The sequence below is a fragment of the Calliphora vicina genome, chromosome 1, assembly GCF_958450345.1.
Source record: "Calliphora vicina chromosome 1, idCalVici1.1, whole genome shotgun sequence".
NCBI classification, from domain to species: domain Eukaryota; kingdom Metazoa; phylum Arthropoda; class Insecta; order Diptera; family Calliphoridae; genus Calliphora; species Calliphora vicina.
This window is the reverse complement of record NC_088780.1, coordinates 55,221,529-55,293,617: the sequence shown is the minus strand read 5'-3', so window position 1 is coordinate 55,293,617 and position 72,089 is coordinate 55,221,529. Positions and strand designations below refer to the sequence as shown.

General features: G+C 30.4%; 3 protein-coding genes across 3 annotated transcripts; 1 reads left to right on the top strand and 2 right to left on the bottom strand.

The window, feature by feature from the left end:
- Positions 1–20,946: 20,946 nt before the first annotated feature.
- On the bottom strand, positions 20,947–22,587 carry LOC135949112 (zinc finger CCHC domain-containing protein 10-like). The gene is made up of 2 exons (XM_065498572.1): positions 22,311–22,587; positions 20,947–22,239 (listed from the first exon to the last, which is right to left on the bottom strand). The coding sequence occupies exons 1-2, from the start codon at positions 22,355–22,357 to the stop codon at positions 21,717–21,719; spliced, it is 570 nt and encodes a 189-aa protein (XP_065354644.1). The 5' UTR covers positions 22,358–22,587; the 3' UTR covers positions 20,947–21,716.
- A 4,054-nt stretch (positions 22,588–26,641) lies between these two features.
- On the top strand, positions 26,642–31,345 carry LOC135962299 (SPRY domain-containing protein 7). Its single transcript, XM_065514151.1, has 3 exons — positions 26,642–26,851; positions 29,881–30,462; positions 30,769–31,345. The coding sequence occupies exons 1-3, from the start codon at positions 26,746–26,748 to the stop codon at positions 30,864–30,866; spliced, it is 786 nt and encodes a 261-aa protein (XP_065370223.1). The 5' UTR covers positions 26,642–26,745; the 3' UTR covers positions 30,867–31,345.
- On the bottom strand, positions 30,768–32,238 carry LOC135962309 (uncharacterized). Its single transcript, XM_065514163.1, has 2 exons — positions 32,031–32,238; positions 30,768–31,687 (listed from the first exon to the last, which is right to left on the bottom strand). The coding sequence occupies exons 1-2, from the start codon at positions 32,157–32,159 to the stop codon at positions 31,376–31,378; spliced, it is 441 nt and encodes a 146-aa protein (XP_065370235.1). The 5' UTR covers positions 32,160–32,238; the 3' UTR covers positions 30,768–31,375.
- Positions 32,239–72,089: the final 39,851 nt, after the last annotated feature.

The window sequence follows — 72,089 nt, the reverse complement described above, 5'->3', positions numbered from 1 at the left end:
CCTCAAATGGGCGTCCAGAACGATCTGCATCTTTCGTGATTGTACGGCCACAACCAAATTTAGTAATCCAATTTTTTAAAATTGAAATTTGTGGTGCTGAGTTGCCATAGCATTTATCAAGCTAAGCCTTGGCTTGACTGATGTTTTTTTTCACAAAAAGGAGCAGTGGTGCCCTCTCAGTTAAGAGGCGAAAAATTCCAAAAGTCATGGACTTATTGACCTATTTTACTAAAAATAATTTATAACAAAATATTGAATATTTTTGAGAGATTTTTTATTTTCCAACATTTTTCATTTATTTTTCTCTGCACCTAAACTATTAATTATTTTGGAAATTATTAAAAATATTTTCAAAACTGCTGGACTTGAATATAGTACATACTGTTAAGAAATTGCACCACTATCAATTTGAATTCAACGGTTTTAATACCGGTTTGCACATCCACCAGCTTTTGTATATATTGCCCTAAGTGGATACTGGCAGCATACTGCTGACAACATTAATTGTTAAAGCTGCTGAAAGGTCTAGAAATAGAACATTCTAGTTTTGTCCATAAGATAATTCATGAAACTTCTAGAAGATGACACTGTGTATATAAATAGGTAGAGCAAGTTGCACTCAGTCAGTTTATCATAGGCGCTCTTAGAATTAACATCAACTGTATTACCAGTGTATTCTTGAAAATTAGAAAATGTGTGTATTAAAGAGAGTGACTATATTAAGTGACTATTGTTGTGTAAATTTAAGAATTTTAAACTACTGATCGGCTTTATTTGCAATTAAAAGAATGCGGTTTATTTAAAAATAAATAAATCACCGTTTTTAAAAGGTAAAAATGCAATGTATAATGAATAGGAATTTTTCAAAAACTATGCAATCTGTTCGTTGCTTTTTAGTTCAAAATTTGTTACTTATTTCGAATGAAATAACTTCCTAATTAAAAACATAAATTAAATCCTCAAAAAAATTAATAACATTTTGGGAACTTATTTTATTTATACATTTAATTACCATTCCGTCGATATCAAACACAAGTTTGTCTAAATCTTTTTTACCCCTTAAGAACTGAAGTTTCCAAAATGTAAAACATATTAAACTGTAATTAAATGTTTTAGTTATTTTAGTTAACAATAAAAACTTAAAATTGATCAAAAACAATTAGTTTATTATCAAAAATGTTTTATATACAAATATTTATCAACTAAGTTCGACAATAAATCGACTAAAATATCTCCAATAACTAATTTAGTAATTAAATCCACAAACGTTACGTATATAACTATAATCGATAAAGCAGCTGTTAAATATTTGTTTTAACCCAATGACTAAAAACAATAGACATGGACAACAAACCTGATGAGTGTCGTACTCTAAATAAAAAAAAAATTATTTTAATGACACAAATTCCAATAAAGTATAATATTACTACAATATTAGTTGATTGATTTTGAATTAAGTTTAGAAAAAGTTACACTTGTCAATATACTTATACATTTCCCAATTCCAAAATAGTTTATGATGACAACAAATAAAAGGAGATAAGCTTAAATTTAGTATTAAAAAGCAAATGCTAACAATTAAAATTCTTCATTTCTAATTAAAATCAACAAATTTAAATAAATTTGTTAAACAAATACTTTGCATAAACATAAAATTAAAAGATTAAATTACATTTAAAGTCAATCACAAAATTTAATTTTATTAGGCTGCTTTAAATTCTCCTACAACTCCCAATGTTTTTATCGAAAATAAATAAATTTATGTAAATTACTGGCTTAATAAACCAGAAAAAGGTATCTCTCAGAGACAAGTGTATTTAGCAATTGACAGAGATTGCCAATAAAAAGAAGTTGTAGATAATTTTCAATAATTTCCATTTTCAAATATTTGTATGCATTGAAATTGAATTGTATTTTATAGAGGAGTTTTGGTTTAACCCATCATGAATGATAGTGCACAACAGACAAAAGCATCGTTTTTTTTGTTTTGTGGACAATCTATGATTATAAAATATGACATTGTAAAGTAACATTCTTATTTGTGTTTTGGGATGTCTTCTTCACCTTAAATAATAAAATTGTTATGAGTTTTTCTTTTAGCTTTCAGTCAATACAAATACAACAAGTGGAGTGCGATGGAACTTTATTTGACTGAGTCGGTTTTTTTATATTCACACTTCGTAGTGACTTTATGTGAAAATCATATTATTAAACATGGAACAGTGGGACCCATCTAAAAATAAACTTATTAAAATATATACGTATAAATCTGTACATATAAAAGAGTTTAGGGGGTAACAATAGGTAAATTCGGTAACTTTATGTCTTCTAAACTAATACAGGTAAAAACAAAATTTAAAATGCATTTTCATCTACTTAAAAAATTAATAGACTGGTGTTTGTTACTTTTTTGAAATTCGAACCATTTATGGGAGAAAACGGGTAAATGTTTTTGTACTCTTTTGGCACCCTATCTTTTAAGCCAATGAAAATATAAATAAACTTTAAATCGTATTAATTACTTATCAAAAAATACCAAATATAAATTTGACAATGTGCTAGAATTTGACACTTTTTTCTGTCAAGCGGGTTAAACTAATTCTAGTACGTTGAATCTAGTGGTGCTAGATTTTTTAGATTATCTCTTATTTCGTCTCAGGTCTCAGAAAATTCGCATAACTCAAAACTGAATAAACTAACAAGTCATTTATAGCTTGTTTTGTTAGCGACTTTACTTTCTATGTGCGGAGAAAAAATTACCAGCGTAGCTGAATTTTCCAATTTTCTATGCCGTTTTAAAAAATAAAAATTTCAAAATTTTGCTAAAAAATTAATTTTTTTTTGCCAAACAAAATTTATATTTCTAAAACGACTGCGAAGATTAAAAAAAGTTTCAGTCTTACTTAAAGGTTATTTTATTGCGGAATATATTATATCTCAAAAACAAGGGCTAACTTAAAATCCGCCGGGTGCCCGCTTGACAGTTTTTTTCAACTAGCACAGTGTTATTAAGTAAATTTTGATAAAATTTTAAACATTTATATGAATACACAGTGCAACACGAAAAAATATAACCATATACGGCATTGGTAGGCAAAAAGAGGCATTTAGTTTGTGTGCTCTTTTGGGTAAAAAATAAAATATCCACAACAACATCGAGAAACTGAATGAATTGTGTGTATTTTTACGCTCTATTACGCACTTTTGTTCACATTCGGGTTGTTTGACGAAAATCATCGTAACCTGAACAATATGTACGCCTACCATGGATATACGGACACCACTACGTGATAAAAGATCAAAAAAAGTCCGGTGTCTCCCAGTTTTGCCCAAAGTCATAAACTGTTTTTATGGGCTCCCAAAAATTTGGGGCCTAGGTGTCATTTTTTGCAAAAAAGTGATAATTTTCTCAGGCTCATATCTTGCAAACAGTTCGAAATTTTGATTTACTCTCTGAGGCAAAGTAGCCCTTGTCATAAAGAACATAAACTGTGAACATATAAAATCAAAAAACTCCATCTTCAAGAGCAAAATCCCAAAAAACTTTAAAAAATTCGAAATAAATTTAGAAAAAAATTTTCTAAGCTGCCTAACAGTATGCTTTAGTTTATAATTATAATGGGTTACACATTAATTAAATGTTTTGGCTTTTTTAAGTTTTATACACTCTAGTATCTGTCTACACTATGACACCAGTCGGTAAATACCGCATAACCATCGAGTAATTTGTCGGAGCTCATCCATGTATACTAGGGTGGCCCTTAATAAACGAAAGTTGGATTTTGGCCATTCTCACCCCCCAGTTTGGTGAACATTAGTAAAAAAATCATCCTGAAAAAATTTTAGGTAAATCGGTTGGTGTTAAGACGTGCCGCAAGCCCTCTGAAGTTTTGAGATGCATTTACAAGGGGAAAAAATTCATTTTTTTCAGTTTTTGTAAAAATTTTGCCATTAAAAAATTACTTTTGTAATTCAATTTAAAAGAATCGAAATGTGTACGTAATTGTCGTTCTAATGAGACATAAAAAACAGAAATCGGTTAAAAAATTTTAAAGTTATTAAAAATTCGCCAGGCCATTAACGTGTCTCAGGCCACTAGAACAAGAAATGTTGGAACAAAATTAACATATTTTGAGAAATATTAAAATAAAAGCTCATTTTTACTTAAAATATGTCCATATTTACTTGTATATGAGTTTTTGTCTTCGTAGGATACCGTTAACCTATTCTTAGGTATGAACAAAAAAATTTAATTTTTTTAACGGCAGTTTCAAAACTCCATTTTCAAATTTTTAAAAATTTTGTTAAACAAATTTCAGAATTTTTTGATCATCTCATTGGGATTTATTAAGAGTATAATAGGGAATTAAATCGTGAAAAAATTATGAAAATATCTCTTATAGTTTTTCCGTACCTGCGATTTAAATTTTGAAATTTTCGAGAAAAAACAATTATTTGGCAATTTTTAGGCCAATGAGCTCTATTTTCTTACTCTTATGAATTTTAAGCAAAACTTAATTAGAATATTATAGTCCAGATAATTCTAAATATACTCTGAAACTTTTACTAAAATCAAAAACGTTAACCCTTAAATCGTGAAGGTCAAAGGTCAAATTTTTCAATATTTGGAATTTCTCTTGGAAAGATTTTGAAATGTTCGAAATGTTGTATATTTTTGGGCCGATTTTGATGAAATTTAACAAAAATATAACACAAAGCCTAGTATTTACAAAAGCAGCAGAAAAATTAAAATTAACCCTATATAGCACTTGGTGTTAAAATGACCCCAAACTTCTAAAACCATAAAAAATTATGATTTTAAAAGTTTGGTGTCATTTTAACCCCAAGTGCCATTAAGCGTTAATTTCCATTCTTGTGCTGTTATTATAAACCCTAGAGTTTATGTTATATTTTTGTTAAATTTCATCAAAATCGGCCCAAAAATATACAACATTTCGATCATTTCGAAATCTTTCCAAGAGAAATTCCAAATATTGAAAAATTTTACCTTTGACCTTCACGATTTAAGGGTTAACGTCTTCCGATTTTAGTAGAAGTTTCAGAGTGTATTTTGAATTATCTGGACTATAATATTCTGAATAGGTTTTACTTAAAATTCATAAGAGTAAGGAAATAGAGCTCATTGGCCTAAAAATTGCCAAATAATTGGTTTTTCTCCAAAATTTCAAAATTTAAATCGCAGGTACGGAAAAACTATAAGAGATATTTTCATAATTTTTTCACATTTTTATTCCCTATTATACTCTTAATAAATCCCAATGAGATGATCAAAAAATTCTGAAATTTGTTTAACAAAATTTTTAAAAATTTGAAAATGGAGTTTTGAAACTGCCGTTAAAAAAATTAAATTTGTTTGTTCATACCTAAGAATAGGTTAACGGTATCCTACGAAGACAAAAACTCATATACAAGTAAATATGGACATATTTTAAGTAAAAATGAGCTTTTATTTTAATATTTCTCAAAATATGTTAATTTTGTTCCTACATTTCATGTTCTAGTGGCCTGAGACACGTTAATGGCCTGGCGAATTTTTAATAACTTTAACATTTTTTGACCGATTTCTGTTTTTTATGTCTCATTAGAACGACAATTACGTACACATTTCGATTCTTTTAAATTAAATTACAAAAGTAATTTTTTAATGGCAAAATTTTTACAAAAACTGAAAAAAATGCATTTTTTCCCCTTGTAAATGCATCTCAAAACTTCAGAGTGCTTGCGGCACGTCTTAACCCCAACCGATTTACCTAAAATTTTTTCAGGATGATTTTTTTGCTAATGTTCACCAAACTGGAGGGTGAGAATGGCCAAAATCCAACTTTCGTTTATTAAGGGCCACCCTAATGTATACCTGTGGGGATCTCCTCAAGTTATCATGTAGCACAACCCTTTATGACAATAAACTTCATTAATACGTATAACAATGAAGTCTGATCAGTTGTTTAGAAGTCGTAAATACATATCGCTTTTTGCTAATATCTACCCACTGTAAAAAGCTTACATCATTATCTCTACTCTTTCGCCAAAAAAATACAGTTGTATCCGTCTTCAACTAAAAAGAACAGTTTTTTGCATCTACTGAAAATTTTCAGATTTTGAGTTAACTCTCTTTAGAGGAACTGTAACTGGACTATAGCTTGAAAATACGTTATTAATTTTATCATAAGATTTTCAAATCTAAATTAATTTGATCAGTTTAAAACTGGGAATATCAATAGAGGAGAATATAAAAAAATATTGAGACAGTTACACAAATTAAATTAAATCTTCTTCTAAGCTTAATTTTTTGCTCTTTTTCAATGTCACGTGATCGTGTAAATAGGTTTTTAGCAACATGAATCGATTTTTTTAGTAATAAAATATAGTGTAATTTCTTTTTAAAATGTATTTACAAAAACACTCCACATTTAGATTGCATGAAAATCATAAATTTTTTAAATGAAAATCTTAATAGTGGTACTCACCTGTTCGGTTACGATCCATACAAAAAATGTCCCTACGTTTACACAATCTCAAACTAGTACATACAACATTTCCGTAAACATTTTTATACTTACATCAATTCAATATAATTTTTGAAAACTTTGTCTTTATAAGTAACTATATGGATAAAATTCTGCCACGACAACCACACCCTCATTTTCTTATTTTTTTTTTTTTGTTTCTCTACGCATATAAAATGATCCATAATTTATTTTTAAAATAAAAAAAATATACAAAATTGTGCTTTTTTACACCATACAAGTACACAATCCACTGCATACAATAACGACAGTGTGTAAGAGGCCCAGCAGAAAAAAGTTTCCTAAACGCCCTGTCTGCTGGTTGTTGCACTATAATGTGATGAAAATGTTATGCTCCATTTAATTCCTAAAGGCGTTTTCTCACGTTCAATTTATTTATTACTTTTAATTCGTATCGACCAAAAAAATATAATGAAATTTAACAAAAAGCCTATAAAAAGGTGCAAGATTTCCTTAAATGAAAAAAAAAAAATACTTGTATATGAAATAGATTATTGTTTTATTTGGAAAACAAGTGTCATGAACTTTTGGTGGTGGAGTCGGCTTTTGGCTGGATGAATGATGAATTAATTAAGGAATGAGTTATTTGCCTTGATTTAGAAATGAAGTTTAAAATCTATATATTTTGATTTAAAGTGGGAGGAAATATACAAAGGTTAAGATGTGAATTTAAGTGGGAAATATTGCACTTTCTAGTTTAATAGAATCTTAAAAAGTTTAATTGATTTTCTCAATAAAAAATAAATATTGAAAAATACGGAATCAGAATGTATCTATAACATAATATTCAGGAGTGTAATATTACTCTTCCATCCTGATTAATCAAATTTATGATTCGTTTAATAAAACATATTGATTATTTATATTGACAATTAATTGAATAATTTTGATTTTGTTCTTGTGCGTGAGAACGACTGGACCATATTGGAAAATAAAGAAGTCATTGTTTGGAATATTCTATAAAATTCTACAAACCAATTTAAGGCATATGCTTCTGATCACATTCAGAAGCATTTATGTGTATTTGATGCTCCAATTTCAGTAAATAATAATTCGGAAATAGTAACTATATTTTACGTAATTGAAAATGGAACTTAGTCATAATTAAGTCGTGAAACTTAACGGGGCACGTTTGAATGTAAATCGTATTGAATAAATAAAATCGTTCGCTAAAATGATAAATATCACAGTTAAATTATCGATCGATACTTCTTTAAACCACATTCAACAACCATTTCTGGATGAAAAAACAAGTTTGGAGATAATTGAACCTCTTTTCAGCTTTAATATCATCACAGGATCTTCTAGTTGCTCTAATTCTACTGGAGATTCGTCCGTTGATGTATTTTCAGATATCGTGCTTGATAAAATCTTTTCCAAATTACTGATACACCGAAATTTGTTGAAAGCTTATGTGGAAATATAATATTTGTGAGCAGCACAAATATTCTCTTAACTCAAAAACGGTTTAGCTTATTGAATAAACTAAAAAAACAGAAATTCCGTAATAAAATTACTTTTAAGAAAGACTGAAACATTTTTTAATCTATGCAGTCATTTTATAAATCTCTAGCATCAATCCCTTCTCTTTGGATCAAAGTATGATAAATTCAGAATTTGAGAGATGAAAGTATATATTAAAAAAGTAGATACCAAATAAATTCAGATAGTGATTCTAAGTCGATCGTTGTACTTTAAGGTGGGTGTTAGACAAATATTTTTGGGCGTTACAAACAACAACACCACTATGGTGGTGTAGTGTATGAAAAGAGAAGCCGAGCAGTGAAAATCAGCGCGGATAATACAGAGAATAGTCTAACAAATAGACAACCAGCGCGATGATCCAAGAGCGTAAGATCAATCCACATACTTAGAAGGTAGAGAGAGTTTGTCTCCTGAAGAGGAAAACGTCGTTTATTTGAAGAAAAAAATTTAAATTTGAAGTTCTTAAAAGAATTATTTAGATTCCTAACTGATCTCGACTGGTATTTTAAAGGCTTATCAATCATTAAATGTGGAGTATGGCATTCACATGCCCACAGAAGCTTCGTTAAATTGTATCCGTTGGTAAGTCCGTCTCAACTTTCATCCTTTGATTCCGTCTTACACAGAAAAAACTATTTCTTAAACCGTTTCAATTCAAATATTTGTCACATATTGAACTGGTTTCAATTATTTCATAATTAAATCAAGTATTTATTTGCACAAAAACAAAATTTATTGATATATTCTATTGAATTTTGAGTTTTAAATTTGATTATTTTGACAATTGAATATACAATTTTCGTTATTGGTTGAATTTCAAATACAAAAATTATTGAATAGATAATTTGATAATTGAAACCACATTTTTGTTATTTTTTGTGTTTCAATTACAAAAATTATCTATTCAATAATTTTTGTTTTTGAGCAAATGAATACTTGATTTAATTATGAAATAATTGAAACCAGTTCAATATGGTATAAATGTTTGAATTGAAATATAATTTTTCCTGTGTACGAACAAACAATAATTTTAACAATTTTCATAAAAAATTTTAAAATATATTTTCTTTCCTTGTTTCGGAATTTGAATTAAATAAAATTGTGTTTCTGAATCAATATTAATTCATATTCTTTAACTAAATTTCGAGAATAGTCTCAGTTTGTTAGTCTAATGTTTATTGTTATTTCAAATCCTTCTAATTAACATGCAAACTTCTTTTAATCGGTAAGTCCTAAAATAAGATTAGCAATTAGAGTTTTTCTTTTCCCGCACTTTTTCATTTCCCGGGATCCCGGGAATTCCCGCCTAGAACAAATTATTCAATTGAAATAATGTAGACTTCTTTAAAAATCTAAAAAATGTCTTTGGTTTTAAAAATGGTTTTTAAAAATTTAATATAAAGTGGTAAACTGAAACGATTTCTAATTTTGGTTATATACAAACTTGTCACCAATTGTCATTTGTTCTACCTTCGTTAGATTCCAATTAATTATTTTAATTAAAATAAAATATTAAAAATTAATATCTTATTTTTTGAATTTTGCTTATTAAATTCAAAAATTAAGTAAAGATGTTAATTAAAACTTGATGATAACCCTATTAATCAAAATTCAATTCCACGGAAGGTGCTTTTATCCAAAAATTTTCGTTTTACTCTTTGTGGAAAAGCAAAATACTAAAATAAAAGCACTTTCGATCGGATAGAATTCTGTGACAGCCGTGAACATTCATGAGTTTTTGGAATATTTTGAATAATGAACTTGTTATTGGTCTATTTGGGTTGAATCTTTTTCCTTTTATGAATCTTCTTCATTTGTTTTGAAGCTTTAAGCTTCTTTTAGAGAAAATCAAGTTCAATAATATCACATAAAACCAAAGAAAATAATTACCGGGAATTCTCGCACAATTTCTCGGGATTGAAAATTTTGTGGAATTCCCGGGGTTTCTGGTACCGGGAATTCCCGTGAAAAACTCTAGTAGGAATGGACATAATACCTACTTGTTCCTGATTCGTTATATGATATTGCAAAAACCACTATTTATTCATTCCTAATATGGAATTTTCGGTATTTCGACTGTATTTACCTGTTGTGCGGCATTGTCTGGAATTTCATAACTTCTAATTTACCAACGTAAGACGTCTTAAGCTCATACTTTGATACGAAACAATTCTAAACCATAAAATAACAATAAAAGCCTCAAAATATTTTCAATACTTTGTCTAAAAGTTGTAAGAAAAATATTAATAAAATTTCAATTTAGCAAAATGTCATAATTGTTGATATTTCATTTCCTGTGGACATACAAACGCTTACATACAGCAACAACAACAATGATGATGGCGACAACAAACACAGCAACAGCTAACAATGTTGCCAACAACAAACTAATAATTTATAGAACAAAGTCAAAACATTAACAAAAATATTCAAATACTTACACTACATAGTACGACTATTTTGTTTAACTATTAAACAATACCCAGTCGAAACTTCAACATATCAATTTCAATTTTCTACCACACGACCATTGTACAACAAACCTTTTTGTTGTTGTTAATGTTGTTGCTGTTACTGTCGTTGTTCTGAAGCACTTGGCTGGCAAATAAAATGAATAATGGTTTCAAGGTGGTGAGACAACTCAACACAAGCCAACAACACAAACCAAAAACAAACAAAAAAATCGTAAAAGTGAACAACTAAAACAACATTTGACTCCAATATTTTACGGATACCAACAATATTGCGAGTGTAGTGCAATACAATGCAACAAACTTCAACTCGAACCTCCGACTCCAAGAACTTAAATTCATACTCGTTTATATACAAACAAACATAAATATGCACATACATTTATATAGAAACGAACGACATAATAATGTTCTTAGATTGTTGCAGTTTCAACTTGCATTTCAGATTGCTCTCATAAATCATAGAAATTGTTGAAAATCAGTCTAGGAATATGGGTATAAAAGGTTGTTCTATTTTTTATTTGTTTTAATTTTATACCCTACAATAATAATAATGACAAACTAGAAGTGCAAATGGAACAATAACGTTAACGGTAACATTTCGAAATTTAAATTTTACAACTGAAAACTGTACAACTGTAGAGACCTGTCACTTCGCAATACAATATTCAACACTTTTATTCAACTTTGCGACTCAAATATGTAGAACTTTTCACTTGGGATGCTGCTGGACAACTTCCTTCTAGACTAAAAATTACTCATAGCGGTATCTCGGGAACTATTTACTGATTTACAGTTTTTCAGTTATAGGGATACTTAAAGTTGGTCACCATTTTTTAAAAAAATCGCCAAAAATCCATTGGTAAAAACCTTAGGTCTTGAAAATTGTTATTTTAGTAAAATGAAATAGTCTTATGAATTTTCCGGAAGTCACACATTGGGGAACTGAAACTTGAAATTTCGTCCTGGTAGGACATCGACCAAATTAGTACAGTGCGAATATTAATTGAGCAAGCGGCAGAATTCAATTCAACTATGTACTTGACCTTTGTGGACTACGAGAAGGCCTTTGATGCTCTTAAGAGAGAATCTATCTGGATGGCGCATGATTAGAGATGCCAAACGGGGTTTTCGGGATTTCTTAAATCCCGAAGCCCGGGGTTTTTTTATTTTAAATCCCGGGTATTTCAAAATCCCGTTTTTCATAAATAAATAGGGGAAATTGTCGTTTTTGTGTTCCATTTTCATTCGTTTTGACATTCTACATTCCCGAATATCGCAAAGAGCTCAACTCCTGCTACAACATAGTTAATAAAGGAAAGCCGAATTTTTGGTTTTCCTTGAGTGGGGCTCTGGAAAATCAATTCTTTACTTTTTTTTGTAAGTTATCTAAGAAAACTCATTTTAAATCCTCTTCAAACGAAATTGATTTTATCTCAGATGAGGAGCTCGAACAAAATGAAAATATTTCGATTGATCAAAGCCTAAAATATACGGAAACTAAAGAGTTTGCTAGTCAATTGTTTTGTAAACTGTTCGGGAGGGAATCTGATCAGAATATTTATTAACTTAATTTTTTGTGTGATCGAATTATTCGAACTCTCTTATTCGAATTATTCGCTTTATCGAACAAGAGAAAATTCGAATAATTTTGAATTCCCTAGTACATACTTTAGTGTTATTTCTTCTTATATAATGTAATACAAGTATTTCTTATTGCAATGAAATATGATTTATTTATGAATTATATTTGATTTGTTTGTATGTATGTATGCTTTTTAGTGTCTAATAAAAATTAATTGCTAAATAAAAAATGTACTTTCAATTGTAAAGACATTATTATGTACGTTTCTTTCTTAAATTTTCGGGATTTTAGATTTCCCGAAAATCCCGAAACCCCGGGTCGGGATTTAGGGATTCTATACCAAATCCCGAACCCAGGGATTTTCAAAAATCAGTCCCGTTTAGCATCTCTACGCATGATGCAATATGTATTCCACAAATGCTCATTAACATCCTCAGGAATAGCTACGAAGGATCTACATGCAGGGTTTTGCATGATGGCGCGTTGAGTGACAGCTTTATGACTATTTATAACTGTGATGGATGTTATATTTGATGCCGTTGAGACAGTGCCTGTAGGGCTCAATTGGGGATTGTACAATAAATTAGCACATCTAGAGTATGCAGACGACGTAGTCCTTCTCTCCAATAGGAATTCAGATATGCAATCCCTCATAACTTCCCTTGCTGAAGAGTCAATGAAAGTAGGACTAAGAGTTAATATTAACAAGACGAAGACGATGAGAATTAATGCCGTGAACGCATCTCAGTTTACAATTAATGAGCAAGTGCTCAATGAAGTGAACAATTTTGAATATCTAGGCAGCATTATAAGTACAAATGGTAGTACAATACTTCACATAGAAAGCTGACTGAAAAAAGCTAAGGGCAGATATACAATGTTGTGTAAAGTATGGAGGTGAAACACAATTAACGTTGCAACGAAACTAAGAATATTTGACGCCTGCGTAAAATCCATCCTGTTATATGGGTGTGAAACATGGTTCCTTACAAGGGAAATAGTTCAAAAAGAAATTCATCAATATATGTCTTCGCAATATTTTAAGAATATGGTGGCCTCAAAGAATAACGATCGACAATTTGATATTAAGGACCAACCAAAGAAGGGTTGAAAATGATATAAGGAAGCGTAAATATAGTTGGCTGGGTCACACCCTAAGAAAGGAACAGTCTGAGGTCCTCCATGCGGCACTTGAGTGGAACCCTCAGGGATTTCGAAGCGTTGGTCGACCAAAAACATCATGCAGAAATACTGTAGCTAAAGAGACTAGAAAATACTACAACCAGTTACGATACATAGCAAGAGATAAAGATGAGTGGAAGAAATTCGTAGAAAACATTTGTAAATATACTAAGTTCAAATTAAAATTGTTAATGAATTATAATTCTGAACATGTCTTAATAATAATAATAATAAAGGAGGTGTTGATAAGTTTAAGTTTTTAATATATGTACATTAGGCCGGGTCGATTTGTATAGACGATCATAAAGTAAAAAATCGTATAGCAGAAACGCAATCTACGGAAAATTCTAAGAAACTTTCCTCGAGAAACCATAGGTCTAAAATCAAATCCTCTCTTGCGCATTTCATCTTCGGTACCATCATTATCTTCAAAAAACTAAAAACTACCATTTTTTAGAATTTTTGAAAAGCTTTTTGGGAATTGTGGGATTGTCATTAACAATTCACAAATTTCTCTTTTACTTTTGGATTTTGATCTAAAGTTTCTATGTATATAAGTGTAAAATTTCATTAAAAACGATTCATAAATCATTCATTTTTGAATTCATTCGCGAATCATTCACACAAAAAATTTAATTGAATGAAATTTGAGTCAATTCAAAAGTATTTGGTAAAAATGAATTGCAATTCGTATCAAATTCAAATGAATTTGTCAAAGTGAATTGCAATTAATTTCCAATTCATTTGAATTGTATTGATTTTGTATTAATTCAAATGAATTAGAAAAAAGAATTATCAATTCATTTCCAATTCATTTGAATTGACGAAAAAAAGATTTAACAATTTCTATAACTGAGATACTGTCAAAACAGCAATTGTGTCATCTCTTCTTTGCCGACCAATTAAGTGTCTGTGGTTAAAAGCTTTGAACCCAAATTTTGATCAGGTGCGGATCCAGGACTAGGCTTTTCAATATTTGTACTGAATATTTTTATTTTGGTAGGAGAAATATACATTTTTCATTCCCCCTTTGATCGATTGCAACTCATTTTTGATTTCATTCATTTGAATGAATTCAAAATCAATTCAAACGAATTGGAAATGAATTGTTATTCACTTTGACAAATTCATTTAAGTTAGAAACGAATTCTACAATTTCATTTGAATTGGAAACGAATTGCAACTCATTTTTACAAATTCATTTGAATTGGAAATGAATTGAAATTCATTTCTGCCTAAATCATTTCTGCTTTTCTTTTTTGTTGTGAAATGAATTAATTTAAAATTTAGCTAATTCGTAACGAATTAAAATCAGAAAAGAATGATTCATTTACAGTTGTTTCCTATAATAAGGTACGTAAAAACAAAATTAAATTTTCAAATGCGAATAACTCGTAAACAATAAGAGATAATATATAGCTTTGTAGATCTCTTCTAATAAATTTCATATAAGTATATAAAAATCTATGAAATCGAATGAAGAACAAACAATAATTTTTAATAAGTATACCCAAGTGCCGCATTTTCGGCACCTTGGTGTTTAGTGTTATAAGTTCAAACACCTCCTCTACAGTCATGGGAAATTTATCAAAATCGGGCTATCCGTTTAGAAGTTACAGATTTATTTCCACTTTTTTTCTGTTCCCCCTCTGTGTGTTGAGTAAATTTTAGTTGCAATTAAAGGTTAAGCCAATATATTTTAACAATTGATTATAATTGTAGCGCAGTATATATTCAGCTTTAACGAATGATACTTGCCAACATTACTTCCTATTTTTTTTTTTATTCCATTTTTTTTTTATTTTTTGCCAGCATATTATGTTGACTTAATTCACTTTTAGATTTCATAGGAAATTGAGGGCCCTGCCCATTTGTCTGCATTTTTGTTTTCTATTTCCCTTGTTTCTTTTTGTTTGTTTATTAAATTGACATTTCAAATATAACCTTGTTGTTGTTACAGTTAATCACTTTTTGTGTCTGTTTAACGTCTAGTAAAGTCTATTGTGTAAAGTATCCATATATACATATGTAAGTAACTAAAACATTTAGTTACTTGTTACTAAATTAGAATACATAAATATGCAAATATTAGTAAATTTGTAAAATAGTTTTGGAAAACAATTGTAGCTGCTCTTCTATTTTATATACTCGATATTAACATAAAAAACAAAAGACTTCAGACAAAAGCATTTACATTAAAAAGGTACATATTTTAGTTTTTAGAGTTCGACAGAATATTAGAATTTAAAACAAAAATCCGACTTCTGTATTCGACAAGCATTATTAACTTGATAGTAAATACATATATTTGAAACATAAGTTTCAATTTGCTATTGAGTGGTTGATTTATTCAGAACCTAAAGGGTGAATATTTTGAATGCCGTGTTTGTTATTTGGTAAAAATGGTGAAACTAATCCTTTTACCGGCGCACAGTAAATATTTTGAGAAGTCGGCCAAAAGTATTTTTTTACGATCACCAATTTTAAAGTCATGCTACTCATTTGAAAGTAAATAACCAAGAATTTATGACTCTACTTCAACTATATCATAGCGAACAGGGTGATCCAAAATGGACTATTATTTGTATTTTGCTAAAAAATAAAACTTTCCTTAGGTAATTTTAAGTTTTAAATAACTATAATAACATAATAAATTTTGTATAATTATGTGGCTTATAATCTTTCAGTGCTAAAAAATGTAATTTGTTCTTTATAAAGAACCAAATTGCTTGAAAATATACTACTTTATGGAGCATAACTCCTTCCCGTCAAGCCAAGTCGCACACTCGCTCGTCAGTTTCCGCCCATGTGCACCAAAGCTATTTTTCTGACCTGTATGTCCGAAAGGAGCTGTAGGCTACTTAAAATGTCGAGAGGATAATGGGTAGCGGTACCCACATAGGAAGCAAATATTAAATATCGAATACATAAAGCACCATTATAGTGAGAGTTTTCCAACTTAGTAGGAGCCATTGTTAAAGCACACTACACTGTTGAACTAACAATAACTCGGGTAGACGTAGAGTTGGAGAAGTACCACTATAGGACGCAAATATTAATGCAATTAATTGTTAAGTAAAATATAAAAAATTGCTTTTCAGGTAATTGCAAGAAAGAGTATTTATAATAATGTTTTCATAATTATTATTCATTACATTTTGAATAATGGCTAAGTACTATCGTTAGAGATCTCCACATATTGTACTAATGAAGACCTTATCACTATTTCGTTTTGCACTGCAGATCCATGTATATCCAATATTCGAGAAAAATGGAAAAATACATATCGATGCTTTAATACAAAAAGACCCTAAGTCGTGTGTTTTTTTTTTGTAAGTCCGATTTTCATTTATTTCGATAAATGGTCCGATCATATATATATCATAACGAAGAAGCTAAACAACTAGAAAATGAAAATCAAACACTATTTAGATGAAATTATTTGCTTAAAGTAGCTTTTTAGTATAATAAGTTATACTAGTTATATATATGGAAACGCAGAACAAAATATACTTTTTTGCTCATTTAAAATTTTTGTTTTTTTATTTTTATTTAGTTTTATTTATTTCGCACCCTTAAAAAACTGCATGAAACTGAAAATGGTGACACGTTTCTCACTTATCAATAGATACTAGGGTGATCGGTTTTTTTGCTAAGGTCGGTTTCGGTTTTTTAGAAAAGCTCACATTTGGAATGTCGAAGAAACCGGGTTTTTCTCCTCGAATAGCCGGTTTTTTCTAAAAGTGTGTTTTATGAGTTTTAGTGTATTAAAAACGTTAAAAAATATTCAAAATCCAAAAAATTAAAACAAATACTTCAATTATTTTAGAAGACGTTTTATATTTAGAAAATGTTACAAGTGATATGGAAAATCTATATACTTCAAAGCATTTAAATTGTGTTTTACTTATTCCTAAGATATTATTTTACCTTCATAAGGTCTTCAAATTAACTGGCGTTAACGATCTTCGGGTCAAATTTGACCCAAATAGATAATAGATTTTTAAAAAAAAAAACCTAACGAAGTTGTTGACATTTGAAATTAAAGTCATAAAATATCAACCACTCATTTTTAAAAAAATGCAATTTTAATTACAAAATGGGTAACATTTTCCCCGAAGACCCTATGAAGGATAAGAAAAACAGTAGTTCAGCAAGTATGATGAAAAGAGACAAATATATATTAGAGCTACCAAAGATATATTGTAGTGCTACCAAAGCTTTGAAAAAAATGTAACTTAATTGTACGTAACAAAAGACCTTAAGTCCAAACAAGTTTATAGATCTTTTTTTTTCCACAATTTTTTTTTAAATTATTAAAACAAAAGTTTTGTTTAAAATAAAAAATCTAGGATTTCTTTGCTCGTCAGTTTATATAATGCGACAGAAAATTTACCAAATTTATGGCAGATACGGAATCAAATATTTTTCAAACAACTATAATCGGAACACTTTACTCCTCTCAAATATTACAACCTGTAGTTTTTTTATAATAAAAAATGCAAACAATTATTTAACCTATATCTTTGCGAAAAAATCTATAATAGAGAATATTTAATTCTGTTTTTCAGTTAAAATTGTATTTTAACAACGCCTAAAAGTATGTAATACTTAAAAATATATAATCAAAAGCCTTGGAAATGTAATACTAGTAAAAATCAAGTAAGATTGCTATATTCGGTTGTGCCGAATCTTAAATACCCTCTACCTAAATATAATGGGAATATTAGGGCTTACGCTGATTATATGACAGCGTGTTTGTTAGTTGTCGTATTCAATATTATTATTTCGTTCGCATTCTACGCGAAAGATTTGGGTTTCACCTACTTCTTATTAATATGAACGAATTAGTTTATTTTGCTTAGAATGAGAACGAAATCATTCATTCGCTATTGTGTAACATTCTATAATATTTTTTTTCGTTATGAAGACAAGCTAACGCAAAATATAACTAATTTCATATGTTTAAATCAACTTTAAAATTTATTATTTATGATTTTATTATGGAAATAATAGGAAATAATATAATTCATATATATTATGAAAGCATTAAATAATTACTGTTAGATAATGACAGTTATATTTATATGGGAACTATGATAAATTATGGAGTGATCTTTACCAACGTTAATAGTGTGAGAGCTTAACTATTGTTTGGGCAGTTGTATGGGGGCTAGGAGAAATAATGACTTTAATTTCGAAATGAAATTTACCATTTTTTTGCACATAAAACATTGAACTTTCTCACTTCATAGAATAACGGTTAATTGAAGTTTGTAAAAACAAATTATTGTTACGTTTTAACATTTTCAAAACGTTAGTTTATTTCCTTTAAATAAACCGGATACTTTTGATTGCAAATAAAAGCCGTTTAGTAGTTTGAAAATGGTAACAACTCTTTATTTATTCAAATGTACAACAACAACAGAATTAAATAGTCACTCAATGTTTTTTATACACGTTTGTAAATTCGCAGAAATACAGACACAATTAATAATGTACACGAATTTACTTGAAAAACACAACACACTTTAAGGGACTCAGTTGATGTTTATTCGAAAAGCGTCTCTGATAAACTGACTAACGACTGCAACCTCTGCCACTATTTATAACACTGCCATCTGCACTCTAGATTGCTCTTTAACTGTCAAAGTTCGAATATTCTAGATCTTACTAATACATACGCCATCTGTGGTGCACTTTCTACAATGTTCCTTAACTGAATATTCGAATATACAGCGTTACCAACTTATGCATTAAACACATTCAAGACAGCAGGCTACCAACTTCAATCTGTCAAAAATAAAATGCACACGTTTATATGGAGACGATTATTTTAACGACAGCACAGCTACACGGCCACACGACTACTCATGCCGATGTAGCCGAATTAGGCTAATTTCTATTTTTGTCAACTACAAAACAGAAATAGTGTTGCTAATATAATAAAAAAATGTAAATCAAATTAGTGCTTAAAAAAATATATTTTTTTACTTAATTAAGAGATGTTTCTGATAACCATATTGAAATAAATTAATAACAAGTACATAATTGATTATAACCATATATATATTTTTACTCAAAATAATTGTTTCAATCTTAATTACTTTGGAATTTTGTACGGTTATTTTTTATTAAAGTGGCACCACTGAATTATAAATCAGCTGTTTAATTGTAGCTGTCGTCTTTAAAATAATTCAGTAGCTGACACACGACTACAACTGTAACCAGCAGAATTTGTGTTCGTGTAGTCGTGTAGCCTGTTGTCTTGAATGTGTTTAATGCATTACGATCAATGGTCAACTGAAAGCTTTTATTTAATAATGCCCACAGATATGTTACAGTTTGCTATTACAGCACTGTTATTTGAAAGCATAATGTCAAATGAAAGCATAAATCAGCCATTAAAATCGTTATATTTGAATTCAAGTGGCAACGCTGTTTACTGCGACCGTATATTCGAATTCGAATATTCAGTTAAAGAACATTGTAGAAAGTACACCACAGATGGCGTATGTATTAGAAAGCTCTAGACAGTTAAAGAGCAATCTAGAATGCAGATGGCAGTGTTATAAATAGTGGCAGAGGTTGCAGTCGTTAGTCAATTTATCAGAGACGATATTCGAATAAACATCAACTGATTGCCTTAAACTGTGCTGTATTTTTCAAGTGAATTCGTGTACATTATAAAGTGTCTGTATTTCTGAGAATTTATAAACGTGTATAAAAAACATTGAGTGACTATTTAATTCTGTGGTTGTTGTACATTTTAAATAAATAAAGAGTTGTTACAATTTTCAAACTACTAAACGGCTTTTATTTGCAATAAAAAGTATCCGGTTTAATTAAAGGAATTAAACAAACGTTTTGAAAAGGTTAAAACGTAGCAATATTTTAATGCTTTTGCACACTAAGTTCATATTTTAGAGTAGCCAATGGAAGTAAAAAGTATTCATATTTTAGGGTGTTCATATTTTCGCGAGTGCACTGTAATTTTGTTTTGGTTTTAACAAAAAGTGAAATATAAAAAAATGTAAGTATAAAATGAAATATATATTTTGTTAATTATAAATTTTCGGTTAAGCGGTGATTAAGATGTTGATGTATTTGACCGCGCATCTTGTGTAAAAGTGTCTAAACATATTTAAACGCATCTTTACTGTCTCTCAATTTCCGCTTTTCAAGTCTTAAACCTGTATTCCGGAAGACTTTTTCTCCTCTTCCAACAACAACGCTTCTACTACCGATTCAATTTCATCTAAAAATATTTTTGCTTGTCACAAACATCAGCACTAACCCTATATACCCTCCCCACAATGGTGATGTAGGGTGTAAATATTAAGGAAGTTTGATACAAATTTGTTTGAGAAAAAATTATTTTTAACGCTAATAAAAAATATAATTATGAAAAGTATTGAATGAACTGTATAATAAAATACTTTTGAAAAAAGTAAGCAAAATTAAAAATAAACATATACGTACACATCAGGAAAGAAAAATAAGTTTGGTTATAAATAACCAAAACGACAACGCTGCTTCCGAACTACTGTTCGCAATCGTACAAAACTTGAAATTAATTCGAATGAAGTTTTTTACACTAAAGTTTCAATCTAAAATAAATCCTAATTTTCTTCACTTATTTATGATTAAAAATTAACTCATGGCAATTCTATGATTATATTTTTTGATTAAATACATTGTACATTTATTATTAATTAAACTAAAATTAATATACATATTACCAAAGTTCAAAAAGGGCACATACATGTAATTTATTAAACAAATTCATAAAATAGACTAATTTTGTAATAATAGTAATAATAAATTAAATAAAAGAAACTGTCGAAAAAAGTCAATTCATATACAAAGTTTTGGATAATTTAAGAAATATTTAATTATAGTCTTTTAACTTAAGAAGCAGTCTTCACTGCTAAAAAGAAATGCACGACAAAACCAATAGCGAGGAGACATAAAAGAAAACTGAAATAAAACAACCTTAAACCAAATTTAAATATGGAATCCTGAGTTGATGGGCTGGATGATTAATATTTCAATTGGGTTGATGGTTGAGTGTGTATAAAAATGAAACCATTGCTATTATTTCAAGGTACTTTAGGTGATGATTGCTTTTTTGTTGTTTTTTTTTCATTTTAAAAATTCCCTAATTGCGTTGTAGGTTTATGTCAATAAACAGGAATTGATTATTATTATATTTGTTTTTGTAGGTGAAGAAATAATATGTATTTTAAAACGTCTTGAAAAAGTAACCTAATCTACTAAAGCTTCTAATATTTCCAAAAAGAGTCGTCTGTATTGAGTGCTGATGTATTTTGGCTACACCAACAATCCCTGTACTGATCATATTCATACATATTTAACTCTCTTGGCTTAAACTAATTTCTATTTCTACCATTTTATTTTGTTGTCTATCTTTCCTGCACCCTTTTATATGTCCTGTTCATTTTCTGAAGAATCTGAAGAGCTATCGGATGTTTGTTGCTTTGATTTTTTATTCTTTGGTGGTGCTGTATCATCTTCCTCGTCGGAGCTGCTCGAAGAACTGCCCGAGGAAGAAGATTCGGAGCCATCGGTATCACTTGAGCTGTCAGATTCACTGTCCGACGATGAACTGGAGTCAGATGATGATCCAGTATCTGAAGATCCCGAATCATCAGAAGATGAATCTGATTCGCTATCGGAACTTGACGAAGATCCACTCGAAGAGCCTGATGTTGAACGTCTGCGTTTTTGTTTCTTCTTTACAGACACGACTCCCGTTTCTGTATTGACAGCACCATTGCTCTGTTGTTGAGCTGATTTTTCCTGCATCTTTTTGTTCAACTGCTTCGTACGTGAAGTGCGATGTACAAATTTACGTTTTTCTTTGCACTCGTAAGACCAATGGCCAAATTCCAAACACTTCTGACAACGTACGCCATTCGGAAAAGCTGCTGCTAACTTGGCATTGCTGTAAAATAGTCACATATATAATATATTTAGATATTTGTGTTAAAATTTGCTTATAACCATTAACCATACCGTTTTTTGATCGAAAGTTTGCGTGCCGCCAATCCAACCAGTGTCATTATCAATATTCTACGGAACCGCCTGCGTGAGTAAATTTTGCCGGTTTTAATTGTTTACACTTTTGCAACACTACAAAAATTTTATACAATTTAGCGTTCCTCTATTGTATACTCATCAAAACTGTATTTTTAGAAATTTTTCTTATTGTTTTTCTGATTTTCTTATTTTATTTTGAGCAAAAACATACACAACAACAAAAAATGTATTTAATGACCAGAGTTGCCTCCAAATTAATTGAAAATTTCACATCAGAAGAAAAATAGCACATGAAATGGTAACACAGCAGTGTTGCCAGAAAATTAATTTTTTTAGGGGGATTTTAGGTATTTATTATTTGAAAAATGAGTACTTGTATTTTTGTTCAGAAAAATTAAATAATTAACTGTGAATCGCTCAATGCCCAAAAATTATAAAACATAGTTCCCAGCAGATTGGACTCTTTAAATTACACAAAAAATTAAATAGTTAAGTTTTAAAATTATATTTTTTCTTCTGAGAAAACAATGGATATATTAATTCTAATATCTTGGGTCTAGATCACAACATTTTGATGCAAGTAGCATCCAATCTTAATTTTTGTCACGTAATAAATGGCCGTAATAGCAGTATCAGTGTAAGTTACAAAATCGTTCGGTAACGAAATCTCTTATGACAGGAATGATCCGAGCTCGCTCGTCCAACTGCCATTATTAGTCATTAACTAATCTATTAAGTTGCAGGAACGAATGCATTTATCCTACTGTCGTCCACATCCAAGAGATTCGTTAAGTTATGCAAAAATATGGAATATCCGAACCATCTCCTCCTTATTCTATGTAGCTACTTCTACATATGTAAATATATGGAAGATTAAATTTCATGATGTGCAACCTGAATAAGCAGTTACCAGTAATCACCGCAACTAGATTTCACTATTGACTCAGGATTAAACTGACTGTCTCATTGAATACGACATACTTCGATCCATCAGCATAAATTCTTTTTTATATTTGGAAAGAAAGGATAAAGGTAAGAAATACTTTCGCAGAAACGAATGCATTTATACTTTTGTCATCAACCTTAGAGAGAACCATCAGGCAAAGGAAATCCACTCATAGTCTGGAATCTCCTAGTCTCTTCCTCTCCCATATTCTAGGAACTTATATATAAGTCACTAGATGGGAGATTCAAACTATTGAGCTCACACAACATCATCCAGTTGCATTAAACGATTCAGTTGCTAACACAAATGTATTTATCTGTCATCCCAAATGGAGCTATCAATCATCTCGAATATCCGAACCATCTCCTTTTCATTCTGCAATTCTACAAAAAAAAGAAACAATTCCAAGAAAAAAAATCAAAATATGCAAAAAGGACAAAAAAGCAATACAAGAATTTTGACTTCTCTGGTAATTACATATGAAGTGGCAACACTATTAATAGCCCCACATTACAGTTGGATTCAGGCTTGCCAGTATTGGGGATTTGTCCCCAAATATGGGGATTTTGTAATGATTTTGGGGACAGAAAATTTCGTTTGGGAACTGGGGATTTTATTGGGGACATATTAAAATATTTCGGGGATTTTATGGGGATAAATTATTTAGGATAGGTTTGTTTTTAGTACCGGTAATAGCAATAAGTTATCAATAATTGAACTTTATTTCATGTTCTTTGAATTGAAAATGGAGATGTTTAATGCTATTAAATGTGCGTATAATAACACTTAATATGTTACAATCTTTAAATCCGAATCAGTATCTCCAAAAAGTTGTCTAATTGTCGAATTTTATGTGCAGATGACAACAAATTTAGATGGTAAGGTTAAATTGAATTTACAATCGGTTATTCTCAACTCGGTTTATGCAAAATCTTTGGATGAATATTATCAAAAGTAACTTTGACTAATTTATAAGAATTTTGGGTTGAAGGAACTTTCTTAATATTTTAACAACTAATTTGATCGGGTATTGGCCAAATAATTTAATATGAAGTTTAGTTTTTGTGAAAATTTCAAGAAAAACAATATTTGGGAATTTTTGGGGATATTTTTAATTTTGATTGGGGACAGGCATGAAAAGTACCTGGCATCTCTGGTTGGATTTGTTGGTAAATAGGGTTGTCCATATTTGCTGACTAGAACAGAGTTGTTGTATCACTGCGTAGTAACTTTGGGGTAGTTTGTATACAATTTTCAACAAAAGAATAAATAAATTAATTTTGATTATATACAATTTATTGATCATCCTTATCCAGATGTAAATTTACTTGTGGTGATGTTGGGCACAGTGCAATATATTGAGAGATAACTGCAAAATAATTTTGAAAAATATAAACTGTTTTGGTGGTTGTCTCACATTTTTAATAAATCTGGTTCTACCGGACCGATCCCGGGAATACCCAGGAAAATTTTCCCGATTAGGAAAATATTTTATTAAATTCATCGAATTACAGTTTTTATCATTATTTGTTCGAATAATAAATAAAATAATCGAGCAATGGATTAAAATAAAACTCGAATCATTGTAAACCCTAGCAGTTACATATAACGGTTTATTTTATTTATTTTATTTATTTATTCAAGATTGTAATACAAAGCCATTCTAGGCCAAAATATAAATATGTATTACATAGTAATAAAAATCCTGAGATATAAACTATACTTAGTAAATAACAATTAAATAAATGGTCCTATTACATTCATACAAACAAATTTAGCTCCCCAGCCAAATATATGAGAAAAAGTAAAATATTTAGAAAAATATATAAGAAAATACAGTCCCAATTAGCGGAAATTCCTGCTTAAACCAAAACCAAAGAATATATGGTCAATAAGTTTAAATAGGTAAGTAAGAAGTCATAAAGTAATTAATCTAGGGTACCAAAGTAATTCAGAAGTTTAAGACGAAAAACATTGTTGGATTGTGAAAATATGCGAAGCTCATAAGGCAAGCAGTTCCAGCAGCGAGCAATCCTAACTAAAAAGGATCTCTCAAAAATCTGCCTAAAGATTCTAGGAATAAAAACCTGAGGATTTCTAGCAGATCTCAAAAAGACAAATTTATTACATAAGGTGGAAGGAAAACTCCTACTAATAACATTATGAAACAACGCTAAATTTCTATATTTAATAAAATTAAAAAATGAGCAACCAAGAAATTTGTGTACATGAGAAGAAATATGATCCCTAATCCGAACGTTGTAAGCAAACCTTACAATTGTATGAACAATTCGTCGCAACCTATTTAAGATAAAACCTGAAGACCCAGATACCACCTCAAGACAATACAAAATCTGAGGCATTAAAAGAGCATGGGCCAATCTCACCCTGATGCGTAAAGGTAAATACATATTAGTTGAGTAAATTCTTCGAAGTGTACCCCAGATCCTACCAGAAATCAAGTCAACATGACTCCCAAACAAAAGGCCACTATCAATAACAACACCCAAACACTTATGCCGGCAAACAAACTCAATAGGACTATCACCAAGATAAAAGTTTAAATTAGTAGAAAAATCTTCTCTAGAGCCAAACACAATCGCCTTGGTCTTAGAGGAGTTTATTGTAAGCCTATTAGCATAAGTCCACTGCAATACACGTTCAAGACCATCATTAACATCCTCTTCAAATAACTCATAAGACATACGATCACCAGAAAATAATAAGAATACATCATCAGCAAACAGATATGTCTTACAATTCATAGAATTAGAACATAAGTAAATATCATTTACATACAGAATAAATAAGAGTGGTCCCAAAACTGATCCCTGAGGAACACCAGAATGAAGAGAAAGTAGACTCGATCTTATATTTTTAAAATCAACAAATTGTGATCTTCCACTTAAATATGACATAATCAGCTTACACGCAGTGTTTGAGAATTTGAACTCATCCTTAAGTTTCCTTACTAGATTCAGATGACAAATAGTATTAAAAGCTTTAGATAAGTCAAGAGAAACTAAGGCACACAATCTACCAATATTTTGATCCTCTCTAATAGAATCAGTAAGGGTAAGCAATAAGGATGTAGTACTATAACCTTGACGGAAAGCATACTGCGACTCATAAATACTCGACATTACTGACTCAAGTATCTGGTCTTTAATAAGGTGTTTCTAATTTCTAATAATTAAATTTTCATAATAATTTTGATGTGATAAATCTGGGGACATTTTGTTAATTTAACGGTAATTTACTTGATATTAAATTACTAAACACAGCTCGAACATGACTGCAAACCCTACACCAACAAAACAGCTGACTGTCAAAATTAGGGGGTGAAAAAAAACTGGAGAAATAAACGAAACTGCATTTTGCAAACAACAAAGATTGAAGAAAAAAAAAAGAAAAATTAATTTAATAACTACGAAACATAAATAGAAGTACAATAAAATATACAAAATGTTTTGCTGCTTAAGAAGCTGTTTAAACGGAAATATACACAAATCAAATACAATTGTCAGTAAAGTACGGGAGCCCGAAATTCATTTGGATGCAGCACATATTGGTAAGTTCTCAACTTTAAAAAATCGAGAACAACTAGTAAATGCGACTTACAAAACCCAATTAGACTCAATGAAATGTTCCAAAAGATTTCACTGGGTCTTAACTCTCATCGTTTCAAATGTACATGTTCCTGTGTAGCTTTTAGTATGAAGAACATCGTCAGCGATTTCGTATCTGGATCTTTCTTTAATGTTGTTTACAAAGTTATGTTTTTGTCAACTTTTCTCGATAAATAAAAGCTAACAGCTTGTAACAAGTGTTTTTGATTAAGTTTTTGTATACTAGCTGAATCCGGAATTAAAATCTATGAATATCATACTTATAGAATGAAAGATAACAAATTGTATAATTTGTCTTCCATATTATATACTAAATCTGTGGCCTATAGTACTCTTCACATAAGGATCTAAATGTCCTTCAAGTTTTAAAAATAATCGGTTCAGCTGTTTAGGTGTAATTGACAAAAATTTTAATTTAAAGGATCTATGTGCTTCAAGTTTTAAAAATAATCGGTTCAGCTGTTTAGGTGTAATTGACACAAATTTAAAGCTCTGGCATCATTTATCGATTCATGAGTTTATCGATTACCAACAAGCATTTCTTTTTAATGTATTTACAGTGTATTAATACTTTTCAAAATTAAAATTTTGAAATCATATGTCAAGAAATCTTTTCGAAAAATACATTTCATGTTTACGACAGTATTACAAATATTTTATTTGTATGTTCATTGAAATTTGTTGTACACATTATTATTTTAATTTTATATTTTTTCCCATTTTTCTTTTTTTAAATAGATTTCATTCATCGTTGAATTAATTAATAATAACATTCTGTAATTAATTTTTGTTAATTCAAATCTAATACAAATTTAATTAAAATATTTTTTCTTCGTTTTGTTTTTTAATCATTTACTAAATGAATTGAACAAAATTTGACTTGTAGTAGATTTGAATTGATGAACAATTGAATAATTCAATCAATTTTATTAAGCTATTTTGTAATGGATTTGAATTAAAGAAGATTTGAATAATTCAATAAGGAATTAATTCTATAAAGGAATCAATTCAATACATTTAAAGTTAAAGGGATTAACTCGTAGTGGTTGAGAGATACAATTTATTTTGATTTTAAGAATGGGATTAAGAATTAGTTCTTTCGAATTAATCGGAAAATTGGCATATCTAGTTCCAAACATCTATTGCCATCTATTCCAATGACAACAACTGATAATCTTATTAGTTCTATGCCTAAAAGATATGCTAAAGTTTTGAAGAATTGTGCAAATTAATATGAGTTGTATAATCCAATATGATTTGTCGCATGATTCTGTTACATTTTTTTTAGATAACACTGTGTGTAATTTTTTAAGTCATGGAAATATAACCATATACGGACACCAGTACGTTATAAAAGACCATAAAAAAGACCCAAAGTCATGCACTTTTCTATGGGCCCCCAAAGATTTGAGGCCTCGGTGTCATTTTTGCAAAAAAGTAATCATTTGCTCAGGCTCATATCTTGCAAACAGTTCGGAATTTTAATTTACTCTATGAGGCAAAGTTGTAGCCTTTGTCATAAAGATTTTGATCTTGAAGATGAAGTTTTTTGATTTTATGTTTTCACAATTTTTGTTCTTTATGACAAGGGCTACAAAGGCCCCTAATCTTTGGGGTCCATTAAAAAAAATGCATGACTTTGAACAAAACTGAGACACGGGTCTTTTTTTTGGTCTTTTATCACGTAGTGTTGTCCGTATATGGTTATATTTTTTGTGTTGCACTGTGTAATGAAATAAAATGTTGTTAATAAAACTGAGAAATTATTTTCGATTTTCTTTCTATCGAATTAGAAAAGATTCAATATATTTTGAACTATACTGTAGGCTATAGAAACTATCATAAGTAGAGTGGTCAAACCGGTTTTCGAATTATTCGAAAAACCGGCTATTTTCCAATTTTCCGGTTTTTTTAAACCGGTTTTTACAAAAGGAGGATTGTTCGACAAACCGGTTTTTTTGTTTCGAATTATTCGACAAAATCGAATATTTTTTTATATATTTTAAGATTCTGCGATTACTTTAAACAACACTTTTCTTCTAAATGGGTATTATGATTTCATGTTGAATGCCATTAACAAGTTATACATCAAGGACTAGGCACAGTCGTGCGTCATTGTCATTATTTCTGGCTCAGTTTTGTGTTTTACCTTCGAAAATTTTGCGTATCATTCTGGCGCGTGTTTAATTTATACTAACCTCGTGTCTTTTGAATTGGTGGATATCATAAAAAGTCATTGATACTGTACCACTGCCATTGTCACTACTGATTTTAATAACAAGGTTTAATCGTTCCAGCTTCCCATACGTAGATATAGGTTTAGAATATATTGAATATGACTCGCAAAATTTAGAAGCTCAAATTTCGAAATCCACACAAAAAAACTAGTATGCAACAACTAGCGATTTAAAACCAGATTTTGATTACTTGGACAAATTTTCAAAAAGTTAAAATACAGTAAATCTTTTATACAATGCAATTTTAACTATAAATTAAAGTTTTATTTCTGTTACTTTTTTAATCAAAAATAAATTGAGGAATCGTGTGTCCTCAAATCATTTAGTATTCTCTTCTTGAAATATTATTTTAAAAAATACAACTAACTATTAGTATGTGTTAATATAATATTAATATATATCATTTCTTTTGATTTATAATATTAAACATATTTAAAGTTGTATTAAATAAATTTTAGTTTTAATAAAAAAAATATTTAAGCTTAATTTATACCTCAATTCATAAATTGACTAAAAATTTAAAAACCGGTTATTCGAACCGGTTTTTGATTAAAAAAACCGAAAACCGGTTTTTAAAAATTACGCTTTTTCGAATTATTCGAAAACCGGTTTTTGGAATATGTCGAATATTTGATCACTGATAATCGGTTTTGTATCGTCCAATGAGCAATTTTCCAAAAACTGAAATTATTGAATTTTGTTTCAAGTGAATTATTTTCTTTTTCAATTTCAAGGTACGGAGGTGATTTTACTATCAAATTATTTGCGTATAACTGGCACAGGCGGTTGTTTGGCAACAGCACCTTTGGTACAATCAAAATCCTATTTTGAAGTTAAAATTCAACAGAAGGGTATTTGGTCTATTGGTTTGGCAACACGTCAAGCTGATTTGAATAAAAAATTTGGTGGCCTTGACAAGGATTCCTGGTGTTTATGTTCCGACAATGTGAGCAGACACAATGGCGAAGAGTTTGGCCCAGTGGTGGCCTATACAAATGAACCAAAATTGCAAAATGGTGGTGGGGCGAACATGATACTGAATGGTTCAGCGGTTCCTGGCTTAATAGGCATAGAAGACATAAATGAGGACTTGTTATTGACAACGGGTAAAAGCGAGAGTGATGCGCCTGAAAATGGTTTAACAAAGACTGATACGGATAGTGCTTTGGAGGAACAAACGCACAGCTTTCCCGATGAGGGTGACATTGTTGGCGTTTCGTTTGATCACATTGAATTGAATTTCTATTTTAATGGTAAAAATCTGGAAGTACCATTTCGCAATGTTAAAGCCAGCACGGTGTATCCGGTTATTTTTGGTGAGTTATAAATTAATTTTTAAATAATTTCACACATTAATCAAATATATTTTCTGATCTTGAAAAAAGATAAATTGTATCGGAAATATATTAGATGCAAGCATTTTTATATAATACAACAATAATAATTTCACAAACAAGAATTCTCATTAAATTGTTAACTTCACAAATATGTCACTAAATGCTATTAATACAATCGTTTATTGCACAATCATTTCTATTCCACCAATTAAATTTTTACCAAAAATATGTACTTTTTTTATTTAAATAAAAACTTTTACTTATACTTATTCCCTTTCTTTACAGTTGGTAATGGAGCAATATTAGACATTATTTTGAATAAATTTCATTATGCACCGCCAGCAGGTTTCGAAAATATTATGCTCGAACAATCTCTATTGTAAAAACGCAATAATTTCGACTTTATGTTAAAATCTTATTTATATAAATATGTATTTGAAAAGATCAATAATTCTATACCAGTATAAAACAAATTAAAACAATGTATAACTAATTCTCTAGTCTATATTTTCCCCAAAATATATTATCATTAGTACGAATATTTATTTATTTTATATAAATTATTAACATTAAAAAAACGCATATTTTCTCATTCAAAAACAAAATAATCAATAATTTACATTCCATTTTGTACATGTTTATACTTCTATTGTATACTTATTTTGTTGATGTTAGAAAAGTTTTCAATTGTGCTTTTCTTTATGAACAAAAGCTTGTAATTAATTAAATAATTAACTTATACACATATAATTATATATATATTACCTTTATTCCTGGCAGACTATAATAACAAAATTATTATAATTATAAAAAATTATATTTAAGAAATTAATAAAATGTAAAAAAAGTCATTAATTTCTTCCTCAGTCTTGTTTTAATTCAAAATTCTTTTTCAATCATCATCGGAGGGCATGTATTCATCATCCTCTTCATCGTAGTCATCATCGTCCTCCTCTTCTTCTTCCTCCTTATAGTTCTCTCGCTTCAGTGGAACAAGTAGTGATTCTAAGGCCAACATTTGTTTGTTAATATCTTCTATGCCCTCCATGTCGATTGTAGCATTTGGTTGTTGTATGTTTAATGGATCTGTATCGGCCTGGAGATAAGTTGCATTGAACCTAGATGCTGCATGTGCTGATGTTGTCGGCAGATCATCTTGGGTGTATTGCTCCACAAGGTTGGACTTTATTTGGAGTTCTTCCACCTCAAAAAGAGTATTAAAACAAATGATTTATGTCAATAATTTTTACTCAATAGAGATTGAAGTACTATTTTGCAAAAAGAAAAAGGAATTAGGATTTTTGATTTAATAACAAGAGTAAACTCCAGAAATTAAGTGAATGTGAAATAATAGTATATACTGGATGACAAAAGACAGTCCCAGATACCAGACAGTGTTGCTGGAAATATCTACATAAATCGTAACAAATCAGAAATAGAAGCAACAGCGTGAATGTCTCTTCTAATAGCCTCTCTGGACAGCTAACCTCGAGTTGCTGCTTTTATAGTTACCCATATCAGGGAGAATCTAATGCAATAATAAATACCTTCAATTCATTGATGCTTTCGTTTACTTTGCCCAATAGACTTGTTAAGATGCTTTCAATTTGTACTAGTTGGACTTGTTCCTTTTGCACAGCTTGTATTTTTAATTTTTGAGCTTGTTTCGATCTCATTTTTTTCAATAAATATTATTACTACATTAAACAAAACATTTTTATAGCCAAAATTATTAATAAATTGCAATTTCCAACGGATTTTTAGTAAAATAAACAAACAATACAATTCTGTCCACAATGGAATGGAAAATCAAACAGCTGTCAATGTCTACACTTTGTAGTGTAGACATTCTGTCTACAAAAAACTAGAGATAATAAAATGCTATCAATCTGGCAACATCAGCCGCTCAACATGAGCGACTCACATGCTCACGCCTGTGTATTTCTTATGGGAATGTTTGGCTGAAAGACCGCAAAATCTAGCTACGAAAAACTTCATATAAAAAAGTGGTTTTGTTGATGTCAGTCCGTGACGTTTACTTGGCACCAAATGGCAAGTAAACAAGAATGGAAAATCAAGCAGCTTTTAACGCTGCCAGATTCTAATACAAAATCTGGTAGCACTAATTTGTATTTAAAAAAAAACTGAAGCATATCTTAAGGATTAAAATGGTATTGCTGGCAACTTAATAGTTGGCAACTAAAACAAATACCGTTACAATTAATGTGTAAAGGCGCAACTATAATGTGCATAAGCTAGCTTAAGGGCCATTATTACAACTTGCCGTTATAGTTAAAGTTAACTTTAAGGGTACCTTTTCTATTGCTTAAAGTTACCTTTAACTATAACAGCAAGTTGTAATAATGGCCCTAAGTTAATGTCAAAACCGAACGAAAATACTGTCAAATGCTTAAGAAAATTCGAAGAAACTTTTAGGTGGCCATAATGTACTTAAGTGCATTCAAAACAATTTAGCCCCATTTGCACATTTAACAAAAACGATACAAGCACAACACAGATATGTTCATGGTGTCATTTGCACCACTGAGATTGATAAAGAATTTGGTAGACTCGGAGCCTTCGACCAGTAGAATGCAAAAAAAGGGTATGATTTGGAAAAAACAAACTCCATCTTCTATGAAATACTGCAGAACAATTAAATTAGAATTTAAAAAGGAAACTCATGATGCATGATGATATTAGAGCCCAAGTTGCAACAGTACAGCCATTCCAATCCAATAGATCAACCAAAACAAGGATCAGGCAATACGAACGATGGGAATACATCAAGAAGTTTATTTTCAGATACCAAAAAAGCATTCAGATTTAAAACAATTGTCAAATATACATATATAACCAAATAGTCATGGAGAAATATGTCTGCATCATTTAGTACCACTTGGAGATATATCAGAGGAAGCCCGGGAAAGAAGGAACATGGATTACAGATTTTATAGAGAGCGCAATACCAGAAAAATATCACGAAATTCTACAAATGAAGATCTAAGTATTTGATATATTACTGGTAATGTCAGATCTGCTTAATGAAGAGTAAAACATCGGGACTTAGATGAAGAAGCGAAATGGCTGCTAGAGTACAGAAATAATTTTGAACTAAATTCATTCGACTAATGATCGTTCGATTAATCGAATAATTTCTTACGAATAATTATTCGAACAATTTTAAAATGGCCATTTTCGAATAACGAATAATTCGAACAATTTTATGTAGAATAATCGAATAAAACGAGTAAATGTTCATATTGTTATGTTTTAACCTTTTCAAAATGTTTGTTTATTTCCTTTAAATAAACCGGATACTTTTGATTGCAAATAAAAGCCGTTTAGTAGTTTAAAATTTTTAAACCACTAAATTAAAAATTGTAACAACTCTTTATTTATTTAAAATGTACAACAACCACAGAATTAAATAGTCACTCAATGTTTTTTATACACATTTATAAATTCGCAGGAATTCAGGCACACTTTATAATGTACACGAATTCACTTGAAAAAGACGCCATCTGCACTCTATATTTCTCTTTAACTGTCTAGAGGTTTCTAATACATACGCCATCTGTGGTGTACTTTCTACAATGTTCTTTAACTGAATATTCGAATTCGAATATACGGTCGCAGCAAACAGCGTTGCCAACTTACGATCAATGGTCAACTGAAAGCTTTTATTCAATTTTAATAATGCCCACAGATATTTTACAGTTTGCTATTACAGCACTGTTATTTGAAAGCATTAGGCTACTTTTAAATCAGCCGTTAAAATCGTTATATTTGAATTCAAGTACAATTTCGTATATATATTTAAATTTATTAAATAACTAAAGACAAAGGGACAAAATGGAGTTGAATGTGATGGAGAATGTGATTTTGAAACGGTCGTCGAAAGTGATATTGAGGATGACATTTATAATGATTATATTGAAATAGATGAAGGCCATGATCTTTAAATATATTGTTACGTTTTAACCTTTTCAAAACGCTGGTTTATTTCCTTTAAATAAACCGGATACATTTGATTGCAAATAAAAGCCGTTTAGTAGTTTGAAAATTGTAACAACTCTTTATTTCTTTAAAATGTACAACAACAGAATTAAATAACCACTCAAATTTATACACGTTTAAAATTCTCAGAATTACAGACACAATTTATAATGTACACGAATTTACTTGAAAAACACAACACACTTTAAGGCACTCAGATGATGTTTATTCGAAAAGCGTCTCTGATCAACTCTCTAACGACTGCAACCTCTGCCACTATTTATAACACTGCATTACTCTAGAAAGCTCTTTAACTGTCAAAGTTCGAATATTCTAGATCATACGCCATCTGTGGTGTACTTTCTACAATGTTCTTTAACTGATTATTCGAACTCGAATACAGCGTTGCCAACTTACAATCAAATCAACTGAAAGCTTTTATTTAACAATGCCCACAGATATGTTACAGTTTTACAGCACTGTTACTTGAAAGCATTATGCTACTTTTAAATCAGCCGTTAAAATCGTTATATTTGAATTCAAGTACAATTTCGTAACACTGCCCCCCGCTTAAGCCTGTTCGTCCCGAATAGGCATAGATTCACTTCTCCCATAGGCAGCTAGTCGTTTCAGATGTTAAACTTTAATTCCCGATATCGGTCTTCCACATTTCCGTATTCTATAAACCATGTCGTCCAATTTCTTAACTGCCCTATGTGGTCCTTTGCAGTGATTCCTTAATTTGGATGACAAACCCTTATTACTTTGTGAGCTATATCTGGTTTTCATTTGGCCATTTATCATTTTAATACGGCTCCGAACGAGTTCATGCATTTCTTTTTCTGCTGAAGCACCTTCACCCATCTTGGAACCCGGCCTGGTGATCTTTTCTCTGCGGGACAGACCAAGCACTCCGACAGGAACCATTCCGTCGTTGCACTGTTCAACGAGGGCCTCCATTGTTACATGGCCACTTCTCACATCCGCTGGTTCCAACACCAACAAACCATAATCCTCCACTTCCTTACGGGCCCATACCAAATCCTCTGACTTCGGTGGCAACCTTTTGTGCTCAACAAAAACTAACTTTCTTACTTGAGACTTGCTCTCATATCCGACGTCAAGGGGTATTTTAACATTTCGCCAATTCATGACTTTTTGTCCCATATCCAAAGTAATGCTGTGACTAATCATGAAGTCTGCACCAATGATTACTTCGTCCACAATATCGGCAACAACAAAGACTTGATTTACGCTAATACCACCAATAGTTAGTTTCACATTAACTTTACCATGGACAGCGGCAGGCTCTCCAGTAGCGGTGCGTAGACTTACATTGCAAATTGGTTCCATCGATTTCTTTACTAAATCTGTTCTGATGATAGACTGCGACGCTCCCGTGTCCATAGTAAGGATGTGCTTCCGACCGTTGATGTACCCACTAGAAGATTGTTATTTTCCTGCTGCAGTACTGATATGGAGATGGTAGGGCCATCAGGTGTGGGTGTCAGATCCTGTCCCTCAGTGCAAGCTCGCTTTAAAGGTGGCTCCTGTAATGCTTGATGATTCGCCATCTGGTTATTTCTTAATGCTGAAACATATCTGATTCACTTTATTGGTGCTCTGCAGTTTCGCTGAATGTGACCCATTTTTCCACAATTATAACATTTAACTTTGGCTTTAGTTTGTCTCTTACTTAAAGCCTTTAAAACTGCCTCTATTAATTCCTTTAATTCGTTGACCATACTTCTATCATTTTCAGCAACAACCTCGATCTTCCGCACATTACACAACTGGGGCTTTGAAATTATCTTTGCTGTTTCTTGTACCAGCGCGAATGAGACGGTTTCAAAGAATGATGACTTTGGTGTCACGAAGCCCATTCACAAATGCCTCAATCTTGAAATGGTCCAATAACGGATGGTTTTCGTCTGGATATGTAAGCTGCATCAAACGTTCGATTTCTGCCGCAAAGTCTTGTAGCGTCTCATTAGGTTTTGTACTCTACCACGCAATTCCATTCGGTATATTTCTTTCATGTGTTCTCCACCATACTTACGTTGTAGAGCATCCATTATGTCATCATAGCTATTTCTGTTACTTACTGGTACGCTTTCAAGAACTATTGCTGCGTTCCCTTTCAAGGCCAAAATCAATTTTATAGCTCTTTCTTCATTACTCCATACATTTCTCTTGGCAACTGTATCAAACTGGAATTTGAACACATTAAATGGTATAGTGCCATCAAAACTAGGGGCCTTTATTCTACTAGAGGATTCTGGAATAATTCGTACCGCTCCTTCTTGATACTGATGACTATTCACTTTTGTTACCAAGTCGGACACCTTTTTGTCAATTTCATCCATTCTGTTGTTAATAACTGCTCCTTCTTGACATTGAACATTATTCACTTTTGTTTCTAAGTCCGAAACCTTTTTATCAATGACATCCACTCTGCAGTTAATAACCTCAGACATTTCCTGAATTTTCTCATCTGTTACTCTAGAAGATTCTTGAAGTTTCGCTTCCATTTCCGCTAAGTGTTTTATAGTTTCTTTGACTTCAGCTTTAACCTCAGAACGAAGTTTCTCATTGTCGGCAAGAAGTTTCTCATTGTTGACTCTAGATGTTTCTTGAACTTCTGCTTTAACTTCAGACAGAAGTTTCTCGTTGGCTGTTTCCATTTTTTCCATCATAGCCGCGAACATTGTGCTTAAATCCATGCTGCTTGTTGTTGAACGTGTAGAAACTTCCATTTCTTCCTTATACTCGAATTCGTAAGCACCGATGTCAATATCACGCCGTTTGAATTCGTCTATAAGCCTCTTTTGCAATTCTGCCTTGTTACCTGCTGTTGGTAGCTCCAACTTACTCAGTTCCTTCTTGAGTTGTTCAACTTTCAGTTCCTCAAACTTCATGCTTATTAATTTGCAATCCCACTTCTGACACCAATTGTTACGTTTTAACCTTTTCAAAACGCTGGTTTATTTCCTTTAAATAAACCGGATACATTTGATTGCAAATAAAAGCCGTTTAGTAGTTTGAAAATTGTAACAACTCTTTATTTCTTTAAAATGTACAACAACAGAATTAAATAACCACTCAAATTTATACACGTTTAAAATTCTCAGAATTACAGACACAATTTATAATGTACACGAATTTACTTGAAAAACACAACACACTTTAAGGCACTCAGATGATGTTTATTCGAAAAGCGTCTCTGATCAACTCTCTAACGACTGCAACCTCTGCCACTATTTATAACACTGCATTACTCTAGAAAGCTCTTTAACTGTCAAAGTTCGAATATTCTAGATCATACGCCATCTGTGGTGTACTTTCTACAATGTTCTTTAACTGATTATTCGAACTCGAATACAGCGTTGCCAACTTACAATCAAATCAACTGAAAGCTTTTATTTAACAATGCCCACAGATATGTTACAGTTTTACAGCACTGTTACTTGAAAGCATTATGCTACTTTTAAATCAGCCGTTAAAATCGTTATATTTGAATTCAAGTACAATTTCGTAACAATATGTAAGTATATAAGTGATGTTATTAACCGGGCGGCCGCGTACGTAAGTGTTGCAAAATATTTAATAAATCGAATGATAAACACAAATATTGCAAACTATCGTTTTATTGCAAGAAAAGCATGGAGTTCGTCTTATGGTGTTTTCTTTTCTGACACAAAATATTGCCTATATATTGTGTAGCTTCTAAATATTAAAAAACTATGGCGCATATTCATAAATCATAACTAAAGTCGGAACTAGTAAAACAGAAACTAAAAAATAGTTCATAGATAGTTGTAGATCTTATTCACAATTCATAACTAGCTTAGTTACTGCTTTGACATATAGAGAAAACAAAATATCGATAATATTTTGATCGATATATACTGCAATTAATTAAAAGGCTTATAAAGCTATTAAGAGACTATTTTTGTTCTCTAAAAGTTCATAAAAAATGTATAGTTATAGTTTGTATGTAAAACATCTCTAGATTATTTTCTTTTTGTATACATGTATTAAAATGAAATCAATCAGCTGTTTTTTTTGAATGTATTAGTAGTTTGCATTTAGTTACAACTTTACCCATGATTAAGTGCTAACTAATTGTGCTGAAAGTAACGAATTGTGAATGACTTAAATAGGTACTTAAAAAATTTAACACTGGGTGATCGTTTATGAATATGCGCCTATATTTTTTGCTTACATAAAAAGTGGTGCATTTCTAACCCTTTGAAAAAATTAATGGTGAAACATGTAGCATATATTCAGGGTTTTAGGGTAACATTATTAGAAAAGAACACGACCAAACTACATTTTTTTCAGAAAAGAACACAAAGAAGGGTAAAAGGCAGAAAAAAAATCATTTATTCTGTCAGAAAAGAAAACACCATTATACATGATTTTGACCTTCGTTGAACATCTTTGTCTAACATGGTAATAAACTTTTTGCGTATTTGCACTGCCTGACTTCAAATTAGTCACGTTCACAGACAATGATATCAAACTTTGGACAGATTCCCTTTATTGTGTAATTCCCTAAGACCACTTTATTAAACAAAGATTCGGCAACGTTGATAGCTTGATGTATAATACAATTAGTTATAAATAATTTAGAAATAGTGAATAATTAATTTACTAAAGAATTTGTTACTCAATTTAAAACACGAATTAATGAACGACATAAAAAAGTTCTTAATACGTTTATGTTGTATTTGAATTCAGGATCATGTCCAACTAGCTCAAATTTTTTAAAGTATAGCTACAAAATGGAAACTAAAGGGTTTGCTAGTCAATTGTTTTGTAGATTGTTCGGGAGTTAATCTGATCAGAATATTTCTGTTGAAAATTTAATGATGGACTTTGTTTTCGAATGTTTTTTAACATTATCAATACTTAAATTGTTAAGTTTAACGTTTTTCTTTAACAATAAAATATTAAAAACCCGATATCAAAACTTCATTCTTTACTTTTTTAAAAAAAATTTAAATTATTCGAATAATTCGATTAATTTTAAACGTGTGATCGAATTATTCGAACAAGTTAAAATCTCTTATTCGAATTATTCGTTTTATTCGAACAAGAGAAAAATCGAATAATTCGAATACCTTACTAAATATGGAATATTTGCAGGTTATTTCGATTCAACAGTTACAAAGTTTTGGCCGATGAAAAACGATTTTGAGCGACTGTATGCCGCTGAGTTGAATTTTCCCAAAATGTGAAAAAATGTAACAATTTTAAATTTGCCATCAATTCAATTGAAAAGATATCAAGTTTAAATGTTCGATCTAGTTTAGCAATGATCCACATTCCCCATATTACTATAAATTTTTCATACAGTGGGGCAATATACACATATTTTGGTGTGCCCTAGTATGAAATTCTTATTTATTTATTTGTTTTATTTTTTTAATTTTAAGACCAATTAGATATTATAATATTGAAAGCTACTTCCTAAGTAGCGCTAAAATTCAAAGAAATTTATACGTTAAAACACTCCATTTATAATGACCCAGTTTTAAACTCATTAACCCAACTACCACTTAATCGAACGATTAAAGTGACGCAGTATTTTTATCAAAAAACCTTTCATTTCTACTTATAAAGAAGACACATCCGCCATTTTTAAGTATAAATAAAATTTATTAAAACTACATCAACAAAATTTAAATTTCAAGCAATAATTTCCGTTTCACATGTTAAAAATCGAAAGCAATTTCAATTCCAATGAAATTAATCATTTTCAAGCGAAAATAAAAACATTTCCACTACAAAAATAATAATAAAAAAACCAAACCAAAAGTAAAATATAACAACAAATAAACGAACAAAAATAAAAAAAAAACTAATATTACTTAAGAAATTCTTTCTTCTTTCCCTTTCTTTGGAGAATTACAAAATCTTGTGTAAATAAGAATCATGATATAAAAAGCTAAAAAACCAACAACAGTAACAGCCCCAGAACAGAATAAATGACGGTAGGAGATGATCACGTAGCGCAAGAAGAGTTGGAAGCGAAACACCAACGCATTAAACAATGGCGAACTCAATAGGTACAAGAGTTCCAACTACAAAATCGTAACAGCAGCAAAAACAACAATTAATGGTCAAGAGACTGAAAAGAAAGAAAGAAATAAAGAACATCCAGAGAATGTACTCGTATGTACATATGTTTGTATGAATGAAAGGCTTGTATGCAAAGTCATTAAAATAACAGCAACAACCAAAACAAAACCATCAACAACAACATAAAGGTTTTTTTTTGAAAAAACCCACGATTTTCGATTATGATAAAAAAGACCAACAACATTAAAAATCGTGGCCACCAACATAAAAACCACTGATCAAAATTAAATTAATTTCAAATACATACACTCTAATTTACTTACATACGAGGGAACTTTGAAAAGTTCTTTAAAAGTTGAAGAGGAAACATGGATGTATTCTTGTAAAGATTTTAATGATTCTTGTGAGACATATGTGGAAAACAATAACTATCGAATGGTTTGTGTTCAAGACGTATCGCTCCACATTTGTAGAATTTACAAGCATTACCACAGTGGACGAGGTTTAATCTAACCCGCATTAGCAGCTCATATTTTGCATAAACATAGAGCATTTTTGTCCAATAGGTTAGATGCAGTGATTAGAATATGATATTTATGTTCGGTATCAAATCGTCCGTAGCATTGCAAAACTGGCCTTAGCCTTTTTCAAAACGTTTTCCACATTGCCGCGTTAAACTCCGCAGCTTGTTCTATCAAGACACTTATTTGATCTATGCAGGATCTATTAGATCGAAATCCTGCCTGTGTATTACGTATCATTTGATGTTTGATGCTGCTCATCTTTTGATGTTACAATTTCCCCACTAGTTTCGTCCAGAACAGGTGGCGTATCTTTTATATTGCTAGTTGCCAAGTTCCTTTAAATTTCCGGCATTGATGGCATAACAAATCTTTCCTTTACTGCACTCGAACTCAGTTTCTGTGTGTTGTAAGCTTTTCTACTGTTAACCTTTGTAAACCATCAGGCGAACATTTTAATTTTCAACTCGGCAACAATTAGATAATGGTCGCTACCGATATCTGCGCTTCTCTTATTCCTTACATCACTAAGCTTATTGCACCCAACTCTAGATATACATATATGATCGATCTGTGTCTCATGGCGACCACCTGGAGATTTCCATGTTGTTTTATGAGTGTTCCTTATGTGGGAATAACGATCCCTCAATTCTGAGATCATTGTTCAGGCAAAGCTCCAAAAATAGCTCTCCATTTTCGCTACATGTTCCTAATGCGTGCCTGCCCATTTTAGACTCATAACCTCTATTATCATTCCTCAATTGGATGGACTGCATAGTCTTCTCCAACATGTTGTAGAATATTTCTTTTTCCTCTAAGTGGCCATCATCGGTAGGGGCGTAGCATTGTATCAGTGATATGTTACGGCTTTTCCAACGGAACCTGACGATTATTATGTGTTCCGACAGTGCTTTCCAACTCATGGAGTTTCCTTCTGACATATACAGCAACTCCTCGTATGTGTGGAACAGTATCAATTGGCATACCTGAGTACATGAGAATATCACATTGTTGTTTCTGAATTCACCAGAACCTCAACCCCAACACATCAACGCGTAATCGTTCACATTCCTTAGAGAGTATAGCTAGTTTCCCGGGTTGATAAATAGTACGAACATTCCATTGTGCAAATCTAGTCCGTTTTCCATTGCATAGGTTAATACTTGAATCATTTAAGTTTCGGGTTACCGCTGGAGATTAACCTGCAGACCTTAGTTTGGTGGCTGGGTTGCTACCTTAAATAGTAATTTTAACTGTATTCATTGGTATCCAAACATGCCACGGAATACATTACAAAATTGTGTTGGCATTTCCTTCAGACACTGAGTTGGACCCAGATATCACAAGAAGGGTAGAAATTTCACTGAGGATAGGGCCTCTCCATTATCTCAAACACTCTCCAATTTATCCGGGCTTGTGACCGGTTGAACCACACAAATTAGTGCAGTTCAGGTAAAAATATTTGACATAAGTATATATGTATATCCTGGGTCTTCATAAGATTCTAAGATGATGCAACTATATCCGTTTGTCTGTTTATAGGGCACAAAACAAAAGCAGCTAGCTGGCTAAAATTTACCACAAATACTCTCTGTTGATAAGGTTTGTTTGATATTGAAAATGAGCAAATCGGTTAATGATTTCACCTAGTCCCCATACAAATGTCCCCTCGGAATACTGTTTGATCAGTCATAAATATGCGTCAATCCAAATTAGTTCTAAGTACTCTGAAATTATACTGTAAAGTATGGCGAAAATCGGTCAACATTTTTCCCTAGTCTGAATATGACTTGAACATTCATAATTGTCTTATTAAAAAAGTTTTATATGAACCTTAATCAGTCATTACTTGATCTTATCCCTCACATAACATCTATTTATATCAGAAATATATTTTATTGTAACATATGGGCAATTCCATGTCATCGTACGTGACATTTGTACGCCTATAGAGTGCAATAGATTTTGCAAAAATAAGAGTATCTGAAAAATAATTTGGTCTTTATGTTACATTCAGAGGGTACTATATTTTTAAAAAATAATAAGTTCTTTCGAAATATTGTTGTTCAAAACATCTAGCGAAATAATGGTATATTGTACGTGGCATAAAACGGAAGTAATTTTGAGGTACATACATGTAGAAATATGCGAAAATTGGCAAATCATTAGAGGCTGATGATTTTATAATAAATAAAATTTAATGTCGTACGTGGTATGTACGTGACAGATATTTCTCATATAGTAAAACAATATATATTATGTAAATATATCAGAGACCGAAAATAAATGGGTTCACTTTCATTTCAATGGTAAATTCTCATTAGTAGCCATTTAAAAATAATTTTTTTGATATATCACTGAGAGAGTGATTTATTAGAGAACATTTTAGGTTAGGGGTTGAGAGAAACAGAAAAGAAACAAACACAAATAATCTGGATGAGTGATTTATAATTTATTTTTTTCGTAAAGGTCAGCTTGTGACTTTTATTTGCGAACATGAAAATAAATCACAAAAATGCATTTGATGCAAATCAACGCTTAAATATATAAAATTTATCAAAAGATTAATAACAATTTTAAAAAAAATGCTCATTTCTGTTACTCAGACTTCATACTTATCATATTATTTTCATAATTTGTTAAAAATTACTAATAATATGTGATTGTATGTAAATAAAAGAGAAAGTAACAGTTAGTAAGAACAAGAACAAACGAATTGTTTATCTCACACCACACCATTAAAATACAACAAAAACGAATAAAGGTCACACCAAACCATTTAAATAAAAATCATTTTATAACTGTTATTTTCAGTGATTTATTTTTATCACAAAAATATAAATCACAATTTGAGTTTTTTGGTATATGGACGAGTTATTGTCGATCTCTGAAATATATGTATACAAAAACTAAAAAAATAAATAGAAAATGGAATTGCCAATATGTAACAATATTATACTACTTATAACCCCCAGTAACACGAAGTCTGGTTATGTGTTAACTAATAGTTATACTGACAGTTTTCATACAAAAATAATTTTGTAGACTTCGTGTTAATGGGGGTAAATCTAATGTCGTAGAATCAGTGTTGCAACGTTTTATTTAGAAGGGATTATATATAATAGGAAAAAAATGTTACCTCAAGGACATTGTAAAACGAAATTGATTCCATCTAAAATTGTGTATTTTTCTATTGCTGTAAAATTACTTTTTAATCTGCCCTCATAACCACAACACTCACTGTACTAATTAGAATGTTAAAGTGTTAGTGTGAATTGAAATGTATTTGATTCTTTCAGATAGAAAAAATAAAACATGTGAATGTGTGCTATAATCACAAAATTAAAATTTAGGACAAATCATAATCATCAACGAACCACATCATTATCATCAGCAGCAACGTAATCTTCGTGAGTGAGTGAATAAATATTATTCATACGACTGGGTACATTCGGCAACAACGAATATATCACGATAATCATCGTTGTCGTGCAATACAATAACAACAAACAACATTGTTGATGGTTACTTAATTTTATAGAACAAACTCTCTTACACACAAACACACATAAATACAATCTCAGGCAGAAATTTGCAAAAAAAAAAAATCACAACAATAACAATGGCAGTGACAGTATGTAGGCAAAACTAGCAACAACAATAACGTAAACATTAAAAACATGCATACATATAACAACAATAATAATAAATTTTACTTTTCATAAATTTTTTCAGGTATTTTAGGTAAAGAGGTTTTTAGTTACGCATGCATGTACTCGTGAGTTGGTGTGTGTGTGTGTGTGTGTAAGTTTCTGCGTTCGTGTATGTTTGCCAATAACTACGTGTAATTTTTTGCTAATATTTCTACCGTAGTGTTGCCAATGTGTTAAACAATTTCTTTGTATTTGTAAAAGAAATACTTAATTATTTTCTTTATTTTAATTCTTCTTTTCATTTTTTGTGTTTGCACATTTTTGTATTCAGATGTTATAAAATTTAAATTTAGGTCACTTATTATTATTATGCCTCACAGTCTTTTTTTGAAATAAATTATGAATTAAAATTGTGAAATATAAATTGAGTTTACGAAATTATAAATGTAGAACAATTTGGCGCCACTCCAAAAATGTTGTTAAATTGAGTAATGTTCTTTGAACCGATTTACATACTTAAGTAAACTAGTTTTCAGTGTTCTCAAGGTAGGGTAACACATGGCAAATATTTTTACTCAAAAAAGCGTAACCACTTTTTTTAGTAAAAATTAGTTTGACGTTGTTTACTCTTACAAGTGTTTTGTAAGAGTAAATAGCTTCAAATAAAAGAAAATATGTACTTGTTATGAATTAAATAAAATAATTCAAATATATTTAATTTAGTGGTCACGTATTTCTCGTCAAATATTTTCGATGTGTGATCCTACCTTTAGACAATTATTTTTCAGTCTTCTTAAGGTAGGGTCACACATGGCAAATATTTGATGACGTAACCGCTAAATAAAATATATTTTAATCCTTTTTATTAAGACAATTCAAAACAAATATTTTTTTGTTTTATTTGATGCTGTTTGATCTTACAAAACACTTGTAAGAGTAATCACTTAAAACATTTTTGAGTAAATATTTGCCACGTGTGACCGTACCTTTAGAAGTACAATATTTATTAAAATAAAACTTTGCATCTTAAGTCTTTTGTTATTTAGGAAGAAATTTAACAAGCATGTGTCGCAGTAGGATTTTATTGCAAAATTTAAAACTATTCATAAATGATATTGGGTGTATGATGGGATTTACAATAGATGGCATATCTTTTGAACGCGGTTTTTGTCTTTAATAACTGATGTGTCAAGTAGAAGGGTACATATATGGGGAATTTCATGTCAAGTGAACCAACTTTTGAAATCGATGTCTTCCGATTTGCACCAAGGTTAGCTCTATTGGATAGTAACTCAGACACAATTTTTCAACAACATCGGTCGAGAACTCTCTGAGTTATAGGGGGTAAAATTTTGACAATTTGGTCAAACAGGGGTTTTTTCTTATCCATGTAACTTATTACCTATTGTTCTTAGCAAAATGTGTCCCAAATAGTATAGATAGCTATTTCTTCGATCTTTCGAAAAAAAATATTTAAAAAAAAAAATAAAAAATTTTTAATATTTTTTTTCCGAAATCAAAAACTTTTTTGACTTTTTTTTAAAATTTTTTCTCTTTTTTTTTTTTTTTTTTTTTTTCTTAAAATAAAGTTTAGATATTTTCCTTGAACACCTACTTGGTCGCTTAGTGGGATGCGAGTGGGATATCTATCAAAATAAATATTTTGTAACTCAAAACATAAAATTTTTGACTTTTTTTGCAAAATCAAAAACTTTGTTGACTTTTTTTTTTCAAAATGGACCCTTTTTTAATCTTTTTTTTTAGGTCAAACAAAAGCTTAGATATTATCCTTGAAGACCCTTTTGGTCGCTTAGTGGGATGCGAGTGGGATATCTATCAAAATAAATATTTTTTAACTCAAGACTTACAATTTTTGACTTTTTTTTTTAGTCCCTTAGTGGGATGCGAGTGGGATATCTATCAAAATAAATATTTTGTAACAATTTTTTAATTTTTTTTTGCAAAATCGAAATTTTTTTCCAATATGGGACTTTTTTTTAAAAATTTTTTTTTGCTCAAAAGAAAGCTTAGGTCTTTTCCTTTAAGACCTATTTTGTCACTTAGGAAGATGTGAGTAGGATATCTATTAAAATAAAAATGTTGTAACTCAAGACATTCAATTATTGACTTTTTTTTTGCAAATTCGAATTTTTTTTTCAAAATGGGCCCTTTTTTAAAAATTTTTTTTTAGTCAAAAGAAAGCTTATGTCCATTCCTTTAAGATATTTTAGGTCCCTTAGTGGGATACGAGTGGGATATCTATCAAAATAAATATTTTGTAACTCAAGATATACAATTTTTGATTTTTTGGCAAAATCAAAAACTTTTTTGACTTTTTTTTAAAATGGGCCCTTTTTGTAATTTTTTTTTTTGCTATAAAGAATGCTTAGGCCTATTCCTTTAAGATGGTTTTGATCGCTTAGTGGGATGCGAGTGGGATATATATCAAAATAAATGTTTTGTAACTCAAGACATACAATTTTTGTGTTAAAACATTTATTTTGATAGATATCCCACTCGCATCCCACTAAGGGACTAAAAATATCTTAAAGGAATGGACCTAGGCTTTCTTTTGAGCAAAAAAAAAAAAATTAAAAAGGGCCCATATTGGAAAAAAATTTTGATTTTGCAAAAAAAAATTAAAAAATTGTATGTCTTGCGTTACAAAATATTTATTTTGATAGATATCCCACTCGCATCCCACTAAGGGACTAAAAATATCTTAAAGGAATGGACCTAAGCTTTCTTTTGACTACAAAAAAAATTTTAAAAAAAGGGCCCATTTGGAAAAAAAATCGTATTTGCAAAAAAAAAAGTCAAAAATTGTAAGTCTTGAGTTAAAAAATATTTATTTTGATAGATATCCCACTCGCATCCCACTAAGCGACCAAAAGGGTCTTCAAGGATAATATCTAAGCTTTTGTTTGACCTAAAAAAAAAGATTAAAAAAGGGTCCATTTTGAAAAAAAAAAGTCAACAAAGTTTTTGATTTTGCAAAAAAAGTCAAAAATTTTATGTTTTGAGTTACAAAATATTTATTTTGATAGATATCCCACTCGCATCCCACTAAGCGACCAAGTAGGTGTTCAAGGAAAATATCTAAACTTTATTTTAAGAAAAAAAAAAAAAAAAAAAAAAAGAGAAAAAATTTAAAAAAAAAGTCAAAAAAGTTTTTGATTTCGGAAAAAAAATATTAAAAATTTTTTATTTTTTTGTTTAAATATTTTTTTTCGAAAGATCGAAGAAATAGCTATCTATACTATTTGGGACACATTTTGCTAAGAACAATAGGTAATAAGTTACATGGATAAGAAAAAACCCCTGTTTGACCAAATTGTCAAAATTTTACCCCCTATAACTCAGAGAGTTCTCGACCGATGTTGTTGAAAAATTGTGTCTGAGTTACTATCCAATAGAGCTAACCTTGGTGCAAATTTCATCCCGATCGGAAGACATCGATTTCAAAAGTTGGTTCACTTGACATGAAATGCCCCATATGTAATTTATTCTCATTTAGTTATTGAACTTATAGTGTAAACCATAGACAATAACTAGATAGGTAACTGAGAGCCAAAAACCTAAGTCTGTTGTCAAAAACCTAATTCATGAGAATGTATTGCATGTATTTTGTTATTGTCTCACCTGTATGTGTGAAAAGAGAGTAATTTTTCAATATATATTACTCTCTCCTTCCGTTCTATGTGTTTATTCTATGGTGTAAACTATAAAGTTTTTTTGCTCCAAAAATGTCAAATGTTGTGCCAACAAAGCGTCGAAAAGAGGGTTGAAATGTACCAAAAGTGGCGATTATTTCAAAAGCTGAACTTTATCTGACACAGTCATGTTTGTAATTGGGTTAAAGTACACTAAATTCTACATCACTAACTGCTAAAAGTACAGTTGTGAGTAACTTACTTTATTGGCAGTGAGCGGTCAAAGTCAAACAATTTTTACAAATTTTGAGAGCTGTGGTTAAAATTGAAATTTTTTGTTATGTCTGTTAAAATTAGAAATATTAAAATGTACCATCAACTTCAGGTATTTGAGAGCATAAATAAATATTTTTTGTTTAGATAAATGTTTTGCAAATATTTTTTATATTTTTTTTAAAGTGCTCCATTATTGGAGTTTTTTCGATATATAGATTGAGTAAATTTCGAGATCGTGTAAATCATAAAGAACATAGAGCGGAAACTCGAAAAAAACTCAAACAAAAAAATTACTCAAAAAAGTTACACATACGAGTGTTGTTTTTGTTTCCACATAGTTATTTCTACTAATACATTCTCACCTCTTAGGTTTTTGACAACTGAGTTAGGTCTTTGACAGGAGAGTTTCCGCTCTATGTGTTTTCTCTATGGTGTAAGTTTCATTAAATGCTCTTAAAATATGACATTTCAGCTTATATATCCAAAAAAAAATAGTGCGGGTTTATTGGGGTTTTTTACTTATTTAAGTTATAGTGAAAGAACTCCTGTTGCTAAAAAACATATGCTGAAACAATACAGATTAAAAAATTTGTTCTTCCATTTTTTTAAAGTTGTATTTTTATGTATTTATGATTAGGCATTACTAAAAAATTAAGATATTTTTTTTCCAAAAACCAATAATGCGCTTAACGGGTTAAAATTTTCTTTAACTTTTTTTTTCTAAAATGCTGTGCTTTTATGGATTTGTGATTATTCATTACTAAAATATTATAACACTCTCTTTTGCAACTTTTATACAAAATTTGTACTTTTATAAAATTTTGTGTAAAACAAAAATTGGATTTTAAATTAAATTTGTACTAATATAAATACATATCGCACTCGTTCAACAATACTGTATTAACTCAAAATTTCAAAATTTTCAGTAGAGGGCAAAAACTGTTTGTGATTACATTTTAAGAGAATTTGAAAATCCGAATACATCATAGTAAGCAAAATCCTTTTGAAAATATATTTACATTGTTTTTCTTTAAAATTTTTGGAATTATTGCAAAATAAATCTATTTTTTGAGTTACTACCATTTTTCTGGAACTTCTCGATATTTTTTTGTATTATTTTATCAACAAAACAGTAGCAACTCAAAATACAACCAAATTGAAATAAAACAATTTGATTATTTTTAACTTGAATAAAGGCTCAATTCAAAATAATAAAGTTTTTTATGTAAATATACGATGTATTTCTATTTAAATTTTTGTATTAACTCAAAATTATACCTTTTTGTTGATACAACGTAGTCATGTAGTCAATTATCACGAAAATGGTCTCAAATGTGATTTTCAAGATGAAAGAGTAATCGGAATACGATGAAATTTTTACAGTAGATAGATATTGATGGTGTTAGTTGATTTCTTGCAAAAAGTGAATTTTTAAAAATTTTGAGTTGATACAGTATTGTTGAACGGGTGCTATATAATAAATTAAGCACATTAAGTATGCTTAAATTTCCAATTTTATTCATTAATTTATCGCTTTGCATTCCAAAGTTACAGTATAAATTGTGAACTAATGACTTTTTTCAATAAAACAATAATGGGTTAAAACAAAAAATTAAAAATTAACGGGTTAAAAACAAAAAATTAACTTTTTTTTTTTTCTAAAATGCTGTGTTTTTATGTGCTTATAATAACTCATAAAAAAATATAATATTTTAAAACTACGGCTTCTGTGAATTAATCGCCACTTTAGCTACCATTGAAACCACTGTGCGTCGTACGCGGGAAGTTTTGCATTACTTCTTTAATTTGAAAAAAAGTGCTGCTGAAGCATACCGATTGCTCACCGAAGCTTATGCTGAATATGTTTTATCGGTTTCAACGTGCAAGATATGGTTTGTGCGGTTCAGAAGTGGTGATTTAGAAACGGAAGAAAAAGAACGCCCAGGCTAGCCAAAAAAAATTGAAGACCAAGAATTGGAGGAATTACACCATAAATATTGTTGTAAAATCAATAAGACCTTGCAAAATCAATCAGCAATTTCAAAACATTTTCATCCAAAAGCAGGGAAATTGTCTACCATTCGAATTGAAGCTGATGATAGACCTTGAAAGACGATTTTGTATGTGTGAAATGCTGCTGGAACACTATAAAGAAAATCATTTTAGCATCGAATCATTACTTTATGAAAACTGGATTCATTACGATGACCCGAAGCGTAAGAGAACGCATGAGAACACTATTATGAGCTACTGAAATCTGGCCAGACCATCACATGCAATCTGTACCGAATGTAACTGATTCGTTTGAAGTGAGCATTGACCGAAAAATGCCCAGAATATGCGGCCAGACAGACTTCCATCATGACAACGCTAGGCCACATGTTGCAAAAGCCAGTTAAAAACTATTTAGAATTTTGTATGAAAAATGCCCAAAAATTATTTGAAAACTGCGAGATTTTCATACAAACTTTAAAAAATAATTTTCTGTCCATGTTTCTGAATCAAGATCTTACGTTTAATTTTTAAAATAAACACTTTCAAATTTGATGAAAAATACATTTTTTAGGTTGGATCCTGAATGATTAATTCCAACTATAATATCTGCTGATATGCATATTACATACAGATCGTAAAGTAGTAATGTTACTGATTGACTGATGGATCATCGCCATCACCATCTTATTTCTAATGGTACCAGTGACGCTTCCTATGTTCCTATTGATTCGTATAAATTAACGATTCAAGATAGGGTCACACATCTGCTGCGATATTAGAAAGGATAGACCGTCATAGATATTTTACCATTATTAAATGGGTGGGATCATGGTAGTGGTCGTGTTACCTCCCAAATAAAGTAAATATAAACTAATAGTTTCGAAATTTGTAAAACTATTTCAGTGAAAATATTCACAAGTTTGTATTTTTTACCATTGTTCATAATTAAGAATAAATTGGGCGGGATCATGATAGTTCGAGTCTTCAAACTTTGTATAGGGTATAGAGTCCTTTATTGGCCTTAAAAGGAGCAGAAGAGTGAGGAGTCTCGCATTATTATTTTTCGGTGAATATTTGCATACAATGGATTTAGAAACTTTGCATACAATGCAAAGAAAATAAATATTCTCAAAGAAATAATTTTATTTTACTCAAATAATTTAAGAACATATTTATTTCGAAAAGTAACAAAAAATCTGCATTATCTATTGTTTTATCTTTCCGAAGTTGTTTTAATTTGAACAATCTTAAACATTGTAAAATTACATGCTCTTAATTACCCAAAGTTAGTCAAAAGCTGAGCATTTTAGATCACGTTTAATTACATTATGTTAAACATATTATGATGATCTACTTCGGCAATTTAACAAGTTACACTAGGTCATTTAAAATAAATACAGAATAACGTTATTAGTTTCATTTCATTCTTTAGACTATTAACTAAAACTGAAAATTCAAATTAATTGACTAAACAAAAGCCATGTAGCCAAAAAAAAAACTGTTCCAAATTATTAAAACGTTTTTAAATTTGTTAAAATTTCCAATGCCCTAAAAGCATTAAATTAAATCATTATAAAATCGTTTCTTAACCAAAAAAACAAAAAAAAAACTTCTAAAACTTTAAAATTAATTTTACTTTTAAACATGACAATCACATTCTTTTATTTATTTGTTATTAGTTTTTTTTTCTTCTTTCTTTCTCGACCACATAACAACCCACTTTTGATCTCATTTCGATTTTTTTTAAGTCTTCAGCAAACAATAATATGAAATGCACTAACACTTAAGCAAGCACACACATACATTATCGTGTGTGTAAGTGTGAGTGTGTTAACAATTCTTACATACTGATTCACTTTCATATGTGACATGACTACATTAACCATACTCAACTTTTTTCAGTCGATCGTTCGTTTGTTCGTTCTTTATTTTTTTGTGTGTTGGAAATGGAAGAGGGAGAGGTAAGAGAAAGGCCAACAGAAGAAGGTAAATGGTCAAACAGTTAACGACAAAAACAAAACAACGGTTAAGAATCAAGTCAAATGGTTGGCAAGACAAACGCAGAGACAGTCAGACATCTAGACATGACACAGTGCCATATTTTATAAAAAAAAACGGTAACAAAACCTGTAACTGTAGAAGGAGTCCACAAATATTAAGAAATTATCAGACATTTTTGGTATTGATGGGTCAAATAGAACCAGAGCAAAACTGTTTTGCTATTTTATTGAAAGATAATGTAGATAAAAGAATCGTGTTATTCTAATAATAAAAATTAATGGCCAATAGAATAGCAGTATCCATACAAAATTCATTACAAATAAGTTGTATGTAAAAATAAATCACAAAAATATGCATAAATCTATTATAAAATAAAAATTCGACTAATATTTTAACAAAATATATAACTCGCAGTAATTAACTACATCATGCAGTGTTCTCCTATGTTAGTCGGCAATGCAGTGCATAAAAATATATGTATATTACAAAACGGCAAGATTCTGTAAATTTTCTGTTTGTTTTTGATTTTGAATCCATAAATTTGACTAATGGAAAATATAAGTTATACATATTATATATCAACGTGTAGGAAATTCTGTCTTCTTTTCAAAAATATATAACATTTTTAAGAATTAAAACATTTATAGAAGAGTTTTTGCAAAAGTATGGGAAAACACTTTAAAATGGCAGATATTGACAGATTTTAATAATTTGGGGCTTGTTTTATTTGAAACTTTGTTTTCTTTGCACGTATGAAAAATAATAGCGTAGCAGCATTTCAAATTTTTGTTGCCGTTTTTAAAAACAAAAATTTATAAATTTTTATAAAAAATTATTTTTTTTTGAAAAAAAAAATTTATATTTCCAAAACGACTGAGCAGATAAAAAAAAGTTTTATGTGCTGTTTTTCTATAGCGAACGAGCACTTTGAGTGGAAATTTAACATGTGTTTTGTTATTGTAACAAAAACAAAATACATGTAAAAGTCCACTCAAAACGCTCATTCGCTGTAGAAAAACAGCACATTAGTCTTAAAGTTAAATTTATTGCGGAATTTCGTTATTTTTAGTTTATTCAATAAGCTAAACAGTTTTTGAGTTAGGCTAATATATCGACCCCTTTGCGCGAAATTATCGTATGTCACAAATACAAAATTTTACAGGAGAGCTTTATTATTACATTTTTTTGCTTTGGCTGGTATCATTAATACCAAATTATAAATGCTATACAAAAACCAATTTAGTAAATTAAATTTCACATACGTTAAAATTATCCTAAGTAGTAATATTTCCATAAATATAGCGAAAATAGGTATAAATTTTACTATTTAAAAATGTAACATACGATAATTTCGCGCAAAGGGGTCGATATGTATGTTGTGCAACCTTCTCCATTTTCGAAATAACGGTATATTAGAACCACTGAATTCAGCGTACTCGAATTAGTTTAAACCGCCGGGTGTCCCGCTTGACAGTTTTTTCAACTAGCACAGTGTAATTGTTCATAGCTCCCATATAAGGACCACTTACGAAAAATACATTAGTCTATAAAATTTTACATAGATCAATTTTATGTTGTACTGGATTTTGTGACGATCAGTCCATAATTGTCCTTAGCTCCCATATAAGATACAATTCCGAGAACAACTATTAAACTTTTGTTAATATCATTCCCATATAAACCCCACATCCGAAAAATACATGAACGCATATCGATAAAAAATGTAATACAACTTTATTTCAACTATGCACAAATCTTTGTATACCCTTCACCTTCCTGAGAAGTGTATATATGAGTTTGTCATTCCGTTTTTAATTTCTACATTTTTCATTTCCGACCATATAAGGTATATATATTCTGGATTCTTATAGATAGCGGAGTCGATTAAGCCATGTCCGACTGTCTTGTCCGTCTGTCTGTTCAAATCAATTTTCTGAAGACCCCAGATATCCAAATCTTCAATAATGTCGACAGAATTATTGAAGAGCTTTCGAGAAGTTTCCTATTAAAATCAGCAAAATCGGTCCACAAATGGCTGAGATATGAGGAAAAAACCAGGATAACCTCGATATCTGGATTACTAAGTCATTAATAGAGACAATATTTATATCTAATGATAGATAGTTTAAAGTTCACCATAGTAAGTTGGACGGACCTACAATGGATCAAAATCGAAAAAAATATTTTTTAACTCGAATTTATTTTTTCACAAACAAAAAGATTTAAAAGACAAAAAGAAATTTTTTTAAATTTAAAAAAAAATTAAAAAATTTTAAAATTTTTTTTCAAAAAATGCTAAAAAACAACTTTGGAAAAATTAATTTTGTTTACTTAGAAATATTTAAAATTTGTATTTTGAAGTATAATTTGGTGAAAGGTATTTAAGATTCGGCACAGCCGAATATAGCTTTCTTACTTGTTTTAACATGATTTGAATGGGAGAAAACACTAAAATGTTACTATGTGAAAGTATTTAGAGCTTATTACAACATTTTAAGGGCAAAAATACTAGTTTATACTGACTATATTTAACTTTTTAATTTAAGTAGTATGTTTTAGGCTAAGGTTACGACGAAAATTAAGCTCCCAATTAGCATGTAGTATGAAATGAATTTGACTCTAATTGTTTTTTTGCTATTATCAAATTGTTTATTGAAACCGAATATATATTTTCTATTTATATTTTTAGTTTTTGTATACATATATTTACGGAATATATATTGTTTTACTATAAGAGACAAATCTGTCACGTACGTTATGTAACGTACGATATTAAATTTTATTTATTATAAAGATTGTTTTTATTTAAATACAACGATACTCTGATTTTTGCCAAATCTATTCCACTTTATAGGCGTACAAATGTCACGTACGATGACATGGTTTTGCCCATATGTTGATTAATAAAAAATTCCAAAGCCCCAGATATTTTTCGGAAGCCGACAAATATAGCATATAGCTAAGAAGACACATTCCACCTCTTAACAATTGGTAATATTCTAAAAGACTAAGTCTATGATCGCCAACTTTGGCGAAATATGGGTCAGCCTAAATACTGTCTAGGAATAATAAAAATTTTAAATACTTAATTATGTATAATTCCATTCTTAAACTAATTTCAGTACCATTTGGTATAAACTTTAAATGTTCTATAAATAAATCATTTTTGTTGGTTTTTTTTAAAAGATCCCACTGTGCGTTAACAACAAAATTTTTTTTTAGCCACAAAAACAAACAAATAACCAAAGATTTTATTTGCTTAACAGTTTATTTATTTATTCTTATATTTTTTTTGGTGAATATTTAATTTACGGAAAAATATTTTAACGACAACGTTGACCCAGTTAACACAGTCAGAGACACATGCATACATACTCTCACACACACACTCAAATTTATTGTGTGTTGATCATCATAATGGGTTTCGTTTGTGTTTTTGTTGTTGTTATTTTTGTTCACCACCAAAAGTTGCTAATTAACAAGACACAGAACTTTGGAGATTTTTTTTTCAACTTTTTGCAAATTAACAATGTTTTTTTTTTATTTTAATTTTTTTTTTGTTATTTTGGCGATTACAAAGAAAGTGTTAAAGAGTGTAAGGCGCGGACTGTAGAGGAGTTTATTTAAGTTAAGAAAGGTAATCATCACGAAAAGAAAGATAAACATACAACATACAAATAAGACGTGAGCGAAGAAAGGTGTGTAAACTGAGATGAAAGGGGGGAATACTGCATGTATCATGCTGTTTATGATGCTGACAAATAAATAATAAAAAAAATAACTAAATGTATGTATGTGATCATTACAGCAACAAATACAAAGTCTAAGATCATGATTAAAGAACTCATATGACATCATCCAAAATTCGTTTTTTTTTTGGCTTGATGGGAAATGAGGAATTTACATGTGTGTGCTTGTGAGATAATCATCATCATCATCATGCTAAATTTCAGATTATGAAAAAATTTTAAAAAGAACAAATTAAAAAATTCATTTTAATTTTCACACACATTTAATATGCTGACATAAACTGGTTGCTTTGGAAATTTATTTAAGACATTCTACGTGACCACTAGATCATACGCCTTTTTTGTCCCTGTTATCCTGAAAACAAAATATTCTGCAATAAAATGTATGAACTCTTATTAAGTATATAGTACATTAGAGTGTCCCAAATTTTTTTTTTTGGAATTTTGAAACGCATACTCTCTATTTTTTTATATATATGAAATCAGAAGTTTGGGGTAATTTTAACCCCAAGTGCTATTATGGGTTAATTTTAACTTTTCTGCTTTTTTGTAAATACTAGGCTTTGTGTTATATTTTTCTTAAGTTTCATCAAAATCGGCATAAAAATATATAACATTTCGATATCTTTCCATTAGAAATTCCGAATATTGAAAAAATTGACTTTGACCTTCACGATTTGGGTTAACGTTTTCCGATTTTAGTAAACCTTTCAGACTATATTTAAAATTGCATGGACTATAATATTCTGAACAGTTTTTACTTAAAATTAATAACAATAAGGAAATTGGGCTCATTCGCCAAAATATAGCCAAAAAATTAGTTTTTCTCGAAAATCTCAAAATTTAAATTACAGTTACGGAAAAACTATAGGAGGTATTGTCATACTTTTTTCACACTTTTATTCCCTATTATGTTGTAAATAAATCCCTATGTGATGATCAAAAAATTCTGAAATTTGTTTAACAAAATTTTTAAAAATTTGAAAATGGAGTTTTGAAACTGCCGTTAAAAAAATTATTTTTTTTGGTCATACCTGCGAATAGGTTAACGGTATCCTTCGAAGACAAAAACAAGTAAATATGGATATATTTTAAGTAAAAATAGGATTTTATTTTAATATTTCTCAAAATATGTTAATTTTGTTCCTACATTTCATATTCTATTGGCCTGAGATACATTAATGGCCTGGCGATTTTTTAATAACTTTAACAATTTTTAACCAATTTTTGTGTTTTATATCTTATTAGAACGACAATTACGTAAACATTTCGAATCTTTTAAATTAAATTGCTAAAGTAGTTATTTAATGGCAAAATTTTTAGAAAAACTGAAAACCTCAAAACTAAATCGCAAGGTTGCAATCATGATAGAAAGACAAAATTTCATATTTAACTATAGTTTTATAAATATACAAAAATTAGAGGGTATGCGTTCCAAATCTCCAAAAAAATGTTGGGACACTAATAAACATATCGTTATCTTAATATACAAAGGCCCTATTTCGTGTTTTTTAGCTTATTTTGATAAATGGCTCATATATCATAATTAGCCAAAAATTTCGACCTTGAAAAACACCAGTTATGGCCTTATATGTACATTAGAGTGCCCCAAGATTGTATGGCAGAACAAAATGGATTCTAGAGATACGTTTTCTAAATTATTAGAATGATGGGATGGATAATGTTAACTGGTGGCTCAAGGACTCTGAAATTTTAAGTTGCATTTACAAGTGAAAATTTTTTTTTCAGTTTTTGCTAAATTTTATCGGATTTTAGGAAAACCTATTTTATGTAATATTTTGGAGAATAAACCCCATTAACACGAAGTCTGGTTATGCCTTAACTAAAAACTGTCGGTTAAAATATTATTTTTGTATGAAAACTGTCAGTATAACTATTAGTTAAAACATAACCAGACTTCGTGTTACTGGGGGTAAGTCCAATTTTTTTTACTGTTATGAATTTTAAATGAAACCTATTCTGAATACTATTGGCTAGATAATTCTAAATATACCCCAAAGTTTTACTAAAATCGTATAACGTTAAGGGTTAATCGTGCAGTATTTAAAATTTCTAATAAAAATAAATATTATATATCTTTGGATCGACTTTTATGAAACTTGAGAAAAAGTTATAATTTTAAATAATAGATAAAAATATAAATTGACCCTTAAACTCTCATGGGATCAAAATGGCCCCAAACATTTAAAACTATGAAAAATACTGTGAATTTTAATGTTTCTAGTTTTAATGTTTTTTTTAGAATTAAATAAAAATGTTGGGTCAAATTGATCAAAATGCTTCTATACACAATATTGTTCAGTTTGCTTCCATTAATAATCAAATTTTGTTTAGCACTATTCAAATTGAAAAGGCTTTTCATGATTTTAAAAGTTTCGATTATTATACAGTTTTTCTAAAATTTCATTCAATAATAATATAATATTTCGCATTTAGAAATTCCAAATATTGCAAAATGTCACCTTTGATATTCACAATTAACCCTTTGTCGACCGACGGTATTTATAAGTACCATAACAATAATAAGCTTACAAAATGAAAACAAAACATATTGTTACGAAATTGTACTTGAATTCAAATATAACGATTTTAAGGGCTGATTTAAAAGTAGCAAAATGCTTTCAAATAACAGTGCTGTAATGTCAGACTGTAACATATCTGTGGGCATTGTTAAATAAAAGCTTTCAGTTGATTTGATCGTAAGTTAGCAACGCTGTATTCGAATATTCAGTCACAAAGTATACAGAGGCGACACGGCAAAAAAATATATTTGTCTCATTCGCTCGAAACAATTTCAACTGGTTTGGTTTTGTGCTTATTTATATAGTTGTTTGTTTTAACGCACTGTCTGTATTAAACCGCAAATTTGTTTTCTCTTTCTATCGAAACAATTTCAAAAAAAGCTGATTTTAGTGTTTTTGAACTGTCAAATTTGACACCTCTGTATACTTTGTGATTCAGTTAAGGAACATTGTAGAAAGTACACCACAGATGGCGTATGATCTAGAATATTCGAACTTTGACAGTTAAAGAGCTTTCTAGATGGTAATGCAGTGTTATAAATAGTGGCAGAGGTTGCAGTCGAGAGTGAGTTTATCAGAGACGCTCTTCGAATAAACATCATCTGAGTGCCTTAAAGTGTGTTGTGTTTTTCAAGTAAATTCGTCTACATTATAAATTGTGTCTGTAATTCCGAGAATTTACAAACGTGTATAAAAAACATTGAGTGGCTATTTAATTCTGTTGTTGTTGTACATTTTAAAGAAATAAAGAGTTGTTACAATTTTTAAACTACTAAACGGCTTTTATTTGCAATCAAAAGTATCCGGTTTATTTAAAGGAAATAAACCAGCGTTTTGAAAAGGTTAAAACGTAACAATATTTTGACCATTTTTGCCCAAAAGTACTTTGAAGTACACTATCATATTTGGAATAATATACTTTTATTTGCATATTGGCAAACTCGCTTAACCAGAATAACTTTGAATTATTTCATGTTCTCATCGTGGTGTTTATTTATGTTGTAATGGTAAAAAATACTGTTTTGTAAAATACCATAAAATAGACTTGTAATACAAAATTTTATAAAAGTTACAAAACTAATCAATATATAAATAAAATTTAAACAAAAATCGATGAGTTTTTTTATCTTTTGACTGATGCTGACCCAACGGTACCAGGTCCCTTTCGGATCCTTGCAGGTTCCTTTCGGTACCTTGCCGGTTCTCCACAAAGTTAAAATTTTGTAAATAACTTCCTGAAGTCCTTATTTTCAATATTTCATAAAAAAATAAAACTTTTTCAACGATTTAAAGTCTTGGTCCACAAGGGATTAAAAGGTTAAATTTGTCAGATTTTAGTAAAACTTCCAGGGTATATTTAAACATATCTGGATAGTATTCTGAATAAGTTTCATTTAAAATTCATAACAGTAATAAAATTGGGATTATTCGCCAAAATGTGGCAACAATTAGTTTTTCTCGAAATCCGAAAAATTTGAATGGGATGTACAAAAATGCTTTGGAAGATACATATATTCGAAATACTAGACAATATGTTAAAGTTATGCTATGAAGACAAAAACTCATATACAAGTAAACACGAATATATTTAAAGTAAAAATATGCTTTTATTTGAAAATTTAACAAAATATGTAATTATACCCTACACCACCATAGTGGGGAGGGTATTAAGCGTTTGTGCAGATGTTTGTAACGCCCAAAAATATTAGTCTAGCATATACCTTAAAGTATACCTCAGTATCGACTCAGAATCACTTTCTGAATCGATTAAACGATGTCCGTCCGTCCGACCGTCTGGCTGTCCATGTAAACCTTGTGTGCAGAGTACAGGTCGCAATTTGGAAGATATTTCGATAAATTTTCGGACCAAGGACGAAAATCACTCATGAATATAAATTATTGAAATTTTAAAAGAAAAATGTTTTTGCTCTTTTATTTAGTTTTAATTGTTTTTTTCTATATTTCTTTTTGTTTTAACCATTTTTCTTTTATATATAATTTCGATTGTTTTAATTTAAAAAAGCAAAAATAATTATTTAATGCCAACATTTTTGCAAAAACTTAAAAAAAATTGTTTTCCCCTTGTAAATGCATCTCCAAACTTTAGAGTCGTTTCGCCACCAGTTTACGCTATCCTATCATCCTAATATTTTAAAGAAAGTATTTCTACAATACAAAGTCTAATTCAAGGGGGCTGGAGTTGCTCAAAATTCCAAATTTAATTTTTTGGACAATTTTAATGTGCAAATAAAGTGTCATTGATTACGTGCTTCCTATTTTTAAATTTAGAACAAAGTGTGTGTACGATATCATCTACATTTTTTATTCGTTAGATAGGCCGAAGAGTCCAGTCTCATAAATAAGGCTGAATTTGACCGAAAGCATGGCTTATGTTGTATTTGAGGACCGTTGTGGATCGACCTATAGCAATTCATCTAAAACTGCATATCGTGATTAAAAGGTTGATAAAGGTAATACAATTTAACATTTCAACGTGATGCTTAGTACAGTGACTTGTCATAGTGATTTCGTATCTGTGACTGAATAATAAAAAAAATTATTTGACAGACGCCGCCAATACTACATTTTCGCCCCAGAATGTCAACATCGACTTGCCCTAATTGGAAAAACCTTTTACAAGTTTTGATCGCAAATAATTAATGGGTCATTGTGTGATCGGTAAACACATAATCAAACTTGGAATTCACACCAACACTTCTTCTCCCAGCCGGAATCATTAAAAGGATATATTTGAGGTGTAGTAGTCTAGACTGAATGACCTCAATGCAACTGGTATATAGTCCACTTGATTGTCTGATATAGTACCTTAATCTCAATAGTGTTGGCTTATCAAAATGGACTCCTTTCAAGTTCACTTGATTGTAAATTCTTTTTTATACATTTTATTAGATTCATAACTAGTAATAATATTTTCTTATTATCAAATTTAAGTGGCATCTGTAAATGCTTTTAGCTGTGTATTGCTTTCTCATCAGAGTTGGTGTTAGATAGAATAGAGAACTGAAGTTTCTAGCAATTAGTTTGCTGAGAATGTATGGGAGATTCGAACATCTCGACTCACGAATTTAATTGATCGTACATATAAGAAAAGGTGATAAGATCTGCAAAACATTCCTCAAGATGCGATTCTTTTAACAAATATTCCGAAACTTCTCGGCTGCTTTTGTACTCCAAGTATGTAGTTATTTGAAAAGTCCTTATCGCTAGTTTTATATATAATTTTGTTTAAAGAAACACAGATGATAGATGAAATGGAAATATGAACGAATACTCATATCGAGACCTCAAAAAAGTCATGGGAACCAAAAAAATATGGCATTTTATTTTAATTGAATATCAACAGCAATTCTCAATAATTCAAAATAATATGATCAATGATAGTAGCCAATTTACAGTTACAATATTAATAATTAAGATTTCAACAGGCATATCGGAAGGTGGATTTTGGAAAAGATTCATACTTGTAATTTAATAATTAGTTTCACACAGTTGGAGATCCATTCTTACTGTCATTAATTATATGAAGGAGTGCGATTAAAATAAAACATGTATCTGAAGAAAAAATTTCTGTTTATCAATTAAATATTTTCGAATTTAAAGTTGTTGTTTGGTGTTTGATTTTTTTTTTGTGTTCTTGCTTTTTTGGCTTTTAAATTAAAACAAGTTCGTTGTGATGTTGTCTTCAATCAAACTCAACATGTCCAAATCGCATACAGTTTGTTGAAAGAAAGAAAAAAAAGAGCATACATACAACTCGTATGTTACAGTTGTTGTATGTTGGATGTTGTTAAATGATACAGCAACAAGTAACAAAAAAAATGAAAGAAAGAAAAAAAAAAATTAACCCAATTATGTCCATAAGCAATGTAATCAAAGTGGACGACAACAGAAACTAACCAAAGAGTCATTACATACGAGCACTCGAGTCCAACAACCAATTCGAAATAAACCAGATACAAAATCGTACATACATTCTATGGACTAAGTATTTACTTACTTACATATAGTATGTAGCACATTTTAGGAATGGAACATACCAACCACTAACACACTCAAACACACTGATCTACAGATTTAATTCAATACAAGTTTTGTCGAACATTGATATAAATACTTGCAACAGCCAACCAACATTATTATTCGGACAACAACCATTCAAACATACTCATTCACTCACTCACTTGCTCATTCATTCGGTCACTTACTTACAATACCAACAACCTGATCAAAGTATTTTAGAGCAAGTTGTTGTTTTTTTTTATTTTGTTGCTGTTTTTGAAAAAGGCCAGAACTTCCGTCTTGTCAAAATGTGGGTCAGGTTATGAATGTTGTTTATTTTATTTTTATTATTATTATTGTACCCTACACCACACTTTGGGTCAAGGTGTTGCAAGTTAAAATATGTGTGTGTTTGTTGTCATTTCCTCTAAATGCGTTTGAATGCTAGCAATTTGACCCAGTAGCAACTTCTGTTTACACTCAACACTTTTTGTACGAGTTAAAGGTGTTCGATTGTGAAAAAGATAAACAGTTTGTAAACAATGGTTGTTATTACGATTGTCATAAAAAAAATTCGAATAAACGAGGAAAATATATATTTTATATTCGAATGAATAATAATTTTCAATTTGCAACAAAATATTATTCGATCAATAATTGTCGATTAATCGAATACTCGAATAAATTTATTTTCAATTTACAATTTAAAAAAAGTGTATAGAAACAAACATTTGGAGAAAAATATCTCAAAGAAACAAGGCCATTAGTTTCTAAAAGTATTACAAGTGGTTTCATTGGAAATATTTTTAGACATGACTTTCTACTTACATTAATTTTCCAATCCCCTTTGGATTATCACACCAATATCAGAATATTATGAAACTTAAATTAAAAACGAAAACATTGTGATTACTAAAGACCTTGTTAAGATTAAAGTACATATCTGCAATACAGGATAAACGAATTGCGGGGCTGAAACAGACGTAAATAACAGGCTCAATAAAGCGAGAGCGACATTCGGAAGACTACGCCCAGTATGGAGAAGCTCACAAATATCCAGACGGACCAAGCTTAGAATATTCAACGCATGTGTAAATTATTAGATTCAAAAATATGCCACTTTAAAACTCCGTCCATCAAAAATATTTCTCATTTTCATACTAAAAAATTTGTATAAATTTTCTAAATGTGACTGAGTCAGAACCAATGACTTGTGTTGAATAAAATATTAATAATATTTATACAAATTTTTTAGCATGAAAAAGTGAAATATTATTGATGGACGGAGTTTTAAAGTGGCATATTTTTGAATCTAATTGAGATATTGACTTGAATTTTTTTAACTTATCTTATCTAAACAAAAAAATATAACTCGGAATAAATATGGATGAAATTGTTGCTAATATTTGCAATCATATTGAAATTTTGATACAAATTTTAGTTTTAAAATCTCAATAAATATGTAATAAAATGTTTATTTATTTATTAACAAAACTTAATGAAATTTTCAACGTTTTTTAAAATTTTCATTCTAAATAACAAAATATAAAAAAACTTGTCAAAAGGTCAAAGAGAATCCCGAAATTCCTAAAAATTGGAGCAAAAATCCCAAAAGGTATTTTTTACAATTTTGCCTATAGGGTCCACTGGGAAAATACTTTGGCCGTAAATAGAGAATACATCAAGGTTTCCAAAGCTGCATTTTGTTTTTTGATCCCAGCTTTGGGATTTTAGAACATGTGGCCCAAATGTGAAATTTTGATAAAAAATAGGTCACATTCCGAAGGGCGTAGGCGCGAAAAATTTTACATGTTTTTTATACCAAAATGTTCTTCGTAAAGATACCTTACAGAAAAATATAAAATTGTTATATATTCTTAAAGAAAGTTTATTTTTAATAAAAAAAGAGTTAAGTCACCTTTTCGCCCAGCAAATATCAATCGTTTATGATTGGATCCATAATTGATATTGCTCTGAAATCTTTTGTAGGTTATTAATAATTTAGTTGTCAACCAAAAAAAAAAATTCGAGTACATTCGGTCCAAAAGTCCGACCTATATTTTTAAAAAAGCGATCAGGGATGGCAAAATTTTAAAATTTCAATTTTGAAATGAATATAACTCGGAAATTATTAGCCGAGCGCTTTCTAAAACTATAAAAATCTTTAAAATCGGATTGGAAACAAAAAAATTTCAGGTGTTTAAATATTTTTCATGTCGAAGGTACCCTAATTTGAGCCCCCATAGCACCGCCAGATTTATTTCCAAAAAATTTTGATTCTGCCCCACTGTGGGACGTTCGAAAAGTTATCAAAAATAACATAAATACAAAAAATTTCCAGGATATTATAAAATTACGCCATCCATGATTAAAAACCTATCAAATATAGCTATAATTGTGCTATATGTATTTTTTTCTGCGATCATCAGACTAGGAGTTTTCCCAACAAATTGGAAAATTTCTCAGATCATAATGATACCTAAGCCAGGAAAAGATTTAACAATGCCGTCTTCATACAGACCTATAAGTCTACTGCCCTGCATATCAAAGTTATTTGAGAAAATATTGCAATGTAGGATTATGCCATACTTCAATATCGAAAATATTATCCCAGTTTGGTTTTCGTGAACAACATGGAACTATTGAACAAGTTAATCGATTGACTGGAGAGATAAGAAAATCTTTTGAAAATAAAAAATACTGCTGTGCTATCTTTTTGGACATCGCCCAGGCCTTGGACAAGGTATGGGTTAATTCACAAAATTAAGTATCTACTGCCACCAAGTACGCATGGAATGCTGGAGTCATACATATCAGACCGAGTTTTTAGAGTGAAATATTACAGGAAATTATGAAATTATACGGACCAACACATTATTTGATATATACTTCTGATTTGCGTGTGAGTGATAGACTTACCATATCGACATTCGCTGATGATACGACAATACGTAGCTCCCATGCAGATCCGCAGGTAGCTTCTACGGAATTGGCCAATTATCTCAGACTAGTGGAAATATGGTTGAATAACTGGAGAATACGAGTAAATGAACTCAAAACTAAACACATCACATTTACTCTCAAAAGGGGTTACTGTCCACCTATCACACTAAATAACATAAACATTCAACAGACAGATACTGTTACATACCTTGATATTCACTTGGATAGACGACTTACTTGGCGCAAATATATTGAAGGAGAAGACGCTACCTTATGCCCGTGATAAAATGCCTTTCCCATAGATATTTCTGCATGACAATGACCCAGAACATACATCCAAATTAGTGAAGAATTTTTTATAACAGGAACACGTTAATGTCATACAGTGACCACATAATCACCCGACCTTAACCCTATAAAAAATTTATAGGACATAAAAATATCAAATCGGGAATTGACAAATCGAGATCCAAAAAATTGTATCAAGCTATAAATGAGGTATGATCATCCATACCTTGAATTGTCGTGAATAAAATCATTTTCATTGTCATATTCAGTAAGGGAGTCACCAAGATAGTTGCTATTATAGTGGCATATTACACTCATATATAAAAAGTCTATGTTATTAGTCGATTAATGGAATCATTCGAATATGTGAAACTCATCCAAACCAATTATTAATCTATTCCGATTTGTAGAATGATTGATGATACTTGGTATATAATAACATGTTATTCCACTCAATACCCACTTACCAGGTAAAATGTAAGCAATATAAGAATGATGGCCAATATTGGATCTATGAAGATACAATTGCCCAGAAGAAAGCAGAACTTGATAGTATTCCTAATAGAGTCAGGCAGTATAATTCAAAGAGTTTCGTCATTTCCTGGAACATTCAAGCTGTGTATCTTTCTCTTAAATAAATATTAATATCCCAATTAGTTGGAAACGTATAAAGTTGGCTTTCTTCTAAAATTTTGTAAAATAAGCCGTAATAATGATGACATTATTATTCTAATGAAAATAATTTACTATAGAAAAACCTCCAGGATCTTTGCTTGATAATAAAAAGAGGAAAATGAGACAATCAGAACTAGAGGCGCAACTGAGAGTAAAATATTGTGAAAATATTTACTCTCTTCCAAAGATTAACATGAATTTTATTGTTATAAGAGATATGTTTTTGAAAACAGATTTTGATTTTTTCCTCTCAATAACGAGTCTAAGGAGTGACATCGAAAAATTCTTAACATACATATATGTTTATAAAAAAGAAACCACTAAACTTACAGCTTTAATTTTTTTTTTATTTGATTGAAATTATTATTACAATTTACAAAAAAAATTATTTTTATAGTTTTAATCACTAGTGATGAAATTTTGAACCTTTTTCGGAAACCCTTCCATTAACGTTTTTATAGTGCTTTCTGTCACTTTGCTCGAACATGTAGTCCATCTCCGTTTAAAATCTACCACACTTTTGGACACCTTTTTTGTACTCTTCAATTCTCTTTTAACAAGAGCCCAATATCTCTCCACTGGCCTTAGCTCCGGGCAGTTTGGAGGATTTGCCTCTCTTGGTACAAATACCACATTATTGTTCTTGTACCACTCAAGGGCTTGTTTGCCATAGTGACAGGATGCCAAGTCAGGCCAAAAATAAGTGGACACATTATGAAGTCTTATGAATGGAAGCAGCCTTTTTTGTAAACATTCCTTGATGTAAATTTCGGTATTTATAGAGCCCGTTGTAACAAATGAGTGGCTTCTTTTGCCGCAACTGCATATTGCTTGCCATACCAAGAACTTTCTGGGAAATTTTGTCTGCTTTTGGGTCCTAAACTTTTCTTCAACATTCCCTCGAGCATCAGCAACATAAAATTTTTGACCTGGAAGTTGCGAAAAATCTGCCAGAACATACGTTTCGTCATCCATTATGCAGCAAGAATATTTTTTTATAAAACTTGACTTCAATTTCCGTGCTCTGTTTTTGGCCTCTAAATTTTTAGTAGCGTTCCTGTCAGGAACTTTTTGAGCCTTGTATGTTTTTAAACCTGCATTAGCTTTAACTTTTCGTACCAAATAGTCCGAGCACTGAGCTAACCGGGCTGCTTTCCTACCGGATGTGTTGGGAGCTCTTTTGAAAATGCGTTCTATTTTTTTTGGCTTTAGAAACATCATGTGGACCATTCCTTCTACCTGAACCAGGTTTTCTATCAACTGACAAGTTCTCCCGGTACTGTTTAATAACATTGGAAACAGTTTGACGGCAGACCTTTGTATGCTTGGCCAACTTTTTGTAAGACCAAGTTGGGTTTTGTTGAAAATATTTAATAATTTCAGTACGCACTTTTTTCTGGTCACTCATTTTAATCAGATTAACAAAAAAATTAATATAATTGACATTACACATAATAACTGACATGTTTTTCAAAGGTAACTTGATCAAAAAAAAATTCAAATAATACTTGGGTTAAAAAATGTAATGAAAAACGTGTGTTAAGAATTTTTCGATCTCACTCCTTATATATATTTTATTCTATAAACACAACCTTTCATATAGCAACCTGCAAGGTCGGCATTCACCTACATTACATATTCTTACAAGCTTTAGTTTAATTTAAAACTTTATCTGAACAAAAATAAATACAAAATACTTGCCTGGCAGTCAAAGTGTAACGCAATTTATTGAAGGAGACGTATGAGTGCAACAATGCAGCAAAATTAAGCCAAGTAGCAGTCCATACGCATCCATAACCCAAAAAGCCATATACAAACATTAAATCTGAGCCAAAAAAAAAAATAAATACTTTGAACTGAACCACAAATCATAGCAGAATCGCACGGCTCCTACAATATAAAAACGAAAAAAGTCAAAGTAGTGAATAAAGAGGAGATGGCGAAGTTGAAGAAGAGTGAAAACGGGGTGCGTGTCAAGTGCGTTTGCGTTCTACATTAATTTTAGTAAACAGCAAAAGCTTTAAGGCTTGTTGTTATTTCTTCTTCATTAAATTGTCTTTGTTTTCGTTGTTCTTCATATATATTTTAAAGTATAGTTAGTTTTTTTTTGCTTCAAAGGTCCCCTTGGCTCTTCTTCGGTCGATTTTCCAACTCCCCAAGTGCAACAAGTCTCTCCCATCCCATGCTTAATGATGCAGCTCGCAACAAGTGCAACAAATAACGTTGTCGCATCAATAAATTAAATGCAGCAAAATACAAAAACAGCAACAACAACAACAATACCAAAGTCACATTCTATAATAAATGAAATGTACAACACAACACAACCCAACATGTATCCGTATGCAGTCATGTTGCCGTGATTAAATCTCTGAATGATGAGTACGAGTGAGTGTTGAAGATACAAAAAAAGCAACAGGTTCTTCTGTCGTCTTCACTGTTGGTGCCTTTTTATTTTGTTGTTGTTTTTTTTTTAGCTTTCGGGCTTTTTCAGAAGAAGATCTTTAGACTTATAAACAACAACTACAATGTGATTAAGGAAAAGAAGAAAAATACTAAAGAAAAAGTCAAAGAATACAATTTGGAGTTGAAAACCTTATCATTAATTCCGTCAATGTAAGTTTTGTTTTTTCTATTTCTTTTGTTGAATAAACGAATAACAGTGGGTTGGAAGAATGAAAATCTTCTACTTAAAGGAAGTTTAGGTTAGATTGCATTGTAAGCCAACCATAGTTCAGATGGGTGCAAGCCTAGGCCCCGTTGTGATACATTATGTCCCTCGTACTATTCGTCGTATGTTTCTTCAGTCAACCTGATGCTTTAATGATGGTATGGATTGTACCCAAATCACTTATTGATAGACAGGTTTTGTAGATAAGTGTTTGTTGCCCACGAATTCTACATCTTAGGTTCCCAAATGTAGACAGTTACAGAGCAGATGTTTAGTGAATTCCTCCTCGTCCTCGTAATTATAGCTTCTGCAGAAGTCATTGTAAGATATTCATCCGTTTAGCATGTACACCTAGGAGCCAGTGTCCAGTAATGAGGTTCCTGAGATGGTTTCTATGCAGATTTATCGCAAATCCTCGTTGTGCTTAATTTTGTGTGAGAGCACTTCCTTCCCCTCATAAGAGAAATCGCGACAGAATTAGTTCGAATTTATTGCCTTCAATGTCCCAGTGTGCTGAAACCTATGCAAGAGTAACCGATGAAAATCTCTCTATCTTCTCTATAGAGACCTGGCATTCTTGGACAATTTTCGATGTGGTGTACACACTTGTTAAGGATCCAATGACAGCTTAGCTATCAATAATAAAATTTCAATATTCAATATCATTTGATACTGAATTTCATCATCGGATACTTTTCTATCAGTTTTTATGCCGCAGTCTGGTAGTCTATACAACATTCTCAGATTCAGCTGACCAGAAAAACTGGTTCAGGTATCGTATAATCAGCATGAAGATTAATATTGATAGTACCTAACATTTTATCATGACCGTAGTTCTCATGCTTTCTTGGAATTTAGCATAATTTCGGTGTTCGCGTCTATTTGTTTCGGCAGTATATCTGTTGGTAGCTACACAGAGAAAACAGATTCGTGATAGCAACCGAATTTGTTGCCAATCGAATGATTCCACCCTAGTGACCGAATTTTACAGTCGTGGCTACAAAATTTTAAAAGGGGTAACAAATGTTTGGTTGCTTTTACCGAAATTCTTCTATGTCAACTGCCTTTCTGTTGATAGAACCGAAAAATTCTATGTGTGCAACCGAATCATTCGATTGGCAACAAATTCGGTTGCTATCACGAATCTGTTTTCTCTGTCTAGTTATGGATAGTGCCTTCGATGGAGTATTCCTTAGCATACCTTCCATCATGCGCAGTATACTTTCGAACCTGTTTTGGTGATTATTCGTCCCAGTTAGGCCAATCATCTGTTTGCAACAGTATAATGCTGTTACCGCTTTTTGTGGTCCTAGAGATTCTATTCAAGTTAAAATTTAGTTTATTATCCAGTATTAGTCCAAAATATTTGGCATTATCGGCTAAAACATTGATTTTAAGGGTGGCAAATTGAGGAGTTTTGTACCTTCTAGTGATTAAAACTAGTTCCTTTTTTGGTTGTCACTATCCTAATAATGATTTTAGTGCAGATATCAAGATTTCCGAGAGCATCATTGCTTGTAGCTGTCACCGCCACGTTGTCATGCAAAATGTTTTCTCTATGGCTTTCAACAGAGTGTTAATATTGATGTTATATAGTAATTGTGAGAGTACACTTAATTGTGATGTACCTCGAACCACCACTTTGAAAATGCTCGAGATGACCACTGGATTAATACCCAGTTGTCTCGTGGCGTTATTAACCGATGCTGGTTTAGTGTTGTCGAAGGCATCCTCGATATCAAGGAAGGCAGCGCTGTTTTAGCTAGATCTACCTTTTGTATAGACATGTTAGTGTACCTGGTCCAAGGGATGATCTAATGTAGACATCAGTGATTCTTTCCATTGTTTTCAGTAGGAACTATAAGTGGATGGTATGTATAATATTCTTAGCATTGGTATGTTATGATTACAATATTGAAAGCTGTACATTTTGTCGAGTCTAATGTGGGCTTGTCTTCAATAGAGACTGGACATGTTGGTAGGTTCCTGTCGAGCACTTCAGCATAAATAAATGATTTGGTCTTTCTCCCATTTAAGCAATAGTTTTTGGAATCTGATTTGAAAGAAAAATCGAAGTCGATATACATGTGATCCGACAAGGAACAATCCTTCGACACTTTCCAATTACTAAGAAATTTTCTCTCGTCTGTTTATTATCGACTATATAGTTGAAGAGTGACACTCGAATTGATTATAAGTGGGATGTTTCTTTTGTTTGCCATGACATCGCATTTCTTCTTGAAAAGTTTGGTGGTTCTTCTTATTATTTAATGGAAACTGTTAGCTAAGTTAGAAGAGGACCACACATGCATAGTTCTCTGTGTGTTAGGTGGCCTTTATTTTCGTCTTTGTCGATTTTCGGTGCTCCCAATTTCTTTGGATAAAAGGAGCAATATTTAAAAAAAATAATAATAAATAAAATATTCACAAGCCGGAATCAGTTTCTTTGTCGATTTAGCGATGTCCGTCTGTCTGACTGGCTGTATTTTCATATCATGGAGGAAGCCTATTAAAACTGGTATAAATCATTAT

Bases quoted from the DNA above. Each gene is read 5' to 3' on its own strand.
- LOC135962309 (XM_065514163.1), bottom strand. From the start codon at position 32,159: ATGAGATCGAAACAAGCTCAAAAATTAAAAATACAAGCTGTGCAAAAG. The intron at 31,688-32,030 runs GTATTTATTATT...ACTCTTTTTGAG, and splicing joins AAAGCATCAATGAATTGAAG to GTGGAAGAACTCCAAATAAA.
- LOC135962299 (XM_065514151.1), top strand. From the start codon at position 26,746: ATGTTTTGCTGCTTAAGAAGCTGTTTAAACGGAAATATACACAAATCA. The intron at 26,852-29,880 runs GTAAGTTCTCAA...TTCAATTTCAAG, and splicing joins TTTGGATGCAGCACATATTG to GTACGGAGGTGATTTTACTA. The intron at 30,463-30,768 runs GTGAGTTATAAA...CTTTCTTTACAG, and splicing joins GGTGTATCCGGTTATTTTTG to TTGGTAATGGAGCAATATTA.
- LOC135949112 (XM_065498572.1), bottom strand. From the start codon at position 22,357: ATGACACTGGTTGGATTGGCGGCACGCAAACTTTCGATCAAAAAACG. The intron at 22,240-22,310 runs GTATGGTTAATG...ACTATTTTACAG, and splicing joins AAACTTTCGATCAAAAAACG to CAATGCCAAGTTAGCAGCAG.